The sequence below is a fragment of the Pinus tabuliformis genome, chromosome 7, assembly GCF_031772625.1.
Source record: "Pinus tabuliformis cultivar Carrire ecotype Pingquan chromosome 7, CPIR1, whole genome shotgun sequence".
Classification (NCBI taxonomy): domain Eukaryota; kingdom Viridiplantae; phylum Streptophyta; class Pinopsida; order Pinales; family Pinaceae; genus Pinus; species Pinus tabuliformis.
The window spans coordinates 1998157760-1998229848 of record NC_142293.1 but is presented as its reverse complement, the minus strand read 5'-3'; positions in this window follow the sequence as shown (position 1 = coordinate 1998229848).

Genomic DNA, 72089 nt, shown 5'->3' with positions numbered 1-72089 from the left:
GCTGAAAACCCCACACTATCTGTATATTATAATGATTGATAACATGTAACAATACATAGTACAATACTCCTCACAAGTACTCAGTACTATCTCCAACTTTTACACACAAAACTAGCTTAGATCCGAACAAGTCACAAGTTCAAATCTTCTCCACTGCTTTTCCTGCCTCCACTGCACAATCCTGCAAGAGAATCACGTGAGCAAAAGCTACAATTTCCTTGATATTGGCCCACACTGCGCATTCCTCATTGGCATTACTCAAATCCATGCATGTGCAAATCTCATGCACAACTGATAGTCACAACTCACCCTTTCACTTACCTCTAACACCTGTCTCTGTTGAACTGTCCATGCACTAAGTTAACTGATGTATTCTTTAGTTTCTTTATGAGTTAATAATTAGTGAATTAATTAATATTTAATTCACACAACTCATCACTAGTGTATTCTTTAGTTAGACTAAATACAACTAGTTCAACTAAGTCAAACTGAACACAACTCCATCAACTCCACATCCAACTCCACAGAACTCACATGCATGAGTTCTAACTGAACTCCTACGTGCAATAGCTCAACTAACACATAAGAAACCACGTGATTCCTTTTTTTAGTTGCATGTGCCACATCCGTAGCTCGAACTGAAGTGCTCCAAGAGAATAAGATAATGTTTAGAGTCCAAATATTACTAAGGGCTAATAATATTTGATTGTTTCTATTTTTAGCCTGGCAGTCTAAAAATAGACTTTGATCACTCCGCTGTGAACCAAAAATAGAAGTCCATCTATTTTTCCCGACATGACCAATCATCCATAAAAAACATCCTACAACTCATAGACAATGATCCATATGTCTAAAAATAGACTGTGCGCCAAAAATAGCCTGCGGGCCCACTTAGTGAAGGCGACTCCTTTCCACTAAGCTCCATCATCTTGTTGCATTTTCAATAGTAAACTCTGGCACGTCTTGGTCCATTCCCTGCCACAACATGGTCCACTTTATGTATTGATCCTCATAGCTTCCAACAGGGTAGTACTACTCCTTGATGGCATCCCAGAATGAATTCCAATTGGGTGCAACTGAAAATAGTGAGCCTGTACTTTCATGCTTCCACTCGTAGTAGGTTTCCCACTAGTCCTTGACGTGGGGGGCTGCTTTGAGAAGAGTGAAAATTATATTTTCCCGACTGGAAAAATCATGATCATAAAAATAATCCTCTAACAAATTTAACCATTTATCGGCAGCATCTACATCTATCTGACCTTAGAATATGGGGATTTCAAAACTAACTTGTACCTTAAACAGTGTGGCATTTCCAGAGCAGCTGTTGGAAGCTGATGCGTTGCCCCTAGGTAGCTGCTGAAGGATATGGGCAAAGCTGTCAATCATCACATTCCTTTGTTGCTCGAGGGCTTCTTCGTGCAATATTATGATAGGATCTCCTGCCCCCTCGTCTTTCCTTTCATCCACCATGGGAGGCCGTTGGGATTTGCGAGGCTGGTCTTGCAAAAGTTCTACTTGTTCAAGCCATAACTCCTTATATCTCGACCTCATTAGGGATATGCAAAGAAAAACAGAGAAAAAGAAAACTGTTCTGATATCGCTGATCCAGATTTAAACAGGAACACAACAAATTATAGAGATAACCATAAACATAGAGGTGCAGTGGAAATAATACTTTATTTCATTAATGTAAAATACTGAAATATGGTTACAGATAGAAATGGAAATAAACCAGCTGGAGGGATGGTAGCTTATCTCTGAGAGGCGATGTGGCGGCTACATGCCTCTGAACTGTGTTACAATGAGGCTTGAAGGCCTATTTATTGTTGAGAAACAATAGAAAATCCTAAACATCCAAAAACCTAACCCTAGAAGATGAAACGCCAAATTGTGGGCCCTGTTTGGGTAAAATAGTACATCAACTTCCTCAGGTCGTAACTTTGGCATACAACCTCCGTTTGACGTGCACAATATATCGTTAGAAAGATCTATCTGAGAAATTCAACTTTGGGAAGAGCAACATGGGTCCATGGACCCATATTGCTCCTAGTTTTCCCAAAAAACATCATTTAGGGTCTCAAAACGACTCCGGAAGTTCAGGACACAAAAAATTGCTAAAAATAGTAAACTGTGCTAAAATTAAGGAAACTGAAAAGCTGAAAGAAACAACGGTGGGGGTCCAAGTGGACTTGGTGGGTGGCCACCAATATCCACCTGGATCATTCCTCCCCCCTTAGGAGGCAATGGTCCCCATTGCATTGAGTTCCTCCATGAGATGAGGAAACTTTTGCTGAACTTGGTCCCTGGTGAGTCACTTGCCCTCGTGAAGGAGTTGGCCTACTTTGACAACTCGATACAGTTGGATATTCCACTGGTGAGTGTGCTTGATCTGTGTGTCCATGATATGATCAGTTGCATCTTGTTCCATGCAATCTAGATTTAACTCTGTGGGTGTGAGCTGTTCTGCAATGATAGATGTGTCTAGTAATGGTGGAAAGTATGGCTGAAGGCGGTCCACATTGAACACTGGGTGCAGGACAAGGAATGGGGGAATGCTGAGATCAAATGCATTGTCTCCCACAACCTTGGTAATGGTGTAAGGACAATATCGGAGTGGTCTGAGTTTCTGATAGGCTCCGGTAAGGCGTTCCTTTTGCAAATGCAACCAGACTTTATCGCCCACCTGAAACATGTGTGGCACCTGATGTTGATCATGTTGCGGCTTGTACTTGGCATTTGATTTCTCCAGAATGTCATGGAACTGCTGGAGAATATTTTGGATGTGCTCAAATGAAATTGTTTGCCTTATTTGTTTTGAACTGGACATGAGCCGAATCTGCGTGAGTAGCTGCAAATGGCATGGCCACATCAATGGGACATAGTGGCTGGAATCCCAAACCCACCTAAAAAGGGTTGTCACCAGTCGAGCTATGGAGAGACTGGGTGTAGTTGTGCTGAAAATTGGGGAGGCTCTCTTCCCATGTGCATGGATTCTTTGAGTTGTACATGCACAAAATGCGTACGATCATCTTGTTGACAACATCTGTTTGGCCATCAGTTTGAGGATGGAAGGCTGTGGACTTAGTGAATTTGGTGTCCAGCATTGACCAGAGACTAGACCAAAATGTACTGAGGAACATGCTGTCCCAATTTGAGATGATAGAATGTGGGATCCCAAAGTGTACCCACACTCGTTCAAAGAAGAGTTTAGCAGTGGCTTCTATTGTGATATTCTTCTTGCAGGCCACCATAATGACCATCCTTAAGAACCTGTGGACAACCAAGAAAACACAGTTGTTTCCATGCTTAGTGGAAGGAAGGCCTGACATGTAATCCATGGAATTGGATTCCCAAGGTCGACTAGGGGTAGGTAGCGGGGTATAGAGGCCTTGCTTCTTCATGGTCGGTTTGGCAATGGCACAGGTAGTGCATGATCTAATGTACTTCCTGACATCTTGTCGAAGATTCGGCCAATAGAAATACTTTTGCAATACTGCCACCATTTTCTCGACCCTAAAATTCCTAACAGCTTGACTATAGTGTGCTTCCCAAATCATCTTGGCACGCTCGCTTGAAGGAACACAAAGGTGACCTAGGTGGCATAACAGGGCATTATAAAGGTGAAAATCTGGAACATGCTGACCCTCCAAGAGTGTATGGTATGTGTGGCCGAATTGTGGGTCACTTTTATAGAGAAGTGGCCAATCAGAAGTCTCGTGCCCACAAGAGTTGAGCACGGTGGTTAGCGCCATGATCTGTGGTCGACTGAGGCAATCTACAACATTATTGGTGCTGTCCTTCTTATACTTGATATTCAAATGCAATTGTTTCAGGTATGTGGACCACTTCTAATGGCGATCATTCTGAAATTTCCCTTGGGTTTGTATGAACTGCAGGGGTTGGTGGTCTGTGTGGATGACTGTTTCCTTCCCCAAAACGTAATGCTTCGATTGTCGGCATGCCTGCACAATGGAATATATCTCTTTTTCATAAGTGGGATACTTTTGGACTGTCTCTGAAAGTGTCTCACTGTGATATGCCAATGGATTCCCATGTTGAGTAAGGACTGCCTCAATAGCATAGTTAGAGGCATCTGTCTCAACCTCAAATGATTGTTGCAAGTCTGGTAATGCGAGCACTGGTGCCGAGCAGAGGTGATCTTTCAATTCCGTGAATGCCTTTTGTTGAGATTCAGACCAAAAGAAATTTTCTTTTGCTCCTCCCTTGGTGACTTGACTCAAGGGCCAAGTGATATGAGAAAATCCCAACACGAACCTGCGGTAGAAGTTGGCAAGGCCTAGAAATCTGCAGAGCTCTATTTGAGTGGTTGGAAATTGCTAATCCTGAATGACTTAGATCTTGGCTGGATCCACATGCACCCCCTGTACATCAACAATGTATCCAAGATACTAAACTTGGATCATGGCAAAAGTGCATTTCTCCAAATTAGCACATAACTTGTGTTGCCGTAGTGTTTAGAGAACCTGTCGGATTTTGTGGAGGTGCTCTTCCTAACTCTGGCAGAAGATCAGGATGTCATCCAAGTATACCTCTACAAATGAGTTGGTGAATGGCCAAAAAATTTCATCCATTAGGCTCATGAAGGTTGCAAGAGCATTCGTCAATCTGAAAGGCTTAACCAACCATTCAAAAAGGCCCTCCTTGGCTTTGAAGGCAGTCTTCCACACATCCGAGGGTTCGATTAGTACCTGGTGATATCCTAACTTCAAATCAATCTTTCTAAAATATTTTACCCCCTTCAGTTGGTCTAGGATGTCATCAATCCATGGGAACTTGGACAGATGTGACCTTTCTGTGGTAGCTCCTGAATCTGCCTTTTGATTTCATCGTTCTGTAGAACAGAGTGCTGATAGATTGGTCCATTGGGCAATGGTGCACCTAGGGCTAGATTGATGGAGTGCTTGACCTGACAGTGCAGAGGAACCCCTACAGGGGAGGTGAAGATGTCCTCGTAATCCTCCACGACCTTGTCCATCTGTAGTTGTCATGCGGAGGGGCCCTGTCTGGAGGTCATGGCCACCATCTTCTTTTTTTTTTGAGGACGTATCATCAGGAAAACAAATTTCTCAGTTTTGGAAATGAGCTTACTGCATTGTTTTGCAGTAACCAAATAGATGGCAGTAGGTGGTGCTACCTCCAGTATCCTGTACAACTTATTTCCCAAAGCCATATTAATAGCGTGGGGCCTTGATTCATGCATAGCATGTCACTTCCACAAGTATGGTTGTCCTAATAATACATCACAAACTTCAAGGGTAGCAATGTCATACAATACCTCATCCATTAAGGGCTTGATATTGTATGGAAGGCGACACTGTTTCCTCATGCGAAGATCCCGTCCTTGGTGAAGACACTCGATGATGTACGGTTGTGGATGTGTTGTGGTCAGTAAGCCCAGTCACTTCATGAACTCTATCGAAATGAGGTTCCTTTGGCTCTCGCTATCGACAATGAACTGTAGTGGGGAGCCCTTCACCCACATCTAGGAGTGGAAGAGATGCTCCTCCTCCTCTGGATCTTTGGGTTCCTCCTTCTGGATCTTCGTGGTGCAATGGTGGTGTTAGGCTCCACATCGATAATCTGCTTCCCTTTGTCATTCCCATTGTCGGGTTCTAACTCAGAGTCAGAACATGCATATGATTTTGAAACCTTTAGCTTGACCACTAGTGACTGCTTGTCCCGCCACTCACTTGTGTTGTGAGTGGAGCTCTTATGGAACTCACACCACTTCCCCGTGTCATTTTTTGGCTTGGCGGCACTATCCTTTGCTTGCATATTTGGCTAGTTGTCTTCGGCCACCCCACCTTGGCTTTGTCCTTTGTTCTGCGGTTTGGGGGAACCTTTCCCTTACTTCGGATTCGTAGATCCAAATTCTCGCTTTTTCTGTTTAAAATTTTGCTCGACCTTGATGGCATATCGGTATGCCATGTCGAGTGAGGAGATGTTCAGGAATTCTATTTCTTCATGGATGTACTTGTGTAGGCAGCCTCATTATCTAAGTACCAAATGCTACTCCAAATCCTTGATACCCGACTTTGTGCGAAGGGTATGGAAAATATTGGTAAACTTTGACATGTCTTGGTCCCTTCCCTGCCGCAACGTGGTCCACTTTATGTATTGATCCTCATAGCTTCCGACAGGGTAGTACTACTCCTTGATGGCATACCAGAATGAATTTCAAGTGGATGTGGCTGAAAATAGTGAGCTTGTACTTTCATCTTTCTACTCGTATTAGGTTTCCCATCAGTCCTTGACATGGGGGCTACTTTGAGAAGAGAGAAAATAATCTTTTCCGAACCAGAAAAATCATGAATAGAAAAATAACCCTCTAGCAGATTTAACCATTTATCGACGACATCTGTGTCTATCTGACTCTCGAATATGGGGATTTCAAAATTAACTTGTACCTTAAATGGTGTGGCATTTCCAGAGTAGTTGTTGGAAGCCGATGCGTTGTCCCTGGGTAGCCGTTGAAGGATCTGAGCAAAGTTGTCCATAATCGTGTTCCTTTGTCGCTCAAGGGCTTCTTCGAGCAAGATTTTGATAGGATATCCTGCCCCCTCATCTTTCTTTTCATCTACCATGGGAGGCCGTTGGGATTTGCGAGTTTGGTCTTGCAAAGGTTTGACTAGTTCAATCCCTAATTCCTTATATCCTGACCTCGGTGCGGACATGAAAAGAAAAACAGAGAAAAAGCAAACCGCTCCAATACCACTGATTCAGATTTAAATAGGAACACAACAAATTATAGAGATAATCATAAACATAGAGATGCAACAGAAATAATACTTCCTTTCATTAATGTAAAATACAGAAATATGCTTATAGACAGAAATGGAAATAAACCAGCTAGGGCGATGGTAGCTTATCTCTGAGAAGAGATGTGGTGGCTACATGCCTCTGAATTGTGTTACAATGAGGCTCAAAGGCCTATTTATTGTTGAGAAACAATGGAAAACCCTAAACATCCAAAAGCCTAACCCTAGAAGATGAAACGCCAAACTGTGTGCTCCGTTTGGGTAAATTGGTACATCAACTTCCCGGGGTCGTAAATTTGGCATACGATCTCCATTTGGCATGCACAATATCTCGTTAGAAAGATCTATCCGAGAACTACAACTTTGGGAAGAGCAAAATCAAACAATTTAATCACTTTGCTCCCAGTTTTCCCAAAAAACGTTGTTTAGGACCTCAAAACGGCTTTGGAAGTTTGTTTGGTTGTGTTATATTCTTTCCATGTAGTTAACAGGGGGTTTGAGGGGCACCCATAACCCCACTTTATGGGGTCCGGGGCAGCACCCCGAAAATTTTGGTTTTTGACCCTATGTTAGGTTGGGCGGACCCACCTATGATTTTGTGCATGATTTTTGCACATGTATTTTGGACGCGATGGTTTTTGGTCCATGGTATTGGACGCGATGGTTTTTCGGTCCATGGTATTGGACGCTTAAGCATGTATAAATATGTATTATAACATTGAAAGGAAAATAATGAAAAATCAAGCTGGTAGTCTCGGTTTTGGGATCTAGGGAAAAATCTCTATGTATATGTGTTTTATGTGTTATGCTCTCGCATTATTTATTTTCTGTGTTTTAGAATTCGTATGTAGGTAATTTCTGTACAGGGTTAAAACCTACATTTGGTATCAGAGCAGATTTGGCTTCAAGGGGATGCCTTTGTTGTTGTGTGGTTTGGCTCAGGCCTGTGGTAGACCCTATTCAGTGGGAGATCTGCGAGATCGATTTTGGTGCTGAAAGAAGATGGCAAGCAATGGAAAGATAAAGATCGAGAAATTTAATGGTCAGAGTTTTGAGTTGCGGAAACTCAAGATGGAGGATCTGTTGGTGGATAAGGATTAGTGGATCGTGGTAGATCTGGGTACTAAACCAACGGGAGTGTCCGATGAAAAATGGAAGAAGTTGGATCGGAAGGCAAAGAGCACAATATGATTGTGTGTCTCAGATTTAGTATTGCTAAATATATCAGGGGAAGCTACAGCAAAGGCTTGGTGGGACAAGTTAGGGACTTTGTACCAATCTAAGTCTCTGGTGAATAAACTGTTCCTACAGAAAAAGCTATATAATCTGAGGATGAAAGATGGAGACTTGGTGATAGAGCATCTGAATGCATTTAATATTATGGTAAGTCAGTTAGCATCTCTTGATATTAAAATTTCAGATGAAGATAAGTGCATAAGTTTGTTGTGTTCTCTACCAGATTCGTGGGATAGTCTATTTATTGCAATAGGTAGCAGTGCAACTGCCTTGCAGTTTGATGAAATAGTCTCAGCCTTACTGACAGAGGAGATGAGACAGAAAAATATGGAGAGACAAAATGGTGATGCCTTGTCTGTACGAGGACGGTCCCAGAACAGAAACAAAAATAACTCATTAAGTGGGAGATCTAAATCTAGAGGGAGATCTAAATCTCCAGGAAAGCCTGTAAAGGTGGTGTGCTAGAAATGCGGAAAGGAAGGCCACTTCAAAAGGGATTGTAAATCTAAAGCTCCTGACAAAGGAAATGGATCTGATGAGGCTCCTTCTGCAGAGGTGAAAACCACCTCAGATGAAGGTGGGGATGTGTACTTGGCTTCTTCAAGTACACATGTAGATCATGAGGCATGGTTGATTGACTCAGGTGCATCCTTTCACTTCACTCCCCATAAGAGTGGTTCTGTGAGTATGAGAAATATGATGGTGTTGATGTCTTCTTGGGGGATCACAGGAAAGCTAGAATCATTTGTTGTGGAAAAGTAAAGTTGAAGCTACAAGGTGGAAGGGTTAGAACACTTCCAGGTGTTCTGCATATTCCTGCATTAGCCAGAAATCTGATTTCCATTAGTAAGCTCAATGATGCAGGTGTAAAAACAATGTTTGAGAAGGATACTTGCAAGATGGTTTGGGGAGCACTAGTATTGATGCGGGGAGTTTGGATTGGAACGTTGTACAAGCTGCAGGGTAGCACTATTGTTGATGGGTGCAACAGTTTCGTGGTTCCTGAAAGTGGAGCAAAAAATCTAGTGGTCTCTGGATAAAAGACCATGCTGTGGCATCAAAGACTTGGACATATTGGAGAGAAGGGCCTTTGAATACTTCATGGTAAAGGTATGGTAGAAGGTATGAGTAATAGCTCTCTAGATTTTGATTTCTGTGAAAATTGTGTATACGAGAAGCAGAATCGGGTGAGTTTCCCCTTTGGTGGTAAGAGGGCGAAACATATATTAGAGCTTGTGCACAGTGATGTGTTTGGACCTGTGAAGGTTCCATCACTGGGTAAGTCTATGCACTATGTATCATTTATAGATGACTTCTCAAGGAATACATGGATATATTTCCTTAAGAAGAAATCTGAAGTCTTTGATAGGTTTAAAGAATTTAAGGCTCTAGTGGAAAACCAGACAAAGAAGAAGATAAAGGTGCCGAGGATAGATAATGGTGGAGAGTTTTGTAGTAAGGAAATTGAACAATTCTGCAAGAAGTGTGGTATAGCACGACAGAAGACTACTCCATATACACCTCAACAAAATGGAGTTGCAGAAAGAATGAACAAGACGTTGATGGAAAGGGCAAGAAGCATGCTCAGTGGTGCCGGGTTAGGATAGCAATTCTGGGCAGAGGCGGTGGATACTGCATGTTACCTCGTCAATAGGTCACCTTCATCAGCATTGGAGGATAAGACTCCACAAGAGGTATGGACTGGTAAGAAACCCTCTCTTTCACATCTGAGGGTATTTGGATGTGATGCATATGTACATGTCCCAAAGGAGAAAAGAAAAAAGTTGGATAGTAAATCTGAAAAGTGCATTTTTATCGGGTATAAGGATGGTTTAAAGGGTTATAACCTTTGGAACCTAGTAACAAGGAAGGTTATGTACAGCTGAGATGTGGTGTGTAGAGAGGTGAAAGATGTTATTAAACACAAAGTCCAACCAAAGGGACTTGATAAGATAGAGTTTAAGCTAAAGGAGGAAGAATCATAATCTACAATAGAGGAGGAATCAGAAGATGAAGAGCCACAAACTCCGACTGTGAGAAGATCAGTTCAAGAAAGAAGGCAGCCAGAAAGGTATAGTCCAGCTGCTTTCTGTTCAAAATTTTCTTTGTCTGTTATTGATGATGATCCCAGACTGTGAAGGAAGCAGTGGATTCAGAGGATGGAAAACTCTGGAAAGAGGCCATGGTTGATGAAATTGCATCTTTTCACAGAAATGAGGCTTGGGATCTAGTGGAGTTGATGGCTGGAAGGAAACCCATTGGCAGCAAATGGGTGTTCAAAAAGAAGACAAATGCAGAAGGAAAAGTGGAGAAATACAAAGCTCGATTAGTAGCAAAAGGTTATTCCTAGGTGTCGGGAATTGATTTTGGTTATATTTTTTCTCCTGTTGTCAAGGTAACTTCTATTACATTACTTTTATCTGTTGCTGCTGCTTTTGATTTTGAGGTAGAACAGATGGATGTGAAGACAACGTTTCTTCACAGGGATCTGGAAGAGGAGATCTACGTGAAGCAACCTGCTTTGCGGTGAAGGGTAAGAAAGAACTGGTATGTAAGTTAAAGATGTCTCTATATGGGTTAAAACAGTCACCAAGGATGTGGTATCAGAAATTTGATACATTTATATGAGGACTTGGCTTCACCAGAAGCAAATTAGATCACTGTGTATATTTTAAATTAATTGGTGACCGTGTTATTTATCTGGTCTTGTATGTGGATGATATGTTGTTGGTTGGAAATGACAAAGAAGTTATCCACGATTTGAAGACCCAATTGTCCTCCAAATTCGACATGAAAGATCTTGGTGCTGGAAACTATATTTTGGGCATGGAAATTAAAAGAGATCATGTAAAGAGGAAGCTCTGGTTAAACCAGAGGAAGTATGTCGAGAGAATATTGTAGAGGTTTAATATGTAGGATAGTAAACTGGTGAAGGTTCCTATTCCTATAAGTGTGAGGTTATCTGCTGAACAGTGTCCCAAGACAGAAGAAGAGGAAGAGGACATGTCCCATGTTCCATACGCAAGTGCAGTCGGTAGCCTGATGTATGCAATGGTATGCACTAGACCAGACATTGCACATGCAGTGGGAGTATTGAGCAGGTTTATGTCAAAACCAGGGAAGGAGCACTGGACAACAGTGAAGCGGGTTTTCAGGTATTTGCGTGGCACTAGTGATTATGGTTTGTGCTAACAAGGAAGACCAGGATTGGAAAGAGTGTTGGATATTCATGGCTTTGTTGATGCAGACTGGGCTAGAGATCTGGATCAGATAAGATATACAAGTGGGTATGTGTTTAACCTATTTGGAGGTGCAGTCAATTGGATGAGTAAGAAACAGTCTATAGTGGCACTGTCAACTACAGAGGCAGAATACATGGTAGCCACTCATGCAAGCAAGGAAGCAGTTTGGTTGCAGAGATTGTGTTCAAGTATGGGGTTAGTACATGAAGCTATAAGGATAGACTGTGATAACCAAAGTTCAATTTTCTTGGCAAAGAACCCCGCATATCATTGAAAGACAAAGCACATTGATGTTCGGTATCACTTTGTGAGGGATATGATAGAAGACAAAAAGGTGTTGCTAGTAAAGGTGGACACTTTGAAGAATACTGCAGATGCATTGACAAAATTAGTGAGCTCTGAGAAGTTCTCTTGGTGTAGAGAGACAATGGGCATCTTAGGGTTGGAAAAATGACTAAGCTCTCTTGTGGCCCCCTGTGGAAAGAACACAACAAGTGGGAGAATGTTGGGTTATGTTATATTCTTTCCACATAGTTAACAGGGGGTTTGAGGGGCACCCGTAGCCCCACTTTATGGGGTCTGGGGCAGCGCCCTGGAAAATTTTGGTTTTTGACCCTATGTTAGGTTAGGCATACCCACCTACGGTTTTGTGCATGATTTTCGCACATGTTTTTTGGACGTGATGGTTTTCAGTCGATGGTATTGGACGCGATGGTTTTTCGGTCCATGGTGTTGAACGAACGCTTTGGCATGTATAAATATGTATTATAACATTGAAAGGAAAATAATGAAAAATCAAGCTGGTAGTCTCGGTTTTGGGATCCAGGGGAAAATCTCTGTGTATATGTGTTTTATGTGTTCTTCTCTCGCATTATTTATTTTCTGTGTTTTAGAATTCGTATGTAGGTAATTTCTGTATGGAGTTAAAACCTACAAAGTTCAGGACCCGAAAAACTGCTAAAAATAGTAAACTGTGCTATAATTAAGGAAACTGAAAAGCTAAAAGAAACAATGGTGGGTGTCCAAGTGGACTTGGCGGGTAGCCACCAATATCCACCTCGATCAACCAATGTATAAAATCAAATGTGGATGAAGGGTTATTCTTTTTCATTAAAATGTTATGATTCAAACAATACATAGTGATATTGGTTTCATGAAACCCATAACAAACAACTTTGATACCTTAAGGTATTTAGCATAGGAACATGGTTTCTTCTATTAATATGTTGTCGGTCTAAGTCTGAGATAATCTATAGTGAAATTTCTCATAAGTTTTGATTTATTTTGAAAGAGGGTTTCAATTAAAACTAGAGCAGTGAGTGACTCAATTTGGTCAATATTTCTTTATGTTGCAAGCACAAGTGTGAGACATATATTTTTTATTTTTTTATCGTTTAATGCAATTTTATATCCCAAGTCAAGACTAGACTGCTAAAAGTGTGTGTTGAATCTGATAGTGCACCCTTAATTTGAGCTAGTTTCTATTTTCACACCAGAATAGTAAGTGTGTCACACAATGTAGGAAATATTTGTTTGGAAGTGCGAGAACAGAGTTTGTTTTAAGTACATGAACAAGGTATTTTAAATGATTACCTAGTACAGGAATAGAGTTAGCATTTGATTAATTATGCAATCAAAGTTCTAAGTTCTTTTGCTTTGGGGTGAAATGTTTTTATGAAGAGTCTATGATTATTTTTGTGTGGAGATTCAGTTTTTAGAGGTGGTTCTAGTGTTATTCTGTGAATAGTGCAAGAACAGAAGACAAGATTTTCATTTGAGGCTTGTTTGAACTTGATTTATTTCATTGTTTGGGATTGAGGTAGAATTTGTCTAGAACCTTTAGCATAAATTGTGTTATGCCTTGAAGTCTACGAGGCCCTATTTTGACAAGTAAATTTTGTGAATTTACAATTCTTCCAATCAACAGTTTGGCACCGTTGCCAAGGAGGTGTTGAAAGGAGTTCTAGTAAAGTTATGATTTGTCTTTTTTGTAGTAGAGGTAAGTCCACTTTATTTTTTTGTGCAGTGTGCTTCTAATGCCTGAAGGAATTTCGTTTGTATTAATTACGTGTTGTAGACATATTTTTTGAATCAAATGGAACATTTGATTTCAAACTAATTTGTTCCAGCAAGGATTTTTATAGTTTTTTTTATTATTTATAGTTTTATTTATTTTAAAATGTATGACTACGAGAGGTCAGGGTCCAAAGCCCAAGAAGGGAAGATGAAATATTGATAAATCAGAAAGTTTTTCTCATGCTAGGCCTTCTATTGTAGTCAAGAATTCTAAGCAGACATAGATCAATCATGCTGGTACTTTTCACCTAGACTCTAGGAATAATAGTTTAGGTATCTCATAGCCAGTAGAAGGAAAGAAGGACACTGCTTGGACAAAAAAGTTAAATTTGAATTATAGTCAACCTTCACAGTATGTTGGAAGTGGTCTGTTTGGAGGAGGAAAAATGACAGATAACGAAGATGTGCATGGTGAGGGGATCGGTGAGAACCAACCATCGGAAGAGTAGTCCACTTTTGGGTTTCTAATTGTGGACCGACATGTACTAGTTCAAATGAAAAATATCCCACCTTCCGTTCTTCCACATTTTCACAATAAGGTGCCTGAAGACCTTGACTCTTTTATTTTTTAGTTTTATATACTGCGTAGGAGTTATGATTATTCTATGGATTCCCAAAAGCTAAATATTTTCATCTCAAATCTTAAGGACTCAACTTTGCGTTGGTTCATGGGGTTGGGGGGGAATACTATAACTTCTTTCGAAAAAATAAAGATGATGTTATTTACTAAATATCAAGAATATTGCAAAACATGAGAAATGCAAGATGTGATTTTTACCATTGCATCAAGTGATGATGAGACCCATGAAGATCACTTGGAAATATTTTTATACATTATTCAAAGGTAAAAGAATAAGTTTGATATGAGCACTATTAAAACCTTGATTCTACTTGGGCTTTCAGATGATTCTAGAAACAATATGATATTATTTTTGGGTGTGCGTTGTATTATTTCCATGGATTTTCCATGATCCAGAAAAAAATCTGTGTATTCGTTTTTTATTCTAGTCATTATTTATTTTTTTCTTTTAGAATTCGTCTCTCGGTAATTTTTGTACAATTTTAAATCCTACAATTGGTATCAGAGTTTTTTTAGCTTTAAGGGGATGCCTTTGCTGCTGAGGGTTTTTTCTCAGGCCTGTGGTATACCTTGTTCAGCGGAAGATCTGTGGGATCAATTCTTGCAGTGAAAGAATATGGAGAACAATGGAAAGATAGAGATCAAGAAATTTAATGGCCAGAGTTTTGAGTTGTGGAAACTCAAGATGGAGGATCTATTGGTGGATAAATATCAGTGGATCGCGGTAGATTCGAGTTCTAAACCAATGACAATGTCAAATGGATACTGGGTGAAGTTGGATTAGAAAGAAAAGAGCACAATACAATTGTGTATCTCAGATTCAGTATTGTTGAATGTATCAGGGGATGCTACGACAAAGGCTTTTTGGTACATGTTATGGAATTTGTACCAATCTAAGTCTCTAGTGAACAAACTATTCCTACGGAAAAATTTGTATAACCTGAGGATGAAGGATGGAGACTGAATGAAAGAAAATCTGAATGCCTTTAATATTGTGGTAATCCATTGATATTAAATTTCAGATGAAGATAAGTGCATCAGTTTGATGTTTTCTCTATGAGATTCATGGGATAAACTGGTTTTTGTAATAGGTAGAAATAAAACTACCTTGAAGTTTGATGAAATAGTATCTCCTTGTTGTCAGAGGATATGAAACAGAAAAATATGGAAGGCCAGAATGGAGATGCCTTGTCTGTACAAGGACAGTCCTAGAACAAAAATAAAAATAAGTCCTCAAGTGGGAGATCTAAACCTACAGGGAGATCTAAATCTCTAGGAAAACCTGTAAAGGTTTCCTGGAAATGCAGAAAGGAAGGGTACTTGAAAAAGGAATGTCAATCTAAATCTCTCAAGAAAGGAAAGGGATCTGATTATTCTCCTTCTATAGAGGTGAAAGCCACCTCAGATGAAGGTGGGGATGTGTACTTGGCTACTTCTTCAAGTACACATGTAGATCATGAGGCATGGTTGATTGACTGAGCTCTGTTATCACTCAGGTTGTTCCCTTTGACTCCTAAGGGAATACGGCCGAGGTAACCACAAACCAATCTTTGGATTACAGGTCCTAGCCTACCTGTAATCAGAGAGGGCTCTCTCTTTCTTATTTAGCTTTGTTTTGGGAATTTTAGGCTAGCTATGAAACACTGAATTTTGTTTGAAGTTTGGTTGAATGATATCTTCTAAAATAGGGGCATGCAATATTCAGAGAGTTTTATTCCATTGGGCAATGGGAGTCCATGATTGTGTGTCGCTTAGAGTATGTGATAAAGATAGTGTCACTGCAGAGCCAGACAGGTATTCATGAAACAAACATTTGATTTAAAGGAAAAATAGTAAGAACCCACACAATGAAAGGCAATGAAGATTTCTTTCACTGTGAAAATGAGAATAAAGGGTTGAATGCTATTCAAGAGAAATTAAGAATTCCTAAATAGATTTCACCATGGAAAAGTTCGAGTAAATGGGAGCATTTAAGAATTCCACATTTATAACTAGTTCTGAAGAAAACATAATTAGCAACAAAGATTGAGTTTAGGGTGCCTCAATGGACAAATCCTGAACTATTCTTTTTCCTTACTGCTAAGAGTATCAAACATAGAACATAGATGGGTTCTGTAAACAAAGAAAAGACAAAACACGGTTCAGAAAAACTTATTGCATCATGAGATAACACGGGAATCCTGCAGTAGCCAGCAATCTCATCACAACATGTCCAAGCAAAGCCAAATTGAGAAAACCAACAGCTTCTTGTATTCAACTCTGAGAAGATACAACCGAGCTCTCCAGAATAAAATCAACAACCCCAAATAAGTTATGCGTGGGGATATATATACAAAAGTGTTTCACAAAATATCTGAAAGATGAGTCATTAACTCATAACTTTCTTACCAACTTTCCAAAAATAGTAGATACAACAGTTATTGCCATTAAAATTAGACAAACAACAGCTGTTCATTTCTGTCAGAGTTCTTTGACTTTGCAACCAGGTGGGCTGGCCGAGTGCTTTGCATCCATTTCGAGGAATTTCGCCTTTTGTTGCCTTGTCACGGCGTGGCTGCTTTAGCCTCGTCATCTGCACTCGTTCATTTGTGCCAAGTCACTATCCTTGTTATCCAGCTGCTCTTCCTATTGCCGCCCAGGTAGATTGAACATGTGAGTCATTTGAAAATGCTGACTCGAGATTGATCAAAAAGACTTCAAACAAAATTTGATTTATCAAAGTAATGTTTCTATCATGCCTCTCCACCAATCTTCAGTAGGCAATTGGTGTCTCTGTATTTTAATCAGAGTCTCATCAGCTTCAGTGTATTTGTAGTAATTTGGAGGCACTTCAAAAAGGTGCTTGATCTCATGCTCAATAAAAAACAAATTTTCTAACTTCTCATAGAGAGTCTGCCCAGATGGGGGCCCTGTTTCCTCTGAAATGCTTGCGGATGCTGTTATTTGATTTGTTGCATAATTGTTGACCCTCTTGGCATAATGTTCATGTGATAATAACCTTCCTGCACTAGTTACCAAGCTGGGAAGACCTCTGTTATGCAATGCTGTGATTTTTGCAATAAATTCATTTATGCAATGCTGTGATTTTTGCAATAAATTCATTTACCTCTGTTTGCATCTCTTGACACTTTCTGTCCAATGTTTGCACATAATTCCTCAAGGTAAGCACCCTTTTTATTAGTAAAATGGTATCAGTCTTGTTTCTGATACCCATTCCTACTAGCTGAAGGCCAGTGCGATTGTTAAGGACTTGAATCATTCTATTGGCTATTTCAGGCATATTCCCTAGGGATACCCAGGCTCTTTGATTTTCTGATTTGGCCCTACTTAGGAGATCCATTTGCTCATGGATAGTTTCAATGGACTGCCATTGGTTTGTAATGGATTGACTAATGTTGGCCCACAGAATCTTCTTGATTTCACTTATAGTTTTGTCCAGAGTAAGCTCTTTTTCTAACTCCTTTATCATTTTTTCAAGAGCTCTTATCTCTCTTGCCCTTTCAGCCAAATTCTGCTTGGATTTGTCATATTTTTCTTCAATCTTGGCTAACTTTTCTTTAGCCTCTTTCAGTTCAGCCATCTGCACTTCTAGAGCTTCAAGCTCATTCATCATATTCTGCATGTTGAGGCTGGGTACCTGTTCTGATGCTGCTACATGTGCTGTCACTTCCGATGCTGGTGCTGAGCCTGAAAGGCCTGCCTCTGATGTTTTCCCGGTGGGAGGAGCTGGTGGAGTTATTATTTGAGGAGTATCCTCAATATTTATGGTTACTTGTGGTAGCTGAAGTGCTTTCTCTTCTTGCCTTTGCTTTAGGGTCGCCTCCAAAGCACCCTCTGTCTCTATCAGCCTCTTATGTAGGGCTAAGAGCAAAGCAACCACATCTTCATCTTTCTTTTGCTGGGCAACACCTTCAGTCTGAGGGTGAAGGGTAGGTGATAGCTTAATTTGCTTTCTCAAAGCTGCTATGTCTTCATCTTTTTTCTTCATTAATGCCTGCACACCCTTAGGGTCATTTGGATCATGTCCCAGCTCTATAATAATTTCTTTCAAGGACTTGATTCTGTTGTCCTTGGCTTGAGATGAAGCCTTCTCTAATTATAACTAAACAGTAGTGTTATGTAGAGAATTTTGCAATCTGTGTGCTAATAGAGTTTTATCAGCCAATGTAGAATAGACCATCTCCCCTGTTTGCTTGTGTAGCTTGATCTGGTCCATGGGGTGGATGTCTTTGGCAAACACTTCCAGGTTAGTTCTGATGTAGTCTACAGCTGACTGAGGTTGCTGTATGGTAGGTCTAAAATGACTGAGAATCATCTTTCCTTCTTGAATATCATAGGCTGACATGAGCTTTTCTTGATTGGTTGGTGCCATTCTGAGCAGCTGGTTATAGAGCTAGTATCTAACCAGCTCATTTCTTGCTTTTATGTCTGTGAACTGCTTTTTGATGCCTGATTCTGGTCTTAATTGCTGCCCTGAGGAGCTGACCTCCCCTCCTTGCTGTCTCTCTTGCTCCTGCTGAAAGGAGCTAGCTGATGCTTCTGTGCTAGGAGGACCCATGCCCATAGTTGGTCTGTCAGGCATTTCCTCCTCAGAGAAAGGATTAAGTCTTTGCCTTTTCTCACCTTGTTGATCTGTTGAAGTGTTAGGAGGAGTCTCCTCTTGTCTATCCCTTTTCTTCATTCTTTCCTCATTTGCTGGTGTTTGTAAAACTGTAGCTTCAACTGTTGCTTCCTGCATTGGAGGTATTTTTTCTTGAGTTTGTTGGTCTGTGGAGGCAGGTTGCTCAGCCATTTCCTCTGGTTGCTCCAAATTGGGGAGTGGTTGTTCTTGCTGTATTTCCTTTTCTTTAGCTGTGGTTGCTGCTTGGCCAGCTGCTTGGGCAAACTGCTGGGGAACAGTGGAAGATGAGGCACTTTCTCCAAGATGCCGAGGGGCTGGGGAGCAAACCTGTCCAAAATATTCCAAGTCAACTGCTTTTTCTAATTTCTTAATTGCTCTTTCTGCTAATTCTTCTTCAGAATAATTCTCCACTAATGTGCCTTCTCTCCACTCTAGTTGGTTAGCATATTTTTCAATTTGTGGAATGCTAAGGTGATCATAGGTAGCAAGCCTATACTTGATTCTTCTGAGGCTTATGAAATGATTAGGGTCATATGGTGCCCAATAGAAGCTTGTTTTGAGCTGGAAGCTTTTTAGGATCTTGTCTGCCTCTCCCCAAGCTTCTTCCCTCTTATTAAAAATGAATGGACCCAGTTGGTGCTTAATTTTCAGTTGTGCTTTCTTATTTTTGCTATGGAAGTGTACCATGTCTGAATTGCCAAATTGCCGAAAGTACTCTAGGGAAAAAAGTCTCATGGGAACGTACTTTGGCAGTCTGTATGGGGCTAGCTCACAGCCATATACTCTGATTACTGTGTGGTCTTGGTAGAAGTACCAATCTCCAATGCTATAGTTCTTTGAAAGCTGGAGGATCTTCTGCATTTCATCGGTGAGTCTAGGAGGAGGAGAACTCTGCAGCAGGGACAAGGCTGGATGAATGAACAGATCAATGAACTCACAGTAGTTGTATGGAGAGTAAAAGATATGGTGACAGACTGGTGTCCAGAATATCACTGACCTCCTGTTTCCTTTTGCATCCAGCTTTTTGAAGAAAATAGGGAAACTGTCAGGCTGATTGTATAATATCAAATGATATATGTATGAGGTATATTTGAATACTCTCTCTCTCTCCAGATTCATGAATTGCTCATGAATTATGTCAGCAATGAAAGTGGCATAATCATACTGGACAACAGGGGGCTGTCCTGGAGTGAACATGGATAGCATTACCAAGATTGTTTCATCCACATACTCACTGGTATTGTAACCCAGGATGCAGGATATCATATCTACTAGCAGTCTCCCTGTTTCATTGAACCAGACATGTAGATAAGGAGGAGGTTGCCGGGGCTGGTAATCTGGCTGCATGAACAATTGGCCAATCCTTGTGACCTCTGAGCTGGGCAGCTTGGTACCTTGGTTGAGCAGAAAATTTATAGAAAGGGGCACCAGAGGCTTAGTTGGCTCAAAGCTTAGCATCTCATTTATGGATTGAGGAGTGATGTGAAATAAAACAGTCCCAGATGGAGCCAAAACTGCTCTTTGAGTGGGTCCATAGTGTGCACAACACTGATGGATGAAACCTGGGAATACATTCACTTGTGGAAGATAATAGATGGGCAAGTTGGACTCCCAAATACCCATGTCATCAGTACCGCTTCTGTGTTTCCTCTTTAGCTCACAAACGGTTTCTATGTGATATTTGTTGCTTATTTCAACCGTTTCCTTCATTTGATAATCCTTGTCAGCAAGGGCCAACCATTCTAGGTTCTTATGTGGGGCATTCAAGGGTGCAATATTCAATGCCATAGGGGTCTCCATTGCTTAGTTGTCACTTGGAGTTGAATTGTGCTTTGGTTTAGCAAAGCTGACATTGAATAGTAAATTATGGTCGATGAAATAACTTGTAGAGATGAGAATGAAGGTGAATTGGGTTAACAGAGTGAAAATGCTGCTGAAATAGGTGGAAGGGGTGAATTGTAATCCAGCGGGCTGCCTTGTGAAGTGGAATGTGTTTGCTAACGGATTTGAGTTGGAAATGGAGCAAGAATTGTGAGGATGGAGCAGAATGGGACCCGGGACCCCCTTTCAAATTTGCTCTGGTTTAATTTGGCAGTTACAGGGTCTGAGAACACAGGGAATTCGACCATTTGCTTAGAATTTCTTAATACAGGGAAACTCGAAAACCAGGTTGCGCAGAGGAAACGGTAAATACCTGATAATTATGAGGCCTGGGGTGTCGACAGTGGTGAATCCGCAGTGGCAGCAGCTCAGGAGTTCAATTCTGGAGTTGGCGGACAACAACGTGAAAACAACATGCAGGTGGTAAAGCGCTCGTCAAATGAAAAAGTGAGAAAAATCGTGATTTTGCGCAAAATATGGAAAAAATGAGATTTTTGGTGCCTTTTTAATAAATGACGTCAGCATGACGTCACTGGTCAGGTCCGGGTATGGCAGGTGACGTGGCGATGCGTGACTGGGCTGACGTGGAGGGATGACGCGGCGGCCATGTCGGATAGACAGCGAAATGGGAGTTGACACGACTGCTGACGTAATTATGACGCAACGGTGACATGGGTGGAAAAGAAACAGTGGTAAAGCGGTTTTATTGGATCGCTTATGGTACGGGTCCAGTATCTGTCAGAGGCTGCCCGATTTAATAAGAAATGGACGCGTATCCCTGGCAATACGTCAGCAGTCAGACAATTTTCGGCGCTAACGGTCGGACGGAGGAGGGGTTCCGAAATGCCCGATGACCGTTGGATGGGAGGGCCCAGATCCGATGGTAGACGTCAAATGAAATAGCTAGTGCGATTACGGCGGGACCCGGCCAATATTTAATATTTCTGTTTTTTCGGTTAAATGCACCGAGACATAAAAACTTTGGATAAATGACAATTGTGGGTTTTGTGAAAATTTACATTATAAATAGGGAAAACATGACATTACAGTTTATAAGGTGGGTAAGGGTTATTAAATCAACCAGGTGTTAACTTAATTCCCGATTATAGTATGAACAGATATTTACATGGGACTCTGACTTCATCACACTTCCAAACTTTGGGATATATGGCTAAACTGCCCAAGGGGAGGATATGTACATATTTTTGGGATTTTTACATAAAATGCTATAATAATAAGGGAAGGGGAAAACTTAGGGAGCTATATAGTAAGTTTAGAAGTTAATATGAATTTGGGATGTGAAAGAGGAACTGGGAGCTAAGTTTAAGGAGTAAACTTAGGTTTGGAAGCAGATGAGAGTGGGAAATGATTTTACACAGGAAATGTGGCTTTCTTGTGTGATGGAAACCAACTCTTTGACTTGATGTTTCTCAAAAGAGAAAGTGATAGCAGGACTTTGTTGGGAAGAACCCAATGGTCCATGGAGGGATGTTAGAAAGAGGTTTTATGGGGAAAAGGGGAAATTAGACATGCTTCCATATTTTGTTATCAAAATGCTGAATAAACAGTTCTGTTCTTGCCAATATAAACTTTCTTTGTCAAGCTAACACATGAAGAAAATCAGGCTTCGGCAACCCCTGTCTACCTACCCATCTTAGTACCTAGCATTTTTTGTTACTTCAGGGAGGGTGCACTTAGACTTGCAAACCCTCAATTGATCTTTTCTTTTTCTTTTCAAATGATTTGCTATCTAAAACTACCCTTATCACTTCCAAGGGCCTAGATTAAGCAGTTGGGCGCCTTTGTTCTCTACCTAACTACTAATCTGCCAAGCTTAAACTGTTTGGACAGATTCTCTTTCTCTATTCTACAACATCAATTTAAACATGGCATGATCCAGATTATACTATTGGATCACCCATCAACAAGTAGGACATCAACAAAATTGTTTACAGATGTGTTTTTACACACAAATATGGGACCTTTGCATCATCAAAGCAGAACATATTTGGAATTTCCCCTGCCAATCATGATATATGAAACCTATTGGTATAGGAGGCTAACAAGCTGCATCCTTTCACTTCACTCGCCATAGGGAGTGGTTCTCCGAGTATGATAAATACGATGGTGGTGATGTATTCTTATTGTTACACCAAAAAATGTCACCATGAATATTTACAGTTAGTATGGCTCCATCCACTGTCATACTATCCTCCTTGGCAAGTCTCATGCCTCTGCTCTTCATGTCAAACTTCAAGAAAGAGAGAAAAGTCATTTAAAGTCAATTATCTCTGGTACGCAGTTTCTCTTAGCCTTACCTGCGTGTACGCAACCCAAGTTCACAATACCTGCGTACTTGTACGCTCTGTATGTAAAGGGGTGGGTGCGTACCCTTGTAAAGGTCAAAAGGCACGAGTTTCATCTTTAAAAAGTTACTTGTGGTCATTTCTAGAGTCTTCTAGAAGCTTGTTTGACGTGTATGAAGCGCCTCCAGATGGTTCATGTATCCCTACCAAAGAGGAACTTATCCCATCAAGAGGGGAGCTATCCCATCCAAAGAGGGGCTTATCCCATTGATGGTGGACCTGAATAACTTCCTCTAGAGCACTATAAATACAGGCATTGGGCCAGAGGGAGGAGAGGTTGAAAGTTGAACATTCCTAAGGGTAGATGCTGCTGGAATTAGGACTTCCTTGTAGAAGCTTGTGAGGAGAGATTACCATCTTTGCTTGTTTCATTTGGAAGTGGGTGAGCTGATCAAAGTAAAGGAGAACTCTTGTGGACCCTGGGAAGGACCTGCACAACGCTAAGGCTCAGGTTGTAATGGTTCCTTTTGTTACCTTTTAATACAAATTAGTCCATTCTTCTCAACAATTTGTTATTTATGAGTTGTTTCATATACTCCTTGGTCTATATGTTAAATATGTTTTATTTTATGTGATATTCAGGTGCTATTTAATCATTTGATTGTTAGTGAATGCAGGTTTCGAAGGGAAGGAGGAGCTCATCCGGATCAATGAAGCTGGACTACTACAACAGCGTTGGGTTACAGGTAGGATCTAAACACTTGATTTCTCATATTGTAAAGGCATATTTAGTGAAGGATTGCTCTTATTTGTCTTGTTTGTCACTAGAAAGTCTTAGGCTTCTAGGGAGGTCGGTTGTGTCCGCACTAACGACTCTTTCCGCATGACACTTATGGGATGACATGAAGGCTAGAATATTTGGACGTGGAAAAGTGAAGCTGAAGTTGCAAGGTGGAAGTATTAGAACACTTCTGGGTGTTTTTCATATTCGTGCATTGGATAGAAATCTGATGGATGATGCATGTGTCAAAACAGTGGTCAAGAAACATATCTGCAAGATGGTTTGGGGAGTGCTGGTATTGATGCAAGGAGTTCAGATTGGAACTTTGAACAAGCTTTTGGGTAGTAATGTTATTGATGGTTACAACAATTATTTGGTTCCTAAAAGTGGGGCAAAAAATCTAGTGGTCTTTGGAGAAAAGACCATGCTATGGCATCAAAGGCTTGGACATATTGGAGAGAAGGGCCTTCAAATAATTCATGGTAATGGTATGGTAGAAGGTATGTCTAATTTCTCTTTGTATTTCGATTTCTGTGAACATTGTGTATATGGGAAGCAAAATTAGGTGAGTTTACCATCTACTGGTAAGAGGGAAAAAGGGATATTAGAGCTTGTAGATGGTGATGTGTTTGGACCTATGTTGGTTCCATCATTGGGTAAATATGTGTACTATGTATCATTTATAGATGAATTATCAAGGAATACATGGATATATTTCCTTAGGAAGAAATATGAATTCTTTGACAGGTTTAAAGAATTCAAGGATTTGGTGGAAAACGAGAAAGAGAAAAAGATAAAGGTGTTGAGGACAGATAACAGTGGAGAGTTTTGCAAGAAGGAATTTGAAGAGTTCTATAAGAAGTGTGGAATAACATGGAAAAAGAATACTCTATACACACCTAAAATAAAATAGGGTTGCAAAAAGAATGAATATGATGTTGATGGAAAAGGCAAGAAGCATGCTTAGTGGTGTTGGGTTAGGACAAGAATTATGGGCAGAGGCAGTGGAGACTGCATGTCACCTGGTTAATAGATCACCTTCATCAACATTGGAGGATAAGACTCCACATGAGATATGGAATGGTAAGAAACTATCTGTTTCACATATGAGGGTATATGGATATGATGCATATGGACACGTTCCAAAGGAGAAAAGAACCAAGTTGGATAATAAATCTGAAAGGTACATCTTTATTGGGTATAAGGATGGTTTAAAAGTTTATAAGATTTGGGACCCAAAAAAAATGAAGGTTGTGTACAACCAAGATGTGGTGTTTAGAGAGGTGAAATATGTTATTAAACATGAAGTCCTACCAGAGGAACCTGAGAATATAGAGTTTGAGCTAAAGGAGGAAGAATCAAAATCTACAGCAAAATAGGAATCAGAAGATGAAGAGCCACAAATTCCAACTATGAGAAGAGCAGTTTGAGAAATAAGGAAACAATAAAGGTATAGTCCATCTACTTTCTATTGAAATTTTGTTTTATCTATTACTGATGATGATCCCAAAACTGTGAGGGAGGCAGTAGATTCATAGGATGGAAAACTATGGAAAGAGGCCATGGTTGATTAAAATGCATCTTTGGACAAAAATGACGCTTGGGATTTGGTGGAGTTTTTGGCTAGAAAGAAACCTGTTGGAAGAAAATGGGTGTTTAAGAAGAAGATGAATGCATAAGGAAAGGTAAAGAAATACAAAGCGCAGTTGGTAGAAAAATTTTATTCCCAGGTGTCGAGAATTGATTTTGGTGATATTTTGTCTCCTATTACCAATGTATCTTCTAGTAGATTAATTTTCTCTCTTGCTATTGCTTTTGATTTTGTGGTAGAACAGATGGATGTGGAGAAAAAATTTCTTCACAGGGATCTCGAAGAAGATATCTACATGAAGCAATTTGAAGGCTTTGTGGTGAAGGGAAAGAAAGAACTGGTATTCAGGTTAAAAAAGTCTTGGTATGGGATAAAACAATCCCCAAGGATATGGTATAAAAAATTTGATACATATATATGGGAAATTTTCTTCACCAAAAGAAAAGTGAATCACTATGTGTATTTTAAATTAATTGGTGACCGTGTTATTTATCTGGTCTTGTTTGTGGATGATATGTTGTAGATTGGAAATGACAAAAAAATTATCTAGGATTTGAAAACCCAATTGTCCTCCAAATTTGACATGAAGGATATTGGTGCTGCAAATTATATTTTGGGCATGAAAATTAAACAAAATTGGGAAAAGAGGAAGCTTTGGTTAAACCAGAGGAAGTGTGTTGAGAAAGTACTGCAGAGGTTTAATATGCAAAATAGTAAATCGGTGAAAGTTCCTATTCTTGTAGGTGTAAATTTATTTGCTGAACAATGTCCCAAGTCACAAGAAGAGGAACAAGACATGTCTCATGTTCCATACAGAAGTGAAGTTGTTAGCCTGATGTATACAATGGTCTGTACTAGATCAAACATTTCACATGTAGTGGGAGTATTGAGCAGGTTTATGTCAAAACCAAGGAAGGAGAATTAGACAACACTGAAGAAGGTTTTCATATATTTGTGTGGCACTAGTGATTATGGTTTGTGTTGCCAAGGAAGTACATGATTGTAAAGAGTTTTGAACATGCATGCCTTTTTTTGATGCAGGTTGGGCTAAAGATCTGGGTCATAGAAGATATTCTACAAGTGGGTATGTGTTTAACCTATTTGGAGGTGTAGTTAGTTGTATGAGAAAGAAATAGTCTGTAGTGACACTTTCAACTATAGAGGTAGAATACATGGAAGCCACTCATGCAAGAAAGAAAGTAGTTTGGTTGTAGAGGTTGTGTTCAAGTATGGCGTTAGTAAAATGAGCTATAAGGATAGACTGTGAAAGAAAAAGTGCAATTTTCTTGGAAAAGAACCTTGCTTATCATTCAAAGATAAAGCACATTAATGTTCAGTATCACTCTGTGAGGGATATGGTTGAGCAAAAAAAGGTGTTGCTGGTAAAGGTGGATACTCTGAAGAGTGTTGCAGATGCATTAACGAAATCTGTGAGCACTGAGAAGTTTTCCGTCCTCTGAATCTACTTTGTATTTCTCTACCTCGCCTTCTGCATATATCTTCTTCTTAACACCCATTTTCTTCCAATGGGTTTCCTTCCAGCTAAAAACTCCACTAGGTCCCAAGCCTCATTTTTGTCCAAAGATGCCATTTCATCAACCATGGCCTCTTTCCATAGTTTTTCATCCTCTTTGTTGGGCCGCCAAAAATAAAATTTAGTTTCACTCTATTTTTCACCTTTATCCTCATTTTGTCACCTCATTCCATCACATTATCATTACATAAACCTAAATTATCATTACTAAATGAGTTCACATTTACATTTTCCAAAGTTATTAATTTCATGTATTTAGAGTTAGTTTATGATTAAAAGTTAGAGAAATAACAAGTATTTTCTTATAACTAAAAGTGGCTTGAGTTTGATGATATGTGTAGATCATTTGGAAGCTTCCAAGGCACCCTTATGGGGCTTCCCAAGATCAAATTGGAATTTCAACTCAAGAGGTGGACCATATTCCAAGGAGAAAGATCATGGAGATCTTGATGTGTCATGGGATTTGTATATAGTATTTAGAGATAATTTGAGGCAAGTATGGATATAGTAGATATTTAAGGGATCTACATTTATTGAGTAGATATCCCTAATTAATGTATAAATAAGAGGAGCATCCTTCAAAGGAAAAAAAGTTGTCAGTTATTCATTAGCATTAGGTTTATGATTGTTCATTCAACATGAATAATATCATTTTCTCCAAATTTTGAGTTATGAGTGTTGTTTGATTCTTAAGGTGTGATAGTTGTTCACGTGTGCTCATTGAGGAATGGAAGGATCCCCATACCAAGATAAGTACACTTTGTTGTAGAGTAATGTTCATAGTTGTGAATATACTAGTTTTAATTCTAGACGTTCATCTTATTTCTTTGCTGTAAATACTTGTAGATAATTTTAGTATGAATTCATGTTATGGCCATGTTTTTTTGTGTGAAGATTGATCTCCTTTCAGTAGCTAGTTTTTATGTGAGAAGGAAAACCAGGACCTCCTAAGTTAGGAGCCTCTTCTCCATGAGCTAGACTGAACTGAAACAAGATTTACTTTCTTATATGATTTCCTAGATTAAATTTATGTGAAGATTGATTTCCTTTCAGTAGCTAGTTTTTATGTGAGAAGGACAACCAAGGCCTCCTAAGTTAGGAGACTCTTCCCCATGAGCTAAGAACTGAACTGAAAACAATATTTACTTGCTTTCATTTATATGCTTTCTTTATTGCTTTCTTAGATGTTTGGAAATGTTATTATAGAATGATTGTAGAAGGAAAATCAAGACTCTTGAACAAGAGACTCTTCTCTATCTTCTAAAGTAAACTAATTCAATTGATCAACCTATGAGCCAACATGTCGAACTAGTTGCAAGGTCTTCCTTCACTAGCCAGTTGGTCCAACGTGATCACACAACTCTGTGGGAAGGTGTCTGTGCCTTCTTGGCCGTATAATTGGCATGCAAAGATGACCAAGAACTGATATTCCTTCCACAATATCTTTTTCTTGTAAACCTAGATGGGTGTTGTCCTGAACTTGGCTGGCTCTTTCGCTAGCTCTTCAAGATATCTCTTGAGTTTGCACTACTACTGGGTTTGCTGAAGGGTTTCTCCATTGTGATCACCGGATGTGGCAAGTGATACATCTCTTTAAAGTACTTCACCTTGAAGGTGGCAATATTTGTCCCGCTGAAAATTCTCAAAATCATCTTCTCAGGATCAATGTGCAAGAAAATCCAGTGGATCATGTTCGCGCATGGAAACGCGGGATGTCTGCATGCAATTTGGTACAAGCCAGAAATGTGAATGTTGAAATAAACCCTGCGGTCTTCCAAATTTTCCTTAAATGTGCCTAATAATGTGTCATTGATATCTTTCCATTTCATATTGATATCCTTGTATGTGAACAACTTGGTGTCTTTGTAGATAGACAAGCTCATAGACACTTGTTCAACTGCATCCCCAGTTGTGCTCTCGACGGTGTCCTTTAGCCCTGCTCTCTTGGAGGCCATTGAACCTGAACTGCTAAGAGGCAGACGAACACCTGTGATACCTAGAGAGATAGAAACACTCATGGAATGAAGTATCTCAGTTTAAAACCAAAACAGCTTTAAGGAATGACATGCAACATACCTGGGTGACTGACTGGGAAGATTGCACAATTTTCAATGGGAGGCTAGGAGAATGACTGCCCAAATTGTGAAAGAGATAGTCTGGGATGTCAGGAGGTTGACTGACGGCTAGAACTACACAATGCATAGTCCAGCCTGGCCTGCTGAGGACTGAAACTGCGTAATGCACAATTTCAGTCAGTAAGGCATGGAAGCCCACAAACTGCATTGCACAATTTTCTCGGCCAGTAGGCCAGTGCCTTCTAGAATTTTGCAGAGTAAGCTTGGAGGTTAGTGCTAGCTAGATTTGCATGTTTTATGGGAGGAAGGTAGATCCTTCACTCTCAAAAATGTGAAATTCTATCCGGGCAAGGCAAGGTTTGGGCCAAGAAAACCTAGACCTCTCGACGGGCGACTGAAAACATGAAAAAGTTTAAATGCATGGCGAGATTAACTGTAATCAAGAGTGAATGATCATTCATGCAAATAGTGAGTGCAACATTCAGAAAATGGTAAAGAAATCATGTGCATGAAGCGAGTCACCGCAACGACAACCGTTAGTGTAGAAATAGTGCATGCATGTGACAACAGTGAGATGCAATGAAAAACTTGAAAAAATGCTTCTACAAGCTAACATGCATTAAAACAACAACAGGTCAAAAAAACCAAGAAAACATCATGCGTACAAAGTGAAATACAAAAAGTGATAGAAAAGCAGTAAATGACATGAAAAACAAACTTACCTAGAATAAATTGAGCTGAATGTGCCGAAGACTCCTAGATGCAATGTGGGATGTCAAAGCTCCAAGATTGATGTGAGGAATGATCTGTATAATGTCGAATAAATAAGTTTGATAATGATGGGGCTTATGATGAGCATGCCATGAATCTAGGGCAAAATTTCACTTGGAGGGAAGTTTCAAAACGATCTTTGCATGTAACCTCCAACTGCTAAAAATAGATCCCTAAAATTTATGGATGCTTTTTTTCTTTTTGTTTTTCTCTATTTCAAGAAAAAGAAGCCCATGCATGCAAATAAGGATTTCTCAGTCCTAGAGGGAACTGACCAACCTGAAAGCACATGTAGTAGTCTACAAGCCTAGGAAAGGGATTTGCACAGTTTCTGGACTGAGCAAGATTAGTTGTCCCTCAAGCATCGCACAATTTCTAGGGTCATCAGGTCACTGCCTCCCAGAATTGTGCAATTTCTGGGTTGAAGCCCAGTGTCGGGCTAGATTGCACAATTTCTTGAGGGAGGGTTGCCTAACTAGATTATGCAATTCTAGAGCCAGCCAGGTAGCCCAAAAAGATTGCACAATTTTTGGAGTGAAGGTTGGTTCCTCTCGAGAATTGCACAATTTTCTAAGTGATCATGTCTGCCAAAAAATAACCTAAGTCCAGAATGATAGCCTCTAATGAGAGGAAAACAAGTTGGCATGCCTAGGCTGGAGGGCCACTGAAACTCAGCTGAAGCCTATGTACATAGTCAGTTCAATACATGCTGCTAAGGATGGTTGGTAGGGAGGCTCCAAAACGAAGCTAAGGCAAAATTTTGGAGGGTGGCTGTAGCTTCTACAATAGTTTTATTTGACATTTGGCATTTGAAATATTATATTGGATTAAGGATTTGATTTAGAATTGTTTTCTTTTTCAACATGAGGTTTTGTAAGTTGATTGATGAGGTACCCAATCCTTATTTCATCTACATTCGGTATATCAAGAATTTGACACTTGAACTTGGTAATCATAGGAGATTGGCGTTGTCAGTGAGTTAGTTCCTATAGAAGATTTTAATGCTAATGGATGTTTACGCATCTCAATACAGCCCCTAACTCTTGATTCATTAATGCAACATTTTGAATTGCATCAAGGATATGATAGGGAAATTGACGTGGCTTCTTCTCATTAGTTTGATTGGTTAACTCATTTTTGCATGACTTACCTGTGACATATTATGTACCTTAGTCAAGACTTCCAAAACATAGAGATTTGTCTTGGGAAACTCAACACTTTTGGTTCCACTTACCTCGCTCCACTCCTACATTTACTTTGCCACCTAGGGTTTTATTTTTCGATTGTTTCCATTTTCACAGACCCGTCAATGCTCTTTTCATTCTTCTGCAAATCCTGTTTCTTTGTAAATATTTTTGAGCGGTTGGTAGAGGTTTTAATGTCTCAAAATCTCTATAGCTGGGTGATGAGGTGGTTGTATAAGCTTGAATTCACATTATTATTGCACTACACACTAGGTATGACTAAACACAGTGCCATTTCTCTTTTTATGAATTATACAGAGTATCTTTTCCTTCTTGTTCACCTTGATCCCCTTGTTTATGTGTAAACAAATCTATGCATTCTGGTATTTGTTGGTTGGTCATAAAATTTTCTTGTTTGGGTTTGTATGTTTACAAGGGTTCGGGCATAAAAAGTTTCGTGGCTTGCTAACCTCTCTCCCTATGCATTAAGGACTAGAATCCCTTGAGGCATTTGAGCCTTGGTATTACCTTGTATAGCATGAAATAAGAATATTCAAGATGGTCTTGGTAATTTAATGAATACTTTTCAAGCTAATTAGTAAGGTATTAATCCATGGTTGTTGTCGCCCCATGCGAGACAATTAATTTGGCATCACATTTATTTATCCTCTCAGAATTATCAATTATGTTTTGTGTATAGTTCATATTTTTAATTTAAACTAAACCATCATTATTATTATCAATGGGAATCCAGGCCATTTTGGTTTCTTTTCCTAATCCACATGTGGGATCCTTGAAGCCTCAAGGTTTTGAGCAAAAAACCCATGCGAAGGCCATGCAGAAGGAGTTGATAAAACTCTTGTATTAACCAATTGCCCAAATTCCTTGTATATGCAATGGTTTTTGAACATATATCCAGCCATGGAAAGGGTTTATACATTCATTTGTCATGCGACCTATTAGGCTTTATAAATATTCCAAGTTTCACCTAAAAACCCTCACCTTAACCTATGTTTTACAAGCCAAATAATCCTCCATGCATATATTTTTGACCTTTCTATGTTTCTTTAGGATAATGGATAAAATGTTGCTTATTTATATTAGAAGGGTTAATTAGATTGATATTTTAATGAAAATTTTACCTTCATATTACCTAAAATAACCTCTTGCAGTAGTTGTCACTAATCTTAAATTGAAGGTTGTGGTACAAGAAGATATCCCAAGATTCCTGCACTAAAGGAGGGAGACCATTGATTTCGAGAAGTTGACTGAGGATTTGGTGCAAGGAAGAACTACATTATCTTGCCCCTGGTCTTCACCATGGTTTTGTCTATTGGCCTCCTGCAAGTGGTTTGAGAAAAACAAAAGAGTGCAAGGGTTTCTATTGTTAGAAGTCAGTTGATATATTGTTGTAACTAGTTTGACATGGCCGAGAGCCTGTTTGAGATGTACATATATATATATATATATATATATATATATATATATATATATATATATATATATATATATATATATATATATATGGATAGGTTAGTGATACTGTGGACAAGTAATAGTGTTGATGTTTTGAAAGCTTGTATCGCCAAGGCCTCCTTTGGAGTTGGATATATCATTTTATTGAATGTACTGAGCAGAGACTTTTTAATCAATAAAGGAGCTTAATGCCAGGTTCATGAAATTGTTCTGTTCTTTTGTAAATGCTTAATTTGTTGCATATAATCTAATTTCCTTTTCTTAAATGGAAACAAGCTGGTTAGATAGGGCCTACCCAACCCAACTCATTTTCCCTCAAATCGTTTCACTGTGTGGTGTGCTAGGCATTGAAGTTGTTATGAGTTATTTTTGTTTTGATTGCTAGTGTTGGGTGCGTGTGTAAAATAAGGAACCTTGTGTATATATTTTTTAAGAGAGGAAAATAGATTAGACTTAAAGATTGTTTCCTTCCTAAAGAATTATTTCTTGAATAGGATGTTCAGAGCTTCTATATGTTGGTTGTGATGATCCAGATCTGGAATTGAACTTCATTTTTGAAGTTGTTTCTTGAACCAAGTTGTGAATCTTAGCTTTCAGATTTGCAACAGTTTTGTTTTTTGATAACAAGTTGAGACTTTGGGATTGGGATATGACGAAGAAGATTTATTTTGCATTAAAAATCTTGTTTCACAATTGAACATATAAGTTTAAGTTTGATTGATTTATATCGAGTACTGTTTCTAGTGTATGATCGATGGTTATTAGATTGTATTAGAAACCCTAGTAACTTCGACCAATGATCTAGATTTAAACACAAACGCAACCAATTACAAAGATAACCATAAACACAGAGATGCAGTGGAAATAATACTTCATTTCATTAATGTAAAATACTCAAATATGCTTACAGACAGAAATGGAAATAAACTAGCTAGGGCGATGGTAGCTTATCTCTGAGAAGAGATGTGGCGGCTACATGCCTTTGAACTATGTTAGAATGAGGCTTGAAGGCCTATTTATTGTTGAGAAACAATGGAAAACCCTAAACATCCAAAAACCTAACCTTAGAAGATGAAATGCCAAACCATGGGCCCCGTTTGGGTAAATTCGTACATAAACTTCCCGGGTTCATAACTTTGGCATACGATCTTCGTTTGACATGCACAATATCTCATTAGAAAGATCTATCCAAGAAATAAAACTTTTGGAAGAGAAACATGGTCCATGGCTCCATTTTGCTCCCAATTTTCTTAAAAAACATCATTTAGGACCTCAAAATGACTCCAGAAGTTCAGGACCCAAAAAACTGCTAGAAATAGTAAACTATGCAACAATTAAGGAAACTGAAAAGCTCAAAGAAACAATGGTGGAGGTCCAAGTGGACTTGGCAGGTGGCTACCAATATCCAGCTAGATCATTCCTCCCCCCTATGAAGAAATGGTCCCCATTGCATTGAGTTCCTCCATAAGATGAGGAAACCTCTGCTGAACTTGGTCCTTGGTAAGCCACTTGCCCTCGTGAAGGAGTTGGCTTGCTTTTACAACTCGATACAGTTGGATATTTTTCTAGCGAGTGTGCTTGATCTGTGTGTCCATGATCCAATCAGTTGTATCTTGTTCCATGCAATCTAGATTTAACTCTGTGGGTGTGAGTTGTTCTGCAATGTTGGATGTGTCTAGTAATGGTGGAATGTATGGCCAAAGGTGGTCCACATTGAGCACTGGGTGTAGGCTAAGGAATGGGGGAATGCTGAGCTCAAATGCATTGTCTCCCACATCCTTGGTAATGGTGTAAGGACCATATCGGAGTGGTCTAAGTTTTTGATAGGTTCTGGTAAGGCGTTCCTTTTGCAAATGCAACCAGACTTTGTCGCCCACCTGAAACTTGTGTGGCACCCGATGTTGATCATGTCACTACTTGTACTTGGCATTTGATTTCTCCAGAATGTCATGGAACTGGTGGAGAATATGTTGGATGTGCTTAATGAAGTTGTTTTCCTTATCTGTTTCGGACTGGCCATGAGCTAAATCTGCATGAGTAGCTGCAAATGGCATTGCCACATCAATGGGACATAGTGGCTGGAATCCCAAGCCCACCTGAAAAGGGCTGTGGCTAGTCGAGTTGTGGAGATCCTGGTTGTAGCTATATTGAACATAGGGGAGGCTCTTGTCCCATGTGCGTGGATGCTTTGAGTTGTACAAGTGCAACATGAGTACGATCATCCTGTTGACAACCTTTGTCTGGCCATTAGTTTGAGGTTGGAAGGCTATGGACTTAGTGAGTTTGGTGTCCAGCATCAACTAGAGACAGAATGAAAATGTACTAAGGAACCTACTGTCCCAATCTGAGATGATAGACTATGGGATCCAAAAGTGTACCCACACTCATTCAAAGAAGAGTTTAGCAGTGGCTTCTACTGTGATATTCTTCTTGCAGGACACCATAATGGCCGTCTTCGAGAACTTGTCGACGACCACAAAAACACAGTCATTTCCATGCGTAGTGGAAGGAAGGCCTGACATGTAATCCATGGACATGGATTCCCAAGGTCGATTAGGGGTAGGTAGTAGGGTATAGAGGCCTTGCTTCTTCATGGTCGGTTTGGCAATGGCGCAGGCGGTGCATGATCTGATGTACTTCTCAACATCCTGTCGAGGATTCAACCAATAGAAATACTTCTTTAGTACTGCCACTTTTTTCTCAACCTTGAAATGCCCAGCAGCCCAATTGTAGTGTGCTTCCCAAATCATCTTGGCACGCTCCCTTAAAGGAACACAAAAGTGACCCAGGTGGCATAACAGGGCAACTTGGAGGTGAAAATATAGAACATGCTGACTCTCCAATAGTGTCTGGTATGTGTGGCCGAATTCTGGTTTGCTTTTGTAGAGAAGTGACCAATTAGAAGTCTCATGCCCAGAAGAGTTGAGCACTGTGGTTAACTCCATGATTGGTGGTTGACTAAGGAAATTTGCAACATTATTGGGGCTACCCTTCTTATACTTGATATACAAATGGAACTGTTGCAGGTATGTGGACCACTTCTGATGGTGATAATTATGCAATTTCCCTTGGGTCTGTATGAACTGCAAGGGTTTGTGGTTTGTGTGGATGACCATTTCCTTCCCCAAAATGTAATGCTTCCATTGTCGACAGGCCTGCACAATGGAATACATCTCTTTGTCACAAGTGGGATAGTTCTGAACTGTGTCTGAAAGTGTCTCACTGTGATATGCCATTGGATGCTCGTGTTGAGTAATGACTGCCCCAATAGCATAGTTAGAGGCGTCTATATCGACCTCAAATGGTTGTTGCATGTCTGGTAATGCGAGCACTGGTGCAGAGTAGAGGCAACCTTTCAACTCTGTGAATGATTTTTGTTGAGATTCAGACCAAAAGAATATTTCTTTCGCTCCTCCCTTTGTGACTTGAATCAAGGGCCAAGTGATATGAGAAAATTCCAACACAAACCTGCGGTAGAAGTTGGCAAGGCCTAGAAAGATGTGGAGCTCTGTTAGAGTGGTTGGAGATGGCCAATCCTAAATGACTTAGAAATTGGTTGGATCCACATGCACCCCTCTTCATCAATAATGTATCCTAGATACTAAACCTGGGTCATTCCAAAAGTTCATTTCTCCAAATTGGCACATAACTTGTGTTGTCGCGGTGTTTGGAGAACCTGTTGGATGTGGTGGAGGTGCTTTTCCCAACTCTGGCTGAAGATCAGGTTGTCATCCAAGTATACCACTACAAATTAGTTGGTGAATGGCCGTAAGATGTCATCCATTAGCCTCATGAAGGTTTCAGGAGCATTTGTCAATCCGAAAGGCATAACCAACCATTCAAAAAGGCCTTCCTTGGCTTTCAAGGTAGTCTTCCACACATGGGAGGGTTTGATTGGTACCTGGTGATATCCTCACTTCAAATCGATCTTGCTGAAATATTTCCCCCCCTTCAGTTGGTCGAGGAGGTCATTAATCTATGGGATGGAGTACCTATTATAGACAATGATCTTGTTCAACTCCTGATAGTCAATACAGAGTCTCCAAGTCCCATCCTTCTTCTGTACCAACATGATTGGACTCCCACAAGGTGATGAACTCGAACGGTTGTGACCTTTTTGCAGTAGCTCCTGCATTTTCCTCTCGATTTCATCGTTCTCCAGAAAGGAGCATCGATAGGTTGGTCCAATGGGCAGCGGTGCACCTAGGGTTAGATCGATGGAGTGCTTGAACTGACAGTGCAAAGGAATCCCTGTGGGGGAGGTAAAGATGTCCTCGTACTCCTCCATGACCTTGTCCTTCTGTAGTTTTCGAGTGGAGGTGCCCTCTTTGGAGGTCATGGCCACCGTCTTCTTCTTTCCTTGAGGGCATATAATCAGGAAAGCAAATTTCTTGGTTTTGGAAATGAGCTTACTGCATTATTTTGCAGTAACCAAAGAGATGGAAATAGGCTGTGCTACCTCTGGTATCCTGTACAAATTATTTCCCAAAGTAACAATAACATCATGGGGCCTTGATTCATACAAAGCATGTCACTTCCACATGGTTTTCCTAATAATACATCACAAACTTCAAGGGGAGCAATGTCACACAATACCTCACCCATGAAGGGCTTGATGTTGTATGTGAGGCAGCACTGTCGACTCATGCGAAGAACCTGTCATCGGTGAAGCCACTCGATGGTGTATGGTTGTGGATGTGCTATGGTCAGTAAGCCCAGCCGCTTCACGACCTTTGCCGAAATGAGGTTGTTTTGGTTCCCATTGTCGACAATGAATTGTAGCGGTAGCCCTTTACCCACATGTGGGAGTGGAAGAGATGCTCCTGCCCCTCGGGATCTTCGGGTTCCTCCTTCTAGATCTTCATGGTGGCAACAGTGGCATTAGGCTCCACATCTATAATATGCTTCCCTTTGTCATTCCCCTTGTCAGGTTCTGACTCAGAGTCAGAACATGCATCTGATTCTGAAACCTTTAGCTTGGCCACCAGTGACTACTTGGCTTGACACTCACTTGCGTTGTGAGTGGAGCTCTTATGGAACTCACACCACTTCCCTGTGCCCTTTTTTGGCTTCACAACATTGTTCTTTGCTTGAAGCTTTGGCGAGTTGTCTTGGGCCGTCCCACCTTGGATTTGTACTTTGTTTTGCGGTTTGGGGGCACCTTTCTCTTGCTTCGGATTCCCAAGTCTCGCTTCTTCTGTTTAAACTTTTCTCGACCTTGATGGCATATCGGTATGTCATATCGAGCGAGGAGATGTTCAGGAATTCTACTTCTTCCTAGATGTACCTATGCAGGCAGCCATGGTATTTGAGTACCAAATGCTGCTCTAAATACTTGATACCCAGCTTTGTGCAAATGGTATGGAAAATATTGGTAAACCCCAGCATGTCTTGGTTCCTTCCCTGCCATAGCATCGTCCACTTTATGCATTGATCCTCATAGATTCTGACAAGGTAGTACTGCTGCTTGATGGCATCACAGAATGAATTCAAAGTGGGTGTGGCTGAAAATAGTGAGCCTATACTTTCATCCTTTCGCTCGCAGTAGGTTTCTCATTAGTCCTTGACGTGGGAGGCTGCTTTGAGAAGAGTGAAAATAATATTTTCCCGACTGGAAAAATCATGAACAAAAAAATAACCCTCTAGAAGATTTAACCATTTATCGACACAATCTGTGTCTTTCTGACCCTCGAATATGGGGATTTGAAAATTAACTTGTACCTTAAATGGTGTGGTGTTTCTAGAGTAGTTGTTGGAAGTCGATGTGTTGTCCCTGGGTAGCCGCTTAGGGATCTGGACAAATCTATCCATCATCACGTTACTTTGTCACTCGAGGGCTTCTTTGTTCAAGATTATGATAGGATCTCCTGCACACTCTTATTTCTTTTCATCCACCATGGGAGGCCGTTGGGATTTGTGACGCTGTTCTTGCAAAGGTTCGACCAGTTCAAGCCCTAACTCCTTATATCTCGAGCTCGTTGGGGACATGCAAAGAAAAATAGAGAAAAAGCAAACCGCTCTAATACCACTGATCCGGATTTAAACAGGAACACAACAAATTACAAAGATAACCATAAACACAGAGATGCAGTGGAAATAATACTTCATTTCATTAATGTAAAATACTGAAATATGCTTACAGATAGAAATTGAAATAAACTAGCTAGGGCGATGGTAACTTATCTCTGAGAGGAGATGTGGCAGCTACATGCCTCTGAGCTATGTTACAATGGGGCTCAAAAGGCCTATTTATTGTTGAGAAACAATGGAAAACCATAAACATCCAAAAACCTGACCCTAGAAGATGAAACACCAAACTATGGGCCTCGTTTGGGTAAATTGGTACATCAAATTCTCAGGGTCATAACTTTGGCATACGATCTCTATTTGACGTGCATAATATCTCGTTAGAAAGATCTATTTGAGAACTAACTTTGGGAGGAGCAAGATGGGTCCATGGACCCATGTTGCTCCTAGTGTTCCAAAAAAATGTCGTTTAGGGCCTCAAAACGGCTCTAGAAGTTCAGGACTCAAAAAACTGCTAAAAATAGTAAACTATGCTACAATTAAGGAAATTGAAAAGCTAAATGAAACAATGGTGGGGGTCCAAGTGGACTTGGTAGGTGGCCACCAATATCCACCTGGATCATTCCTCTCCCCTTAGGAAGCAATCATCCCCATTGTGTTGAGCTCCTCCATGAGATGAGGAAAATTTTGCTGAACTTGGTCCCTGGTGAGCCACTTGCCAAGGTGAAGGAATTGGCTTGCTTTGAAAACTCGATATAGTTGGATATTCTACTAGTGATTGTGCTTGATCTGTGTGTCCATGATCCAATTAGTTGCATCTTGTTCCATGCAATCTAGATTTAGATCTGTGGGTGTGAGCTGTTCTATAATGTCGGATGAGTCTAGTAATGGTGGAAAGTATGGCCAAAGGTAGTCCACATTGAACACTGGGTGTAGGCCAAGGAATGGGGGAATGCTGAGCTCAAATGCATTGTATCCCACAACCTTGGTAATGGTGTAAGGACCATATTGAAGTGATCCGAGTTTCTGATAGGCTCCGGTAAGCCGTTCCTTTTGCAAATGCAACCAGACTTTGTCGCCCACCTAAAACTTGTGTGGCACCCAATGTTGATGATGTCGCTGATTGTATGTGGCATTTGATTTCTCCAGAATATCATGGACCTACTAGAGAATATGTTGGATGTGCTCAATGAAGTTGTTTGCCTTATCCGTTTCAGACTGGACATGAGTCAAATCTTCGTGAGTAGCTGCAAATGGCATGGCCACATCAATGGGACATAGTGGCTAGAATCCCAAGCCCACCTGAAAAGGGCTGTGGCCAGTTGAGCTATGGAGAGCCCGGTTGTAGCTGTGCTAAACATAGGGGAGGCTCTCATCCCATGTGTGTGGATGCTTTGAGTTGTACATGGGTAGAATGTGTACGACCATCCTATTAATAACCTTTGTCTGGCCATCAGTTTGAGGATGGAAGGCTGTGGACTTAGTGAGTTTGGTGTCCAGCATCGACTAGAGACTGGACCAAAATGTACTGAGGAACCTACTGTCCCGATCTAAGATGATAGACTATGGGATCCCAAAGTGTAATCACACTCATTCAAAGAAGAGTTTAGTAGTGGCTTCTGATATGATATTCCTCTTGCAGGCCACCATAATGGCCATCTTCGAGAACCTATCGACGACCACAAAAACACAATCATTTTCATTCTTAGTGGAAGGAAGGACTGACATGTAATCCATGGAGATGGATTCCCAAGGTCGACTAGGGGTAGGAAATGGGGTATAGAGGCCTTGCTTCTTTATGGTTGGTTTGGAAATGGCGTAGGCAGTGCATCATTTGATGTAATTCTTGATATCCTGTTGAATATTCGACCAATAGAAATACTTCCGCAGTACTGCCACCATTTCCTCAACGCTAAAATGCCTAGAAACTCGACTATAGTGTGCTTTCCAAATCATCTTGGCACACTTGCCTGAAGGAACACAAAGGTGACTTAGGCTGCATAACAGGGCATCCTGGAGGTGAAAATCTAGAACATGCTGACCCTCCAAGAGTGTCTGGTATGTGTGGCCAAATTCTAGCTTGCTTTTGTAGAGAATTGGCCAATCAGAAGTCTCGTGCCCACAAGAGTTGAGCATGGTGGTTAACGCCATGATCAGTGGTTGACTGAGGCAATTTGTAACATTATTGGTGTTGCCCTTCTTATACTTGATATTCAAATGGAACTGTTGCAGGTATGTGGACCACTTCTGATGGTGATCATTCTGCAATTTCCCTTGGGTTTGTATGAACTGTAGGGGTCAGTGGTCTGTGTGGATGAACATTTCCTTCCCCAAAATGTAATGCTTCCATTGTCGGTAGGCCTACACAATGGAATACATCTCTTTGTCATAAGTGGGATACTTCCAGACTATGTCTGAAAGTGTCTCACTATGATATGCCACTGGATGCTCATGTTGACTAAGGACTTCCCCAATAGCATAGTCAGAGGCATCTGTCTTGACCTCAAATGGTTGTTTCAAGTCTGGTAATGCAAGCATTGGTGCCGAGCAGAGGTGATATTTCAACTCAGTGAATGACTTCTTTTGAGATTCATATCAAAAGAATATTTCTTTCGCTCCTCCCTTGGTGACTTCACTCAAGGGCGAAGTGATATGATAAAATCCAAGCACGAACCTGCGGTGGAAGTTGGCAAGGCCTAGAAAGCTGCAGAAATCTGTCAGAGTGGTTGGAGATGGTCAATCCCGAATGACTTGGATCTTGGCTGGATCCACATGCACCCCCTGTTCATCAATAACGTATCCCAAATACTAAACCTAGGTCATGCCAAAAGTACATTTATCCAAATTTTCACATAACATGTGTTGCCTCAGTGATTGGAGAACCTGTCGAATGTAGTGGAGGTGCTCTTCCCAACTTTGGCTGAAGATTAGGATGTCATCCAAGTATACCACTGCAAATGAGTTGGTGAATGGCCACAAGATGTTATCCATTAGCCTCAAGAAGGTTTTAGGAGCATTCGTTAATCCGAAAGGCATAACAAACCATTCAAAAGGGCCCTCCTTGGCTTTCAAGGTAGTCTTCCACACATCGGAGGGTTCGATTGGTACATGGTGATATCCTGACTTCAAATCAATCTTGCTGAAATTTTTTGCCCCATTTAGTTGGTCCAGGAGGTCATCAATCTGTGGGATCGGGTACCTTTTACAAACAATGATCTTGTTCAGTGATCGATAGTCAATATAGAGTCTCCAAGTCCCATCCTTCTTCTATACCAACACGATCAGGCTCCCACAGGGTGATGAACTCGGACATATGTGACCTTTCTGTAGTAACTCCTAAATCTTAGTATTGATTTCATCGTTCTCTAGAATGGAGCGCATATAGATTGGTCCATTGGGAAGCGGTGCACCTGGGGTCAGATCGATGGAGTGCTTGACTTGACAGTGCAAAGGAACTACTGTAGGGGAGGTGAAGATGTCCTCGTACTCCTCCACGATCTTATCCATTTGTATTTGTCATTTGGAGGGGCTCTGTCTTGAGGTCGTGGCCATCGTCTTCTTCTTTCCTTGATGGCATATGATCAGGGAAACAAATTTCTAGGTTTTGGAAATGAGCTTACTACATTGTTTTGCAATAACCAAAGAGATGGCGGTAGGCGGTGCTACCTCTGGTATCCTATACAACTTATTTCCAAAAGTAACAAGAATAGCACAGGGCCTTGATTCATACACAACATGTCGCTTCCACAAGTATGGTTGTCCTAATAATACATCACAAACTTCAAGGGGAGCAATGTCACACAATACCTCATCCGTGAAGGGCTTGATGTTGTATGGAAGGCGACACTGTTGGCTCATGCGAAGAACTCGTCCTTGGTGAAGCCACACGATAGTGTATGGTTGTCGATATGTTGTGGTCGATAAGCCAGCCTCTTCACAACCTCTGCAAGGATGAGGTTATTTTGGCTCCTGCTATCGACAATGAACTGTAATGGGGAGTCCTTTACCCACATCTGGGAGTGGGAGGGACCCTCCTCCTCCTCTGGATCTTCAGGTTCCTCCTTCTGGATCTTCATGGTGTTAACGATGGTTTTGGGCTCTGCATCAATAATTTGATTCCCTTTGCCATTCCCCTTATCAGGTTCTAACTTAGATTTGGAACATGCATTTGATTCTGAAACCTTTAGCTTGGCCACCAGTGACTGCTTGGCCCGACACTCACTTGTGTTGTGAGTGGAGCTCTTATGGAACTCACACCACTTCCCCGTGTTCTTTTCTTGCTTGACGACATTTTTCTTTGCTTGTAGCTTTGGCGAGCTATCTTGGACCACCCCATCTTGGTTTTGTCCCTTGTTCTGTAGTTTAGGGGCACCTTTCCCTTGCTTTGGATTCGCAGATCCAAAGTCTCGCTTCTTCTATTTAAACTTTTTCTCGACCTTGACAGCATATCAGTATGTCGTGCTGAGCGAGGAGATGTTCAGGAATTCTATTTCTTCTTGAATGTACTTGTGCAGACAACCATAGTATTTGAGTACCAAATTCTACTCCGAATCCTTGATACCCAACTTTGTGCGAATGGTATGGAAAATATTGGTAAACTCTGGCATGTCTTGGTCCATTCCCTCCCGAAGCATGGTCCACTTTATGTATTGATCATCATAGCTTCCTAAAGGGTAGTATTTCTCCTTGATGGAATCCCAAAATGAATTCCAATTGGGTGTAACTGAAAATAGTGAGCCAGTACTTTCATGCTTCCGCTTGTAGCAGGTTTCCAACTAGTCCTTGACGTGGGGGGCTACTTTGAGAAGAGGGAAAATAATATTTTCCCGACTGGAAAAATCATGAACAGAAAAATAACCCTCAAACAAATTTAACCATTTATCAGTGGCATCTGTGTCTATCTGACCCTCAAAATATTGGGATTTCAAAATTAACTTGTACCTTTAAGGGTGTGGCATCGTAAGGTAACAACTTGAACACCCTCCCTCTACTAATATGTTGGAAACTTGGCTCAATCTCTCCAGAGTAGCTGTTGGAAGCCGATGTGTCGCCCCTGGGTAGCCGCTGAAGGATCTGGGAAAGCTGTCAATCATCACATTCCTTTGTTGCTCAAGGGCTTCTTTGTGTAAGATCATGATAGGATCTCGTGTCCCCTCATATTTCTTTTCATCCACCATGGGAGGCCGTCGAGATTTGCGAGGTTGTTCTTGCAATGGTTCAACTTGTTTAAGCCATAACTCCTTATATCTCAACCTCATTGGGGACATGCAAAGAAAAACAGAGAAAAATAAAACTGCTCTGATACCACTGATTCAGATTTAAATAAGAACACAAAAAATTACAAAGATAACCATAAACACAGAGATGCAGTGGAAATAATACTTCATTTCATTAATGTAAAATACTGAAATATTCTTACGGACAGAAATGGAAATAAACCAGCTGGGGCGATGGTAGCTTATCTTTGGGAGGAGATGTGGCAGCTACATGCCTCTGAGCTATGTTACAATGGGGCTCGAAGGCTGATTTATAGTTGAGAAATAATGGAAAATCCTAAACATCCAAAAACCTAACCCTAGAAGATGAAACGCCAAACTGTGGGCCCCGTTTGGGTAAATTGGTACATCAACTTCCCGGGGTCGTAACTTTGGCATACGACCTTCGTTTAATGCACACAATATCTCGTTAGAAGGATCTATCTGAGAACTAAAACTTTGGGAAGAGAAACATGCGTCCATGGACCCAGTGGACCCATGTTGCTCCTAGATTTTCCAAAAAATGTCATTTAGGGTCACAAAACGGCTCCGTAAGTTCAGGACAAGAAAAACTGCTAAAAGTAGTAAACTGTGCTAAAATTAAAGAAACTGAAAAATGAAAGAAACAATGGTGGGGGTCCAAGTGGAATTGGTGGGTGGTCATCAATATCCACCTGGATCATTCCTCCCCCCTTAGGAAGCAATGGTCCCCATTGCGTTGAGTTGCTCCATGAGATGAGGAAACTTCTGCCGAACTTGGTCCCTGGTGAGCCACTTGCCATCATGAAGGAGTTGGCCTACTTTGACAACTCAATACAGTTGGATATTCTGCTAGCAAGTGTGCTTGATCTATGTGTCCATGATCTAATCAATTGCATCATGTTCCATGCAATCTGGATTTAACTCTGTGGGTGTGAGCTGTTATGCAATGTTGGATGTGTTTAGTAATGCTGGAAAGTATGGCCAAAGGCGGTCCACATTGAACACTGGGTGCAGGCCAAGGAATGGGGAGTGCTAAGCTCAAATGCATTGTCTCCCATAGCCTTGGTAATGGTGTAAGGACCATATCGGAGTGGTCTAAGTTTTTGATAAGCTCTGATAAGACGTTCCTTTTTAAAATGCAACCAGACTTTGTCGCCCACCTGAAACTTGTGTGGCACCCGATGTTGATCATGTCGTTGCTTGTACTTGGCATTTGATTTCTGCAGAATTTCATGGACTTGCTGGAGAATATGTTGGATGTGCTCAATGAAGTTGTTTTCCTTATCTATTTCGGACTGGACATGAGCCGAATCTACTTGAGTAGCTGCAAATGGCATGGCCACATCAATGAGACATATTGTAGAATTTTCTCTACAAATTAGCTAGCTCATTGATATCATGTAGAAATTCCACTTGCAGATCCAATTGATATATGCAATGTACTAAAACATAATACTAGATCTACATCTACGATAAACTTAGCGGTAGCTTGATTGAACATGAGAAACATCAAGCATGAACACATATAACTTATAAGAAGGAATCAATCACACACAACACAGAAGAATTTATCCGGTAAAAGAACTAGCCTAAAATCCGATCTCTGTATTATCAATCAAGTGGAAATCCTCAACAACATACAAAAAGATTCAGCTCAAAAGCTATCCTGCTCTCTTTGTACTCTGATTATCTAGATCAAGGACTATCTAGGCCTATATATATAGGCTGCAAAAGTCATCCAAGCCCCTATTTCCTTGGGCAGTTTTGATTGGGGTCCAATTACATAACATGTGTGAATTTGCCCCAGTCATACCTGCTGTCAACCTTAGGTCCAACTACACAATCCTTGAGGACTCAAGTTCCTCTTGCATGCAAGGAATATTCACAAGGAAGACCCTAGCATCTGTTAGTACACTGTCCCTCATCTGATCTCAACTGGGTCTCTGTCTGAACTGCAATGCATCAGTTATCCATGAGAGAAGACTCAGTTATCTAAAAATAATAGTTTTCACATGCATGCAAGCATCATCAAACTATATCTCATTAATTTAACAACTTGTTAAATTAATCTAACTGAACTTGACTAAGTTAAACTACGACAACTAATCCTCTCAATATAGAACTCATCCTTAATTCCTTAATCAGTGGACCAAATCAAGACACATTGCCCAATCAGTGGATAAATTATTACATGTTCTCGCAAAGACTTCAAGTTTGATTTTCCTTAAGTAAGTAACTCATGGAGAATTAATTAATTATTATTCAAACTGCTGGTAAGACCGAATTTGAATTTTACTTCCTATTTTAGACCAGGGGATGTCTAAAAATAGGAGTCCAACTTGAACTGCTAAAAATGAACTTCTATTTTTAGCGCTTCCATTTTTCATTCCCTATTGCGCAATCCAGCACTGATGCCAAAAATACTATTTTTAGCACTTCTATTTTTAGCAATTTCTTGTTGCCAATTTCAACACTTCCTCTCAACAAGAAAGGCTTCCTCTCAAACTTGATCCTGTACCTTCGGAATGTTCTGCATGCAACACGTCTACCAAGTGCGGTTGCTCCAACAACACTTGGAACAAAAAAATTCCCAACTGACCTCTCTGTTGGGCTAGAAACATACTCTGATGCTGAAGCTCTACCTACTGCTGATAAGTGCTTCCTCTCCGACCTCTGTGCTACTGCAACATATCCATGCAGCTCGCACCGTTGCACCCTTCTCTGTGCTACCCTGCACTGTGCAACACACTTGTGCCTCTCACATTGCTGTAGCCTGCATGCTCTGTGCTATCTTGGGATTCCCTACACTGTAGCTCTATCTATGTCTCCATCCACATCTATCTCTACCCAATCAATCAGTTCCTACTACTCCACATCAGGGCTCCCATAGAAAAGTCAAATCAAAGACGTTGGGTACCTCAAGGATCCTGCCCCTCCTCCTTGGGATGATTCACTCCACATCGCCCCACCTCCTACCTGGAGGTATGGTTGCATGTGATCCCTCAGCCCACCTGGCTTGAAGTTTCCCCCTACTGGAGATCTCTACATGAGTAGATGTCTCTAATCAATCTCCTCTCAGATTCCTCTGTTGTGGCTGCTCCACAACCTCGTGAAGTTGCTGCACCAATCATGGCTCCTCCACAATTGTCTTTTGGTGCTGCATGTTGAGAGGTAATATACTCTCCCTCTCAACCACCAAGTCTCCATTAGTTGCATTGCTACTCAAGGCTTTGCATGCATCTTGAACCTCAAGAGAATACAAGTTTTTGACCCGTGAACTGATCTGCTTCACCTTTCTAGTGATGATGTGTTTAAGGAAAACCTTTCCCTTACTGAAGACTACATCATTGCCTCTGTCTTCCAGCATTGCGATCGACACTAAGTTTCTCTTTAGTCTTGGTACATACTTGACATCGGTCAAGGTAAGGCGAGCTCCATGCTCCCTCTAAAAAATAACTGTGCCTACACTTGAGACACTATACTTCTCATCATTACCCATCGCTATGAATATCTGGAGATCTTTCTCCTCCAAAGTACTGAACAAAATCTTGTCACCGGTCATGTGGAAAGAAAATCCACTATCAAGAAACCAATCACTTCCAACCATGGATGAAACCATGCATGCGAAGAGTATGAAATCCAACTCAAACTATGAAGCAAGTGCATCACCTTCAGATCCTTCCCCGAATCCCTTCTTGGATTTCCGCTGTGGACAATTTGTAGCATAATGGCCCACCTCATGAAAATGAAAGCATCACACTTTCGATTTGTCAACTTTCTTTCCACCATTGGAAGAATTGGATTTGGAAAGAGAAATCTTCTCCTTCCCCTTCTTTTCCTTACTCGCTAAGGCACATTTCTTCTCATCATCCATTAATGAAGAACCGTCTCTGGTGCTCCGTCTGAACTCCTCCTGCATCAAATCCGACCATAGTCATTCCCAATCTGGCAATTTTTCCCTTCCATTTACCAATTCCTAGTAGCTATGCTAGCTCTTAGGAAGGAAAAGGAGTGCTAGACTCACCACATAGTCATCAGTTGTCATGACCCCTACACTTGCAAGCTCATCCTTGTAGGTGATGAGCTTGGTCAGATACATAGAGATCGTCTCATCCTTTTCACACTTGATCTTTCAAAGTTTGACCTTCAATGCCAGCTTCCTTTGATCACTGCTATTCTGATATAAATATTTCAATGTTTTCCACATTGCAAACGGAGTCTCCTTCCTATGGAGGCTTGAGACAATGTGATATCGCACTCCCTCCAAGAGAATTCTCCTAGCTCTAGCCACACACTTCTTCCATTCTGCCAGCTGAGTAGCATCAATAGGCATAGGGACTTCTTGATCAATGAAGTCCTTAAGGTCATTATCTTCTAATACTGCCTCCATGCGATCCTTCCAAGCTATATAGTTTGAGCTGCCATCCAGGGCATACTCAAGCCTTAAACCATAGAATGCCATCGGTGAAATAGATGTGATAAGAACTTGAGATCTATACCCCGAATAATAAACTTCAAATTCCTTCTTGTATACTGTCCTTCCTTGATCACCTGTGCTCTAATACCATGTATAATTTTCTCTACAAATCAGCTAGCTCATTGATATCATGTAGAAATTATACTTGTAGATCCAATTGATATATGCAATGTACTAAGCATAATACTAGATCTACATCTACCATAAACTTAGTGGAAGCTTAATTGCACATAAGCAACATCAAGCATGAACACATATAACTGATAAGAAGGAATCAATCAAACATAACATAAAATAATTTATCTGGGAAAAGCACCAGCCTAAAACCCCATCTCTATATTATCAATCAAGTGGAAATCCTCAACAACATGCAAAAATATTCAGCCCAAAAGCTATCATGATCTCTTTGTACTCTGATGATCTAGCTCATGGACTATCTAGGACTATATATATAGGCTGCACAAGTCCTCCAAGCCCATATTTCCTTGTGTAGTTTTGATTTGGGTCCATTTACATAACATGTGTGAATTGGCCCCAATCATACCTACTGTCAACCTCAGGTCCAACTACGCAATCCTTGAGGACTCAAGTTCCTCCTGCATGCAAGGAATATTCACAAGGAAGATCCTGCCATCTGATAGTACGTTGTTCCTCATCTGATCTCAACTGGGTCTCTGTCTGAACTGCCATGCATCAATTATCCATGAGAGAATACTCAGTAATATGAAAATAATAGTTGTCACATGCATGCAAACATCAACAAACTATATCTCATTAATTTAACAATTTGTTAAATTAATCTAACTGAAATTAACTAAGTTAAACTAAGTTAACTAATCCTCTCAATATAGAACTCATTCTTAATTCCTCAATTAGTGGAGCAAATCAAGGACACATTCCCCAATCAGTGGAGAAATTATTGCATGTTGTCTAGTCAATTTAAAGTCTTAAATTGCTCTACATAAATTATCAATCCAGGTATGGTAAACTGATGAAGTGTGGTGCACCATATGTGCTTAACCTTTTTATTACTTCGTTGTTTTATGGTTTTTATCTTGTTTTGGGGTTTTGTTCTTGTTGATATCCTAAAGTGTTTAATGCAAATGAGAATCCTATTCTAAGGTCTTAAGAATACTTTTAAAGGTCAAGTATGGATGTAGATTTCAAGACAAGGTTTATGTCCCTTATAGTAACTTCCAAAACTTAGCACTTCAAAAGATCTCAAAACATGCTATTGATAAAATTAATACTTGAACGTGAATGTGAGTATGCAGCTACTTAAATCAAACAAAAGATGAAATACTGATCATGAAATCACTTTCTCTGTTGCCTGTAGAGCTATAAAAAGGGTCTCTTTCACCTCTAATTACCTCACATTAATATGTCAATCCGGGAGCGTTTGGTTATTTCAAAGAGTGACTCAATCTGAGGCTATTTGTCAGAGAAATGCTAGTAGTACAACATTCTGCAAAAATACAAGAGTAAACGGATGCTTGTCTATAACTAAGTTACTTCAAATGACTAAATCACACACTCTTAAAGCTAGGCAACTTTATCAGTCAAGGGTTCGACAACAATAGCCCATCCCTTTGGAAACTAATGGAAAGGAAATTAGAGCATGGACCACGGGTCTGGGAGCGAGATAGTAAATGCCGAGGCTCACTACAGCCATAGATCGTCTCTCACACCAAAATAACAAATGCGAGTAAATGAAACAACAGGTAAAAATGGAACGAAAAATAAGAAATTGAACAACAAATCTAGAATGGAATGGCAATGCTTAAAATGGAACAACAATTCTGAAATGGAACATCAATCGAATAACTAAACCTCACGAGTAGTAATCAAGCTTTATCCTATCAACTCAAATGCACTCATTGTAATCAAACATCAATCTTTCATTCTCCAAGCAAATCAAGTAGCACGCGCTAATGGAACAACACTAATTACTAATAAGTTATGGAACAACATTTGGAAATCATACACACACAACACCCTTGAAAATTGATCTAATTTAGCACCAATCGTTATCAACAGGAATTACAACTGCGTTTCCAAATGGAACAACATTACTCCTGAATCATAAAGAACACATCTTTCAGATAAATTCCACAACACAAATATACAACATAAGAGCTCCGTAACAAAATAATAACAATGTTCAATTAAGTATAATAATATTCAATCAACTCTGAAGGTATTGGTGATATAATGCAGAGTCAATATAACAGTTACTGTCTGTAAAAACCTTAATGAACGAATCTTAACAGAGCATATAATGTAACTTATAAAGCATATCAGATTACCAACTAATGATGATAAGCAAACCACACAGAAATCAAATCGTAGTGATACAGAAGCAAGTGTCCTCTGGGGCCGAGCCCTTAGCCTCAAGGGTACACCGCTTTAAGTTAATCTAGACGCAGAGATAAGATAATCACCAAGTTTATATTAATGCATAAAACAGAAAGTACAATGAGCCAAGTTCAATGAGACTCGATGATCAAAGTTCGATCTTTAACAGAAAGTTACATAAAAGCATAATCCCCCCAAAGTTAACAATGTCGTCCCTTTATATAAGGGTGATGGCGGAGATGTATAATCAATAAGATAAATAAAGCAGTGATCCCTCAGGATTGAAGATCCTGAGGGATTCGCCAAACTGTTAATCCTTAATCACTTCTTTTCTCCTCCGCCGAGCTGGTGCCTTCTCCTCCTTTTCCGGACTAGTTTGCTTCAACCTGCTTAGCCTCGTTTGCACTCGTTCCTTTGTCAAAGGGACAACAATTACCCTATTCTTGTCTTTTTCTTTGGAACAGCAGCTCCTCATTTTTACCCTTTCCTGCACAGGAGAATGACAACTATCAGCGGTTAAGTCTTGCATACTAATTCCACATGTTTTGTCATAATTCTTTATTGTTTTCCACATTCATGATGTAAAAAGATTCACAAGTCCCACTGAAAATCCATTGAAATGATCATCAAAAACATACCTTTTTAGTACTCCACACACCCCCCTGCTTACCCTGTTTCATGCACTCATGAAAACGTTGTAGTTGACATGCAAAGCAGTGAGAGAATAGGCTGGAGAAGGAATCTCATGCGGAGGCCTACAACCATGGTGAGGACTAGGTAGTCAAAGAACTGGCCTATTTGACTTTCAGGCATCTCATATAGGGCTTGATATCCGGGTGCAGGGTGCTAGATAATTGAACTACGGAATCTATATCCTAACCAGGATGGTCCTGCCCTCAAAATGCTTTTGCCATAGAGGTTCAAAAGGTTGGCAGCTAATTGAAAATTCTCATACTTAAATGGCTCCCTGAGCTGGATATTTGGATTAGAGATTCGACACCGAAATTTGGCTGCATCAATGGCGAGGTCTTTGATAGAAAGAAAATATTCTAAACCTTATCGAATGAGTGCTTCGTGGATGGGTCCTAATGTTTCGATGACACCCCGAGTTCTCATGAGGTTCCTATGTGCTTTCCACAACCGTACTGGGTCCCTAGGCTCAGCCCTTACCCACAAGTCTAGGCCATTTTCCTGCCTCTGGAAAGTGTTATAGGCTTTGAGCCATTTAAGCTGATTAACCCCAAATGAGATGAATGCTTGCAATTGGATGTCTTCAACAAAAGGGCTAGGTTTCAGCTCAGTCTCCTGATCTAGCACGAGGTTATGCAAATAAAATTCACATAGCAATCTCTGGACCTTCACCCCATAATGTTTAAAACAATCTATAAAGTTGTTGACAGTGTTAATTTGTATCGGGGCACCTGCTTTAACAGCTTTTATTTTTAATTGTAAGTATCTTTCTAGTAAAAACAGAGCATTGTTTTTGGCAGGGGCCCTACATGATAAAACGTCATTGTATAAAGAACACAAGGTATCCATCTGCTTGATAACAGTATCTAGCCTACGAGTTACCTTTGCAACTTTCTCTTGTTCCTTTCACCATCCTTCAAAGGCTTGGCTTTCGGATTGATTGACGTTCCTTAGTGTTATAGACATTTTTGTGCCTTACAACGTTGAGCATGAAATGTCCATAATCTAAGGGATCCAAAGTCCCTAAACATGTTGTTCCTACCCGTAGAGGAACAAGGCTAACAAACCACAACAATTCACAAAAGTTCTCCACCAGAAACAGCTCAAAAACAAGTCAATTCAGGATCAATTCAGTGGCTCCACTAGCTGTTTGCGCTAAATGTCAAAGCCAACACTGGCTACCTGCGCTGAATGTCAAAGGCAACACTGGCTACCTACGCTGAGCGAGAGTTGACATGTGGCAAGTTCATTCCAAGAGGTGTCAAGACCCAGGAAGCTTCCAAAATCTTCCTCAATGACACTTGCCTCAGGGAATTCGACTGGTGATGAGTAAGAGGTTCCAAATCTCCAAGTGGAAGCAAGAACCTCCAAGTGGAATCAAGAACTGATACAGGGAGAGGACACTAGTCAGATCTCAAGCTGACTCATCCTCTCTCCAAACATCTATATATGGATCTCTCCTCCATGAGATCTAGAGGCTGGAATTTTGTTATTGCAAAGAATTGCTATTGGTTTGAGATTGGAATCATTGGGTGCTTAATGCTTTGAAGGGGGTGAAGATAGGAATTCCATTTGCTGGGAAGGAGATGCTGGATTGGAGCCCTCTGGGTTGTATCTCTTCCTGAACCTTGTTATTCATCAATAAAGCTATCTTGGTTTCTCCTATATACTGATGTATCTTTGATGTATGATTGCATTAGTATGTTTAGTTTATTTCTAATCCTGAACTAGTTATGAATATGAATCCATGTCTTGTGTAGTGTTCTCTTCTTGTGATCTTGCAGAAACCTCTTGAAGCTGGGCGAGCGAGAAGGCAAGTAGCTCGTACCCTCAAAGAGAAGAGAGACCGGGTCGAGGGACAAACGGAAGACACCGGTTAGTCCATCTATCTCTCTTCATTCTTAATTCATAAAGGAAGAATACTAGGATAGCTGTCTCTGTTTGTTGCTAAGGCACTGTCACACCTTAGGTGGATAGGATCGTCCTGCATAGGCATTTTTCCCCAGCGATACAAAAGGGGAAAGTGTGTTTCCGAATTAAATGAATTTTTTAGACGCTTTTAGACACAACTTGCTTTTTCACTTTTAAAGAGTCGAGAAAAAGCTAAAGATGACTCTAGTCTCCTTCGATGTTTTAACGAGCCCGAATGACAAATGCTCGGATGGAATTTTTCCGTTATAGAGTCTGAAAAAGGCCAAAAGGAACTGCTTTGGAGTTCTAGGCAGAGGGTGTGCCAAACTTTTCGCAAAACCGCAGAGTACTTTTTAGGGTACGGGCGGTCGATCTTCCTGAATGCTGTGTTCAGTGCATTGCGATCAGTAGGGCGACCGACACGGCTTCCTAAGGATAAAGGTTTTATGCCTATAGGGGTCTCCCAATATATACGCGACGGTACATGGGAGCATAATCCGTACTGGCGCTATCGTCCCTGAGGAGGAATCACCCACCATCAACGAGATCGACAGTCACCAGGCTTTACGACACCGGAACACGTCTCTAGCCTAGACCTCTATGTTGTGCATTATGTTGCAAAGCGTTGTTAAGTTCATTCAATTTATTTTAGGTTGATCGAGTAATCCGCAATCATGGAAGAAAGTCAGTTGAAACCCCGTCGTTCACGGAGGCTTACGAGTCAACCGTATTTGTCTCCGGAATCGAAAACAGTACGGACAAAGCAAACTCGTTTAACCGGTTCGAAATATCCTATCAAAGTTAGAACAAGTGTTCCAACGACATCTGAGATTCCGGTTACTCCAAACATTTCTGGAAACCCTGCCTCTATAGAAGAAGTTCAACAGCCACAGAGGGACAGTAACACTGATCCTAGTCTGGGAGCAAATACTTGCGTTACTGAACCAGTTCCATCTGTAACCGGTTCAGAGAGTCTTGCTCCTCAAACAACTGTCGCTGTCGATTCAACCCCTTCTTCGGCACCAGAAATATTTTACGGACCTGACGGTATTCCCCTTCCACCTGGTTTGATTGCAATAGAGGAAATTGTAGAGGATCTGCAAGCAAGTACTCCAACACATTTTGGAGTAGGGGTCACTCTATTTCCTTCTACATCAGAAGTTAGTCTATCACCAGTGGAAGTTCCTGTAGAATCGCTAGGAAATCTATTGGATAGACTCAAAATGTCTGAACAACCGTCAACATCTAGGACTGTGTCGAACGACACGACGACGGCATAACCCCCTGCCGTCACTCCGACAATGTTTGCCGGCATACCATCTGTCCCAACTAGCTCGCAACCGCTAGAAGGAGTCCACCCAGGGACTATTTCGACAGTGTGGTATGTTCCAGTTTGTTCATCCGGAATAATATCCGACAACTCTTATGTTGAAACTCGCCAAATTGATCCATTTGGAGGTCAATTTGGGCAATCCAGTCCCCAAGGACAAACAATCCCCTTGAGTTCCGGATTGCTACCCTATGGGGGGCAGTATGCCCTTTCATTACCCCCTCCGGGAGGGTATCCATATGGGAGTTCACAACAGTATTCAGGTTATACTGGAATTACATCAAGTGGTTGGGTACCTATGCTACCTCAACAACCAAGGGTTTTGTATTCTATGCAACAATGTGTACCTATGTCGAACATCCTGACCACACCAGCTATTGTAACAGTGTCACAAGTTCAAGCGATGCCTGTTGTATGTCAGCCTCAGATTTCTCAGGTTGTAACGCAACAGCCCCTTGACCCTGTGACACAACCACAATCGCCAACTGGTGGGGCGACACAGGTCCAAATGGGTACAATTACCCCACACCTTGGTCCAACGGTTAGTATAGCACAACAGAACATGGCTTCACAACCGTGGCTGGTGCAATACCAACCACCACAATTCCAGCAAGTGTACCAAGGTTCTAAGCAGCAGATCTTTGCGAACACTGGACAACCGTACACTCAAAACGGTCAAAACCAACCGCTTTATAGTGGTCAAGTCCACCAACCGTATCAGTCGTACCAACATCAATTACATTATGCTGGTATGCAAAGGCCCAATGCTCAAGCGATTCCATCGTACCCTAGATATGCTTCACCTAACCTGAATCAACAGTTACCATTCGTGGCAACTTTAGAGTTACCCGATCTACACCGATTAACCAACGATCCGATTGCTTACGCCCCTTGGTTGCCAGCGATTCCTCACAAACTTCCATCAGACATTCCTAAATTTAATGGAAATCCAGGTGAAGACCCATCGAATCACGTGATGACTTTTCATCTGTGGTGTCCATCAAACACCCTAAACGATGATTCGATAAGGCTTCGCCTTTTCCAGAGGACGTTAACGGGTCCAGCGGCAAAATGGTATATTGAATTACCTAGAGCCTCGTTCGACAATTTCAGCTCCCTAGCCACGACTTTCTTAACCCATTTTCAATATCCGATAAGGTATGAAACGGGAACAGAAATCTTAACCAACTTCAAGCAGACAACGACCACTCATATATCTGATCATATACATGAGTGGTGTCGTCGTCGTAGAATGGTGAAGACATACGTTCCCAATCAGCTATTAGCTGAATGGTTTATCAAGTCGTTACTTCCTGCTATAACGGAAGATGTGGCAAAGGGGGGAGTCGTAACAGAGGAGCAAGTTATTGCTCGTGCACAATATCTAGACTTAGTTTACACTCAGTCTGGCACGCTCTACGACAAAATACCTGACGCCCCTAGACCGGAATTCTCAATTCCTCCTCCTCCTAAATCAAATAGTGACTCTCATGCTGGCGATGGTGTGATTGGCACGGCAAACGCGAAATCGACAAAGGCTTTGTCTAAGAAAGCCCGTAAGAATTCGGATCAAAATGCAAAAGAAGAAATTCTTGCTTCGGAAGTAAATGTTGTATCAGCAGATAAAGGCGGAGAAACCAATCAACCAGGAAGCAAGAAGAAGCAAAACAAAGGGAAGAAGAAGAAACAGAGTGAGTCATCTCCCAGAAAAACTTCTGCAAACCCTCCTGCGAAAGGGAAATCAAAAAGTCCATGTCAAATATTTGATGAGGATCATTGGACAGGCAATTGTCCATACAAAGCTGAGCTTAAACGGTTCTTCAAAAGTTCGCAAACCTCAGCTGTGTTAACTGATCCAGGTCAAAATCTGGTTGAAAGTGGAAATGCTTCCCCGTCGCAAGTGCTCATGTTGTCGGTTTCAAAACAGCAGAATGATGCTTTGATTTCGACAAGGAACAAAGATTACGGGAATCCGCAGCTGTCGAACGGCAAGGGTAAAGATCAACCAAGTAGTTCGACAACAACTTCAACAGAAGTTGTACCGCCCATCATTCCTGAATTAACAATAAAACCCCCAAAGGGAGTAGTACACAAGTCGACATTTAATCCTCGCGCCAGAGCGGCGCAGCATTATAACATAGTGGAAGATTTGGCCCAATCGCCATCCGCTATGTCGACTCTTGAAGTACTACAAAATTGCCCATCCCAAAGGCAGGCTTTGTTATTGGCTATTGGTGGGGTTGATCCTAAGGATTCCAATCTTGTATCCTTCGACCACAAAGGATACGATCCTCAGTTACCAGCTCAACTAGCTTTCCTTATTCAAGTGAAAGCCCTCAACAAAACTGTTCACCGAACAATTATTGATGAGGGGGAATCTACATGTATTATGTCGATGAGTTGCTGGATAACTTTAGGGTCTCCGACCTTGTCGCGATCTTCGACGACATTGAAAGCATTCAACAGAAGGACCTATACCCCGTGCGGTATCCTTAATAACTTGAAAGTTGAACTAGGAGGAAAAACAGTAGAAATAGATGTTGAAGTCATCGATGTGAATCTTGACTACAACATCCTGCTGGGAAGACCGTGGATATATGCCATGGCAGCTGTAGTGTCGACTTATTTTAGGAAGATCACATTCCCTTTTCAAGGAGGGATTACGATCATCGACCAATAAGACTTCCTCCCTAATGGTTCACAAGTTACAGGAAGCATTCCCATGATCCATGGAAGCAACCATTCGCTTCAAGACATTGGAGTAGGCCTACTGAAAGACCCCACATTAATGGGAACTTTCACACTTCCACCTCCAATCTATATAGGAGAAGTAGCATTGGTAGGAGCCTGCAACATGATATCTTCCACGAAGATCTCAGAAGACGATATCGCCATGGATCATGCAATGGTTTTGCCCCCAAGCCCAATAGAAATATTGTAGCAATCAATGTTTCAAGCAGGGGAGGCGAACCCAAATCAACGCTCCTCAAGCGTTTGGGTAGATAGGTCTAGAGAATATGGTACCCCATTAGATCCTTAGTCGAAAGTGCATGGGACTGATGAAGGAATCCTACAATCAATGTTGATTGAGGGGGCACCATGGAATGATTGCCACCATCGTTCCCTTCTTCCAGAATATGAAGAAGATACTCAACATGACCTTTACCACCCTTCAGTTTTTGAATTCCTATCAAACACTGTAAATACGGTGGATTCCGAGCGAAACTTATCCAATATTGAAGAGACTATAGCCATAAATATCTCGACTAAAACAAATGTTGTAGAGAATATTTATGTCGGCAAAGGTTGTTCTCCTTCAGAACTGGAAATATATAACACTCTTTTTCGTGAATTCAGAGATGTCTTTGCTTGGTCATATGATGAAATGCCAGGCATTGACTTGAGTATCGTTGAACATGAAATTAAGATGTATCCTGATGTCAAACCAGTAAGACAACGACTTCGGCAGGTGCACCCCAAGAAAGCCGCTGCCATTAAAGTAGAAGTTGAAAAGCTCCTCCATGCTGGTTTCATCTACCCGGTTCCTCTAACCGATTGGGTATCGAATATTGTCCCTGTTATGAAGAAACAAGGGACAATTAGAGTGTGTGTCGATTATAGGGATGTAAACCAAGCTTGTCCGAAGGACAACTACCCTACACCCTTCATCGACCAGATAATTGATGAATGCGCCGGATGTGAAATCTTTTCATTCATGGATGGATTTTCCGGGTATAATCAAATAAATATCCGCCCACAGGACCAGTCAAATACTGCATTCATTTGTCCGTGGGGCACATTCGCTTATCGAAAATTACCCTTTGGTTTAAAGAACGTAGGGGCGACGTTTCAGAGGGCAATGAATTATGCCTTCCATGACATCAAGAACATCGTTCAACCATATCTCGACGACCTTCCGGCTCATTCGCGAAAGCGGACTGATCATCCACAATTTAAGAGCAATATTTCTACGTTTCCGACACTACAAGATAAGACTCAATCCGCACAAATGTGTATTTTGCGTCGGTTCTGGTCGTTTACTTGGCTTTGTAGTCTCTAAGGATGGGATTCGTCTCGACCCTTGCAAGGTTCAGGCAATCATTAATTTGCCTCCACCTTCAAATTTTCTTAAGATTCAGAAACTCCAAGGGAAAGCAAACTTTCTAAAGGTTATACTCGTCTTTTGAAAAAGGATGTACCTTTTGTCTGGGATCAGGTGGTGCAAGCTTCTTTTGATGCTCTGAAAGATTCTCTAGTAAAAGCATCATTAATGTATGCCCCGGACTATCAAAGAGATTTTAACCTGTATCTGGCTGCAGCGGATAAGACCATTGCGATGGTTTTAGTTCAAGAAGTCGATCGAATTGAACATTCTATATATTATTTAAGCAAAAACTTGAATGATACAGAAAGCAAATATTCTTATGTTGAAAAGCTAGCACTCGCTGCTGTTCAAGCGATACAAAGATTTCGACATTATGTCCTCTTTCAGAAAAATACCATTATATCAGATTGCAACCCCATGACTTATATATTGTCGCGACAGTTGCTGGGGGGCAAATATTCAAAATGGATAGCGATCCTTCAAGAGTTTGATCTGGAATTTGTAAAATCCAAATCAAAGAAAGCTTTAGTCTTCGCAGAATTATTGTGCGATCTCCCATTGTCGTCCAACGATGAAACATCCGAAGAATCAATCGTGGACGAGCAATTGTTTCTGATATCTACAAGCAATGAGTGGTATGGAGATATAATAATTTATCTCCAAACCCAAAAATTCAGGCCTAGCACCTCTCACTCAGAACAAAAACGTATACGATACCAAGCAAAAGACTACATGATCGTTGGTGATATGCTTTATCGGCGTGGTATCGATACAGTTCTGAGAAGGTGCCTTACCCATGAGGAGGCCGAAAAAGCCCTGAATGAGTGTCATTCAGGCGCGTGTGGGGGGCATCAATCTGGATATGCTACAACACAAAAAATCTTACGAGCAGGATACTTCTGGCCAACAATGTTCAAAGATTGCATAACCGCAGTCAGAAGTTGCCATGCTTGTCAAATTTTTGATAGCAAAACCAGAAGACCACCCGCACCTTTACAGCCAATAGTTGCTATTGGGCCTTTCGCAAAATGGGGCATCGATTTCATGACATGTAACCCCACCTCGACCGGGGGGCATGGGTATATTATAGTCGCCGTTGACTATTTTACCAAATGGGCCGAGGCGATGCCTACATTAGATAACACTGGTGAAACAACTGCCCTTTTCTTTTTCAATCATGTAGTCGCCAGGTTCGGCGTACCACAGGTTATAGTTACAGATCATGGATCGCATTTTCGCAATGACATGATGGTTGAATTAGCTGCCAAGCTAGGGCTATCTCACGACAACTCTACCCTGTATTACCTGCAAGCCAACGGACAAGTTGAAGCAATCAACAAGGTCCTGAAGCGTATGTTGCAAAGGATGATCGGGGTTCACAAAAGAAGGTGGCACCTAATCCTGTACTCAGCCTTGTGGGCTTACCGAACATCGGTAAGGAATGTGACCGGGTTCACACCTTTCCAACTGGTGTATGGCCTGGAAGCAGTCTTACCAATCCAGTGTGAAATTTCGTCTCTTAAACTCGCAATTGATCTCCTCCCTGGAACTTCGGAAGAAGAGGCCCGTTTCTTGGAATTAATCCAATTGGATGAAACTCGTCGTGATGCTGCTTTGGCTAACGAAGCCCATAAGAAACGAGTCAAGGCGCAGTTCGACAAAAATGTCAAACCCTGTGTCTTCTCAGAAGGTGACTTGGTCTTGCTTTATGACCAAGAATCCGATAAATTGGGAGCAGGTAAATTTAATTCTTTATGGATGGGCCCTTATATTGTTAAACGAGTGTTAGCAAAAGGAGCCTACGAGTTAATGAATTATGACGGAATCCCACTGGCGCAATCTCGCAATGGGTTGTACCTCAAGCGTTACTATGCTTAAATAGTGACCAATATGCATGCACCTCGATTTGCGTTATTATGCTGGGGGCATGCAAACTTATCCGAGCAGTTTTAGCGCATAGTTCATGCTCGTTAAAAAATAAACATAAGATTGAGCAGTTTTAGCACACAGTTCATGCTCGTTAAAAAATAAATGCAAGATTCGAGCAGTTTTAGCACACAGTTCATGCTCGTTAAAAAATAAACGCAAGATCCGAGCAGTTTTAGCACATAGTTCATGCTCGTTAAAAAATAAACATAAGATCGAGCAAATGTTTCCACCCGCGTTTAAGCTCGTTAAAAAATGAACTACCCGGTAAATAACCACTGTGAATGTAACCTTATCAGCCATTAAAGCCTTGGTCGTGTTTGCACCGTCACCTCCACTTTTCATTTGACCGATCGTTCACCTCCATATGATTGTTTACCCATTTTGAGGAACAGCTGCGAAGAGTGATTTCACTAGCCATCCTTGTGACACTGCCGTGATTGGAAAATTCCAACCTGTACCTGGAATCAGCTGCTAACCCTGTTTATCACTCGTTCCTCAAAAGACGAGTCTTCTTTAAGCTCTTTTCAACTGACTCGTAAAATATGAAAAGATTGCCGAGTCCTTGGCCTTCCAGCTCGTTAAAGGGACAGGAAGTGCTATCCCTCCTCTAGATTTTAATCTTTTTGGACCTGAGGGATTATTGCACAAAAAGATCGAGTGCTTGTTTTATTCGGCTCGTTAAAACTATCGGAAACTCATCCCTTCTGTATTGTTTTATACTTTTTCGGACTTAAGGGATTAGATGACGAAAAAGGACTTTTTGGAGTTAACTTTATGTACCTTTTCAGACTCTCTAAAAATGAAAAGGACCGAGTTATCTTAGTCGTTAGACTCGTTAAAATCATTAAATAGCGACAAACTTGTCTTTAGACGAGAACGAGTTTCACTATCGCTAGGCTCGTTAAAACATAGCGATGGGCTTGCCCGAAGGGCAGGTTATAGAACAAGCATATGTTATCCTCCTCAAGCTTGACAAAAATAAAGAGGTACTGGTCAGCAATGACTGGGGAAAAATTGGGAGAAACTAAAGAAACATGACACTTTTCCTCCGTACCACAATCGGGTTGGGTTGTTTCATTCACCGGTCACATCCATGGTCTCGCCATACCATCCATATTTGGGGTAATGCTACCGATCCATCGCATCAGTGTCGCCATATGTTCAAGAGAAGTCGTTCAGAAAAGTCAACCGTGTCCCATCCACTGCCATACATTATCCTTCATCCTTTCATGACCGCCACCCTGAATCATATGTCACAGATCGTTTTCACCTCCATGAAAATCATTAGCTCCGTTCCGTGTCACTGATGTGGGATTCATTAAGGCCCTCCTTTGACGGATCACTTCTTGTCGACATCAGCTCATTATCCAAGAAGTTGATCTAGGAACAACCCCTTCAGTACTTTGAAGCTTGCATGCCTCAATGGCAAGTTTCTCACTTCCGGCGACAGGTATACATCAATGACCTTCGACTGAAAGATTTTGTGTGGTGTTCGATGCCAAGTCCTTTATTCACACCACGTGAATTGTACTGCAGTACCTTGAGGGTCATTATCATTATCGGTAATTCCTCTCGCGCTTGTTAACGGTTTACCTCATTGACCGGTAATCAAGCGATGTCTTTCCATGTTCGACTTCAGAACATTTCTCACATGGATCGACTTGTACTTAGAGTGAAGATCGAACGAGTTTGAAGACCCCGGATCTAGTTTCATCCATCCGGGCTGCGATATATATTCAGGAAAGATAAAGACATTGACATGTACATCATTGTAGCAGATGATCATCCTACTCAAAGGATGATAATTTCATCAAAATTATCAGTCTACCATCAGACGATTGTCTGTTCTATGTACAAAAAAAATGAATTTATAAAGCTGAGCATGGGAATGCCCGCCTCAGCTAGATCATGAAAGTAGTATGAAAAATAATGTATTGTGTTGTATCTTATTACAGGTCTCCTCCTAGCATTGGATGAACTTCGAATCCCCCTGATAAAGCATTTCACCCGATAAACGACCTCATACTTTAGGGGGCAACTGTTATAGACATTTTTGTGCCTTACAGCGTTGAGCATGAAATGTCCATAATCTAAGGGATCCAAAGTCCCTAAACATGTTGTTCCTACCCCTAGAGGAACAAGGCTAACAAACCACAACAATTCACAAAAGTTCTCCACCAGAAACTGCTCAAAAACAAGTCAATTCAGGATCAATTCAGTGGCTCCACTAGCTGTTTGCGCTGAATGTCAAAGCCAACACTGGCTACCTGCGCTGAATGTCAAAGGCAACACTGGCTACCTGCGCTGAGCGATAGTTGACATTGATTGAGGGGAAAGTACCCCTAGGGTACTTTCCAAGGAAGCTTCCAAAATCTTCCTCAATGACACTTGCCTCAGGGAATTCGACTGGTGATGAGTAAGAGGTTCCAAATCTCCAAGTGGAAGCAAGAACCTCCAAGTGGAATCAAGAACTGACAGAGGGAGACGACACTAGTCAGATCTCAAGCTGACTCATCCTCTCTCCAAACATCTATATATGGATCTCTCCTCCATGAGATCTAGAGGCTGGAATTTTGTTATTGCAAAGAATTGTTGTTGGTTTGAGATTGGAATCATTGGGTGCTTAATGCTTTGAAGGGGGTGAAGATAGGAATTCCATTTGCTGGGAAGGAGATACTAGATTGGAGCCCTCTGGGTTGTATCTCTTCCTGAACCTTGTTATTCATCGATAAAGCTATCTTGGTTTCTCCTATATACTGATGTATCTTTGATGTATGATTGCATTAGTATGTTTAGTTTATTTCTAATCCTGAACTAGTTATGAATATGAATCCATGTCTTGTGTAGTGTTCTCTTCTTGTGATCTTGCAGAAACCTCTTGAAGTTGGGCGAGCGAGAAGGCAAGTAGCTGGGAACCCTCAAAGAGAAGAGAGACCGGGTCGAGGGACAAACGGAAGACACCGGTTAGTACATCTATCTCTCTTCATTCTTAATTCATAAAGGAAGAATACTAGGATAGCTGTCTCTGTTTGTTTCTAAGGCACTATCACACCTTAGGTGGATAGGATCGTCCTGCATAGGCATTTTCCCCCACAACACTTAGTTGCTATTGGAGTTCTTCATACTTCTCGCGAGGGACCGTTTGTTCTCTAATCCCTTGTGCAAGGTCCTTGTCTTTGTATCTCTTTTCCATGCAGCAGTGGAGCCTGGGAGTTTTACCTGAACTTTCTTATTGCATTGTTTTGAGTTCAGAACCCTTATCACCCCTGAGGGTGGTGCCTCCGTCTGGATTTCCTTGTCACAAGTCATCATATCCTCCATTTCTATTTTAACATGAATATCAGCTTGCTGCTGTTCTTTTTCAAATGGAACAACAGTCTGTTCCTCAGCATCATTTGGAACAGCAGCTGGATCTTCAGCATCATTTGGAACAGCAGCTGGATCTTTAGCAGGGTTTTGATCAGCAGGGCGATTTTTGGTCCTTCGCCTTTTTATCCTATGGATTTTTACTGCAGTGGTCATCTTTTCCTTCCCTGCGGTCTTCCTTACCCTCTGCCTCACTTTCAGGATCCTGATCTGCTGGTGGAGCTGGGCTATTATGCTCAATAACCTCCGCTATTCCTTTCTTAATTCCCTAATTTCCAATGTTTTATTAGAAGGAACAGCAGGCTTTCTGCTACGTTCTGGGCCGTGACTAGTCCCTGGATCTTTCTCCTGGGGTGCTTCTTCACTGTTTTGTGCTGGCTGTTCTGGGGTAGTAACCCTAACTGGTTCTATGACTTCTTTTTCTATCCCTACTTCCTCCGGAATTTCCTCTGCTGCCTTGGGAATAGATTGTTCCTGTTGAGTGTCTCCTATCTCCTTTTCATCATGAACAGGCATATTTCCTTCTTCTGCCTCTTCTGCATGTGGTTTTTCGGATGTATCTTCTTCCTGGGGTTTGCCGTGGAGGTATGATGGAGTGGAAGGTTGGCCATACTCACCCATATTGGCTAAGATTGCGAACAATTCATCTTCTCCCATTGGGTCTTGTGGTGGGCTACCTACCAGCTGTCCCATTTCCTCCTCCTACTTGGATTGTCCAGCTTTTGCCTCAGAATGCTCAGCTCCTGTTTCAGGATGCTCAGCTGCTTCCTCATTTTCCTCTTCAGATTGCTCGACCTCCTCGGCCTCTCCTTCCTTTTCTCCTTCAACTTGTTCTTCTTCTACTTCTGCCCATGAGGGTTGCTCATCCTCAATTACCACTGGCTGGCTGGTGCTTTCCTGGTGATTTTCCAGCCTTCCTCTTATCCGGGCTAACCAGACTGATTTTTTGCGTTTCTCTGGCTGTTCCGGTGTATCAGTGTCATGCTTACGCTTTGCTGATTCCTGGCGTGTTTCTGGTCATTCAGATGTGCTCGCAACATGCTTTTTTTTTCCTAATTATCTGCATTTTTCCGGACGTTCTGGTGTGCTTGTAGTATGTTTACGTTTTGGGGATGGTGCTGTCGCCTTCCCCTCAATTATTGCAATTAGCTCTTCCCAGCTGCTTTGCTGCTGGGTGAGGCTATAAATAACTATTAATCAAATTAATCCATGGTGGCTGATAACTGACTCTACATGCTATGCCTTCTTTAGGCTTCGTGCGACGTCATGAAGTAATGAATTCAAAAGTGCAAGAAGATTTACAGAGCATTTCTGCTTTAGAACAGCTAAGAGTTTAATATGTCGTGGCCTTCCCACGTCTTTTCTCCCCTCGCAGGTGATGTAGCTTTGCACTGTTCTTGCTAATTCTGCCTAGGGGTTCTCCTAGAGTTGCTGGCATGACTCCCTTCCCCTTAATCGTCAAGCTCTGGCCTTCATCCTGGAAAATTTCCATGATCTTCTAGAATCTTTCCTTCTTTAGTGTCCATACAGGTCCGGTGGCTGGTAGTCCCGAGACTTCTGCGATTATATCGTCGGTGACCGCTATCTGCTTCCCCCTTACTGTGGAGTGATCCTCCTATAGGTTCTGTAGAAATTCCATCGACACTGTTTCATTAGACTCCTGCAGGCGACTGAGATAAGTCAGCCACCCTGCTTTTTCCAGGATCTCTCGAGCAGCAGCGGAGACTGTCAACTCCTGTGGTTCACTTCGAATTGCCCTGCCTCCCATGGTTTCGTTGTGGATTCTCAATGGAACAACAACTGCTTGTGCTGTTTGAAACACAGAGAGGGTAATAATCATAGGATTTAGAAAAAAACACAGAGTATGCAAAAAAAATGACTTATGAACATCGACTTGTGTAGAAAATAGAAATGTCATGCCGTTAAGCCATGCCATTCCCTGGTACGCTATCTTTCCTGAATAGTGAGCTGACACATAACCCGGGGAATAATGAGGTTAACCTCCCCCCACAATGCGATAGGCTGTCCCAGTTGTCAAAGAAAGGAGCAACACCCGATTTGTAACCAAGTCATAAAGGAACAACATATGAAAATATGCCATGTTTAGAAAAACAACGGATTACCGAAATCGAGGCATAAAGTTGGATCGCGTATTACGTAAGAGGCTGCTGTGATATGATGCGAGGCCGAGGGATAGGACGTCTGTCGTACTTGCCAAATCTCAAGTGGTCATTGTCACCTCCTTTGCCATGATTGGTGGTAATAAATGTTCATGCGATATATAAGTCTGGAAATAATGTATGATTAGTGCCTAGGATATAAGAAACAAAAGAGTATTAGTATCCTACCTATTGATGTAATCAATGTGACTTCAATACCATTACAGTGCTTTGCTGCCGACAGGTGTCCATAACCTTGGCAAAGTTGTTTATTTCACCCCTGGAACCATGATCCTTTATGTGCATATTAAGGAATGTAATATCAAAGTGTAGGCCATTATGCTGGCTTGGTAACCAGTTAACCATAATGCCATTCACGAGGAGGGGGCGAAGAGTGGGCAAGCCGGCTCGTGATGAGACCTCCTGTTCCAAAGTTTGTTTATTTGATATACCTTTCGGACCATATCCCTGGTGTGGTGGCCATAGTGGGAATGCCACTTCACTTCCATCCTCATGATCATGGTAGGCTGGCTCTTGATGAGACCCCCTATCCTGCATTTGACAACTTATAATTCATTTTTTTTACTTTTTTTTTTTTCACTAAGCACTTTTCCTTATATATACACAAAGGGTGGTTCAAAACTCCTTAAGAGTAGGAATGGTGGAAGAAGTCTTATCATCTCAATAGGAGGATATAAACCCTTTGCTCTTATTCCTAAACAAAAATCAAAGAGGATTAAAAAGAATGGCATGATAAAGATAACCAATCAGGGCAAAACTAGTAAGATAATGACAACAAAAGATAAGTATGTCCTTCCTTCTGTCCTCTTACCAATACAGAGCCTTATAAAGATAGTGATTTATAATTTTATGATTTCAGTATGTTGTGATTTTGTATTCATTGCATAAGTGCATAGCTGTCTCTAAAAGACTTTGAAAGAACAGGAGCAAGAAACATCCTCAAATTTAGATCAGCAAAAGGGATACGCTGTTTCATAAGGAGAGAAAAAGTATGCTAGAAGTGTTCCTTTTTGAGAGAAGAACAACAAAGGAGCATAGGTCTCAAAAGTGCAAATGCCATTCCTTTTGAAAAAGGAACAGCAGAACACACCAATGCCGTTCCTTTTGAAAAAGGAACAATAGAAAATAAAATAAAAAAATGCTATCTTTCTTGAAAAAAAAAAGGACAACAACACACTCAAATGACGTTCCTTTTGAAAAAGGAACAATAGAAATCAAAAATATGCTGTGCCTTTGAAAAAGGGAAAACAAACACACCGCAGTGCCGTTCCTTTTGAAAAAGGAACAACAAAAATCAAAATTCCGTTCCTTTTAGAAAAGGAACAACAAAACAAGCAAACGTCGTTCCTTTGAAAAATGAACAACAAGAAAATCAAGAGTGCTGTTCCTTTTGAAAAGGAACAGCAGAAAAATCAAGAGTGATGTTCCTTTTGAAAAGGAACAACAGAAAAATCAAGAGTGTTGTTCCTTTTGAAAAGGAATAGCAGAAAAATCAAGAGTGCTGTTCCTTTTGAAAAGTAACAACAGAAATCAAGAGTGCTGTTCCTTTTGAAAAGGAACAACAAAAAAATCGAGAATGCTGTTCCTTTTGAAAAGGAACAGCAGAAACACGCAAATGCCATTCATTTCAGGAATGGCAAAAATCGAAATCTTTGAGCAAAAGAACACATTTAGTTCAAACATATGTACATGAACGACTTGAAGAAAAGAAATTATGTACAAATTGTGAAAAGAAATGAATTCCTTAATGAATTGCAGGTGAGGAAGACTTCTCTTCCTCTCCTAAAATCTCCATATCAGTGTCTCTACGTAGCTGTTGGCAGAAGGATTCCCGAGTGAGTGGTTTACGATAGAGACGAACTCGATGGCCATTTACTTTGAAGGCATATCCAGAACCGTCAATGGTCATTAAAGTGATGGTCCCATTGTCATGTACCTTCTGGATTTCGTATGGTCCCAACCAACGAGTTTGGAGTTTCCTAGGGAAGTCCTGAAACCGAGAGTCATATAACAGAGCCCAGTCTCCCTCGTGGAAGACTTTGTTTTTGATGAGCGCGTCATGCCATTTAACTCGCTGCTGTTGAACCAGTGCTATATTTTGTAGTGCAGAGAGCCTAATTTCGTCCAATTCATTGATCTGTTGTAGTCGATTAATCTGTGCCTCGGTTAGATCTAAGCCAACTTCCTGTGTTGTTCGTAATGTTTGGATTTCAAATTCTATAGGAAAAATGGGTTGTTTTCCAAACACTAATTGATAAGGTGAGTAACCAGTGGTGCTTCACCATGTTGTTCTATAGGCCCAGAGTGCTTCAGGTAATCGGGCAGCCTAATCACGCCTATGTGATGCAATGGTTTTCGTTAGGATTGATTCTATTACCTTATTGCTGCTTTCTACTTGTCCATTCGCCTGTGGGTGATATGGAGTAGTGATTTTATGCTGGAGATGATAATTACTAAGTGTTGCAGCTAATCTATTACCAGCAAATTGTGGTCCTCTGTCTGTAATTATTTCCCTTGGAAGGCCATAATGTACAAATAGATGGAACAGGAACTGTATGACAGAGTCCTCTGTGGCTCTTGGCAATGCTTCTGCTTCAACCCATTTGGTGACATATTCTATTGCCACCAAGATATATGTTCTCTGATTTGATGAGGGGTTGATGGGTCCAACGAAATCAAGAGCCCATCATTCAAATGGTTCGATGACTAATTGTGGTTTCAGAGGCATCTCGTCAGCTTGACCAGGACATCCTGCTCGCTGGCAGCTATCACAGGCTTGGACGAATTTCTTTGCATCTCTAAAAATCGTGGGCCAATAATATCCTGTCTGTAATACTTTATGTCCAGTTCTATGCTCAGCGAAGTGTCCCCCACATGGTCCGTCATGACAAGCTTTTAGGATGTCAAAGATTTCATCTTCTCGAACACATCTCCTGATATGCATGTCTGCCCCTGTGTGAAACAAATAGCCCCCAATCCAGGAGAATCGAGTAATCTTCTGAACAATCTGTTTTTGTTCATTAGGGGTTAAGTGTTTTGGTAGTTTACCTACTACAGGGTAATTGGCAACATCAGCATACCAGGGTGTTCGAACGGAAACAACAAACAGATGTTTGTCCAGAAATCGATCTTCAACTGCTGCTGCATCAATTGGCTTTGGCATTCTTGAGAGAAAATCGGCTACATGATTCTCTTTGCCGGGCCGGTCCTTGATTGTGATATCGAATTTCTGCAATAAGATCAACCATCTAGTTATTCTGGCATTTGTGACAGGCTTATTTGCTAAATATTTTATGGCAGAATGATCCGTATACAAGATAATAGGATAGCCTGTAATATAATGTCTAAATTTATTGACAACATGTATTACAGCTATGAATTATTTTCAGTAACAGTGTAATTTAATTCAGCAGGGGATAATTTTTTGCTGATGTAATAAATAGTGTATGGTTTTTTATCCTCTTCCTGCCCAAGGACTGCGCCAATGGCTATATCTGAGGCATCAGCTGATATTTGAAATGGAAAATCCAGTTTGGTCCTCGAAGGACTGGGGCTGTGGATACGAGTTTCTTTAAATTCTTGAAAGCACGTTCACATTTTTCTATCCAAAGAAAATCAAGGTAACCAGTTAGTGCATATAAAGGTGCAGCAATGTGTGAATAATGTTCTATAAATCGTCTATAATAACCAGAAAAACCAAGAAAGCTGCGTACCTCTGTTTGAGTGGTAAGAGTGGGAATAAGAAAAAGTATTTGGATTTTTGCCGGGTCTACCTGAATGCCGGCTGCTGAAACATAGTGTCGTAGAATAAGTCCTTCAGTCATCATCATGTAACATTTTTCGTGGCTTAACAAAGCCTGGTAGCTATGCAGCGTTGTAAGACTTTTTCTAGGGTATTTAGTGCTGGATCAAAATCATCTCCATATGGTGTAAATTCATCCATATATACTTCAAGTCCATCATTTATTAAATCTGCAAAAATGCTAAGGATAGCCCTTTGGAATGTGGCGGGATAATTACATAGGCCAAAGGTAGAACTCAGTAGGAAAATGTTCCCCAAGGACAAGTGAAAGTAGTTTTGTCCTGGTCTTCAGGGGCAATCTGAATCTGATTGTATCCACTGAAGCCATCCAGGAAGGAAAAGAATTTATTTCCTGCCAAAGTATTTAGCACTTGGTCTATGAACGGGAGAGGAAAGTGGTCTTTTTGTGTTGCTTTAATGAGTTCCCTGTAATCCACACAAATTCTCTATTTCCCATTCTTTTTTGGTACCACCGCAAGCGGAGAGACCCATTTACTGTCAGAAATAGGATAAATAAAATTGAAATCTAAAAGTTTTTGAAGCTCTGCTTTTACCACATCCTTTAGATGAGGATTAAGTCTTCTTTGCGGTTGACAGACAAGTCTAGCATCTTTTTCTATATAAATGTGGTGTGTACACAGTTGTGGGTCGATTCCTTTCATATCAGGGTAATCCCATGCAAATTCTTCTTGATATTTTCTTAACAGATGGATGAGCTTATTTTCTTGTTCAGATGTGAGGTTGGCATTGATATTTAAAGTTTTTCCCGGTTCAATTTCAACAATTTTACTATTTGCGACAGAAGTAACGGGTATTGTTTGATCATGTGTGTCTTTCAGAGGATCTTCTTCTAATTCATTATCAAATGCTACTTCTATCATGCGACATTGTGTGCAGGATCCGGATTCAGTTTGACTAATGAAGTTTTTAATGGCATCATCTTGTGTTTGATCTTTAAAATCAAGTGCCTCTTGTATAGTCAATGGAGATCTAATGTTATCAGTAAGGTATGATACATGATACTTGTTAGTTTTAATTATTGTGACACTTGGCTACGTTGGAGGGTATAGAACTAAATTCTTGATATCAGGCCCTTTGGTCATGGTCATATTTCCTTACTGGCAACCAATGTAAGCATCGGCAGTGGCAAGCCAAGGTCTACCTAGGATTAGCGGGTGTCCATCAAGTCGGGTTTTTGGATTAATTATCAGGAAATCGGTTGGATATTCCCAGGAATCTACAGAGACCATGACATCATGTAGAGTACCTTCTGGTCTAACCACATATCGGTCAGCCAATTCTAACAAAGTAGAGGTAGGTTCTACAGATGTAATGCCAAGCTTTTGACAGGTAGTGGTTGTTAAAATATTGATTGCAGCTCCTAGATCAACTAAGGCATTAGACAGGGTCTGACCGTAAATTTGAACAGTTACAATTGGATTTTCGGGGTCTTCATATTTAATGGGTGTTTCTTTCCCGGATAATAAATCAGATAAAGTATCGACTACTTGGACTCTTGGATTAGTTGTTATATTCTTCCTTGGTTTCTTTATGCACAATTCTTTGATAGTTTTTGCGTATATAGGAATATCTTGAATGGCTTGGAGGAATGGGATTTTTATGTACAAGTTTTGTAATTCTCCCAGAATGTCAAAGTCAGGATACTGTAAAGGTCAAGGTATGACTAATCGTTCTGGGAATGGAGGAGAGGATGTGGTTGCTTGATTATGAGTCTGCTGCTTATTTACATCCTCTTGTTGCAACTGATGTTCTCTTGATAGCTGATCTTCAATATGAACTGTTTTATCTCCCTCATTTTCAATGATACGTCCAGATCGTAATTGAAGATCGTTACACTCCCCCAGGTTGGGTCCTATTTCTGTTGATTCTATGATTTGAAGAGATTGGACCGGTCTGTTCTTTGGATTGGGGTTGGGTTGGGCTGGGAGTTGCGGTCTCAGATTAGACTGGGGATTTTGTTGTAAAGCTGGCAGAGTAGGTTGAGGGAGCGGAATAGTTCCTACTAGCTATTGCATCGGTCTTTGCCAATTTTTCTGCCAGGGTCAACTTTGTGAAGTAGGGGGAGTCCATTGCAGGGGATATGGGCTATTTTGCCAATATGGTGGAGTGTAAGGGAAATTCGGCCAACCAGATTGGCTTGGCTGATTCAGCCACGTGTTTGAAGAAGGAAACGATGGTGGTGACCAGTTTGAAAATGGGGGTTGGGACTGATTTTGCCACATATTATATTGTTGAGCATTATATTGTGGAGGCTAAAAAGAAGAGGTTGGGTCTGGAAACATACCAGATTGTCTTGGCTACCACTGGCGGTGTTGGTTGATCAAGTAGACCGATTCTGGTTCTTCCTCTGCTTCCTTATATACTGCTTTTAATCCAGGAAGTGAGGGGCAGCTTTCCGTCAGATGATCTTTTGTACAGATGGCACATGTTTGGATTGTGTCCAGTGGACACTCCTTGTGACTATGTTTTTTCCTGCATCGGGGGCAGAAAATTGCCAAATTCTATTCTGCCTCCATCTACTTCTGT